The sequence below is a fragment of the Dendronephthya gigantea genome, unplaced genomic scaffold (genome assembly GCF_004324835.1).
Source record: "Dendronephthya gigantea isolate DGI-Jeju-01 unplaced genomic scaffold, DenGig_1.0 000120F, whole genome shotgun sequence".
In the NCBI taxonomy this organism is placed as follows: domain Eukaryota; kingdom Metazoa; phylum Cnidaria; class Anthozoa; order Malacalcyonacea; family Nephtheidae; genus Dendronephthya; species Dendronephthya gigantea.
The window spans coordinates 591,461-663,549 of record NW_021163130.1 but is presented as its reverse complement, the minus strand read 5'-3'; the positions used below and the strand labels follow the sequence as shown (position 1 = coordinate 663,549).

The 72,089-nt window shown below is 36.4% G+C and overlaps 1 protein-coding gene and 11 non-coding genes across 13 annotated transcripts; 8 read left to right on the top strand and 4 right to left on the bottom strand.

Annotated features, from left to right (window-relative positions):
- Positions 1-1,813: 1,813 nt before the first annotated feature.
- On the top strand, positions 1,814-11,262 carry LOC114535557 (L-amino-acid oxidase-like). 2 transcript variants are annotated; one of them, XM_028556855.1, is made up of 8 exons: positions 2,364-2,383; positions 3,738-3,808; positions 4,300-4,712; positions 6,108-6,269; positions 7,883-7,966; positions 8,613-9,184; positions 9,534-10,021; positions 10,888-11,262. In XM_028556855.1, the coding sequence occupies exons 3-8, from the start codon at positions 4,304-4,306 to the stop codon at positions 11,042-11,044; spliced, it is 1,872 nt and encodes a 623-aa protein (XP_028412656.1). In that variant the 5' UTR covers positions 2,364-2,383; positions 3,738-3,808; positions 4,300-4,303; the 3' UTR covers positions 11,045-11,262. The 2 variants fall into 2 exon arrangements, with proteins under 2 accessions (XP_028412655.1, XP_028412656.1); XM_028556854.1 differs by lacking the exons at positions 2,364-2,383; positions 3,738-3,808 and adding an exon at positions 1,814-2,017.
- A 37,468-nt stretch (positions 11,263-48,730) lies between these two features.
- Trnas-cga lies at positions 48,731-48,812 on the top strand. Its single transcript has one exon. It is a non-coding gene; the product is annotated as a tRNA-Ser (tRNA).
- Positions 48,813-49,896: 1,084 nt separating this feature from the next.
- Positions 49,897-49,968, bottom strand: Trnac-gca. The gene has a single exon. It is a non-coding gene; the product is annotated as a tRNA-Cys (tRNA).
- Positions 49,969-50,088: 120 nt separating this feature from the next.
- Positions 50,089-50,160, top strand: Trnam-cau. The gene has a single exon. It is a non-coding gene; the product is annotated as a tRNA-Met (tRNA).
- Positions 50,161-50,933: 773 nt separating this feature from the next.
- Positions 50,934-51,015, top strand: Trnas-cga. Its single transcript has one exon. It is a non-coding gene; the product is annotated as a tRNA-Ser (tRNA).
- Positions 51,016-56,166: 5,151 nt separating this feature from the next.
- Trnam-cau lies at positions 56,167-56,238 on the bottom strand. Its single transcript has one exon. It is a non-coding gene; the product is annotated as a tRNA-Met (tRNA).
- Positions 56,239-56,359: 121 nt separating this feature from the next.
- Trnac-aca lies at positions 56,360-56,431 on the top strand. Its single transcript has one exon. It is a non-coding gene; the product is annotated as a tRNA-Cys (tRNA).
- Positions 56,432-57,245: 814 nt separating this feature from the next.
- On the bottom strand, positions 57,246-57,317 carry Trnap-agg. Its single transcript has one exon. It is a non-coding gene; the product is annotated as a tRNA-Pro (tRNA).
- Positions 57,318-57,619: 302 nt separating this feature from the next.
- Trnas-cga lies at positions 57,620-57,701 on the bottom strand. Its single transcript has one exon. It is a non-coding gene; the product is annotated as a tRNA-Ser (tRNA).
- Positions 57,702-58,475: 774 nt separating this feature from the next.
- Trnam-cau lies at positions 58,476-58,547 on the top strand. Its single transcript has one exon. It is a non-coding gene; the product is annotated as a tRNA-Met (tRNA).
- Positions 58,548-59,450: 903 nt separating this feature from the next.
- On the top strand, positions 59,451-59,523 carry Trnat-cgu. Its single transcript has one exon. It is a non-coding gene; the product is annotated as a tRNA-Thr (tRNA).
- A 4,417-nt stretch (positions 59,524-63,940) lies between these two features.
- On the top strand, positions 63,941-64,022 carry Trnas-cga. The gene has a single exon. It is a non-coding gene; the product is annotated as a tRNA-Ser (tRNA).
- The last annotated feature ends 8,067 nt before the right edge of the window (positions 64,023-72,089 follow it).

Here is a 72,089-nt window from a genome sequence, read left to right as displayed (position 1 = left end):
TATCATTGGAAAACAGTCCTAATATTATATTATGATATAATAATTCCCCCTATGTTATTACAGACACACTAAAGTTACAGTTGTTACTAACTAAAGTATAATTTTTTAATTGAAAGTGATGATATTCCACCTGATATTCCACCTATTACACCATGCCAACATCCCCAATAAAATGCTGCACTAAGCTATATTTGGTTAAAAATGAATATAATATTTGATTACGTACTACGACAAAGTTCTGCCATTTGGTCTGCGCAGCGTTCCTTTTATATTTAATCAACTTTCCAATGCCTTGGAGTGGTCTTAATAAATAAATGCCCTATTTCCTTCGCATGTCATATCTGGTCATATCCTAGACGATTTTGTGCTCATTGAACCAAAAGCACCCGCTTTATCATTTGACAGCATCTGTCAGCAAAGTTTATCCATGCTTCTTGCATTTCAAAATATAAAAATACCTATAGCCGCCGGCAAAACACAAGGTCCGTCGCAGACCTACAGCGCAGGCAAAAGAAGTTTTAAGCACTTTGTAAATTGGTTTAGGCGACATAAGTCGAACATTGTCTCCCTGCCAATGAATCCCTTTTAACTGAATACGCCACTTCCATGTTCGCCACGGTCATGCTCTGAATTTACAAAAAATGGTGCGGCTGCAACTAGTACTACGGGGTATAAAGCGATCGCAGGGGGATAAAGTTCGAGTTCGCTTACTGTCCTATCACCATTCATCACTTAGAACTCTTCCGCACATTGCTTGGTGTCCCTAACACTACAAACTATAATTCCGTTATGATCTGGGCAGCTATGACTCTGGTATTTTTTGGCTTTCTCCGTTTGGGGGAGCTAACAACAAATTCGAAATTTAACTCCAGTATACACCTCACGAAAGATAATATCGCATTTCCCCAAGGTACAGCAATGGCCCAGCCCAATTATATGACAGTTCACCTTAAAGAATCCAAAACAGACCCCTTTCGCGTAGGTAACACACTAACTGTTGGAGTCACAGGGACCGCGCTTTGCCCTGTTTCGGCCATGAAACAGTATTCAGGTAAACCGCTCACAAAACAAACGTTAACTGCTCAGACTCGAACGTTGTTAAGTTGGGCTCAATGCCAGGAATATGTTGGTCATTGCTTTCGGATTGGCGCTGCTACGACCGCAGCCTCAGTTAACTTGCCCGCTTGGATGATCCAAACGTTAGGACGCTGGTCTTCCGATTGTTTTGAACGTTACATTCAAACACCTACCTCAACGCTCTCAAGCGTATCAGCCACACTGGCCAATATTTCAACATCATCGATTTCCTATTTTTGCGGCAGGGCTCCTTCGTCTATGGGGATACACATTCTGTGTATTGTGAGAGGAAGCGCTCCTGATTGTCACGTTCAAGCCCATAGACTCAGCATTAAGTTATTGTAATCATAGATCAATCGAATCGTATACTGTCCAACAAACTTGTGCGGTTGATCAGGTTGATGTCTTAGAGGCTAGCTATACCTCTTTCATGGTATGTAGCGTGTGCGCATACATGACATATGCATCATACAATTGTGCGCAGTTGCAGAGTCCTAATGGAGAGAATATAAACCCAAGACAACGATTTAAAGGCCATTTAAGAATGAGTCTTTGGGATGAAAGATTGACCACAAAGAATTACATCCTATAGGAGTGCTTCCACCAAACCCCTTCTCCCACAAAAAACGTGTGTGTATGTGTATTGTTTTCTGCGGAAATCCCGCTTGCTAGTAATCATTAGAACGGCTTCGATCATTAAGGCTATTTTGAATGCCGCGCAAAGGACTGGGGCGATATTGCTGCAGGAATCCTGATTCCTGCAGCAGGAAAGCTTGTGGTTATCGTGGAAAGTGATGGATTAGTAAAATACTCGTAGTCAGTCATAGGTACCAGTGATAGGTACCCGTCAGGCCGTCACTGAGCTTGTCTTCGGTACAGGATGTCAAACACTGAGCTAGTGATTTCAAGTCATTGAAGTCATAAACAAAAGAAAGAAAAGGTAAGTGTATATTTAGTGCCAGTTAAAGTATATATTTCAAATACTTTTTAAGAAATATATTTAATAATAATGCTCTCTATTTCTCCATTATATATAACATGATTATATTATATAAACATGAATGCCAATTAAAAGTTATTGACAAATGTCTCCCTAATTGTCAATTCGATCTAGTTCATTGGATGACATATCCTGAAATGTAAATATAAAATATTTGTATATTTAATACTGAGTAATTAATGTATTTACATTAATTAAAAGATGATTTATTGATAAATAATATATCAACAATTCAGCTAACTAGTCCATTATTTCCCTAGCCTCCCTTGGAATTAAACACGAACTGTTGATTTAGCAATTGTGCAGGTATAACCTAATGCTAATTGTCTACCTAATTAATGATTTCTCTTGTGTGGACGAACAATCATGAATTATTACCATTGAAATATATATGCATGTACTTTACCTACCGTATTTAGATTTTCACATATTTGACAATTAATACCATTCATCATGTTCACTTTTGATTTTTACACATTCCCTAGTTGTTTGAAAGGAAAAAAATAAAGCATATATGATTCTATGTCCAGTGGCAGGCTGGAAACTAGCTAGTGGTCCAAGGTGGCACAACTGAAGGTGTCCTTGTGCTCCTAAGCTAGGGGGTTAGGCAAAGACAAAAAAAATTATGATAATGCTGTACTGAGATTAAGAATTCTTTAGTAGATTTAATGCCCTGACCTTTGCATTGGTGAAAAATGTGGTGATGAATTAACATTATGCCACATTAATGAAAATAATGTGTAAGATTTGTAATTGTAAGACACTAAGAATATAAAATTAATTTATATTTTAATTTATTAATTAGCTTTGCCAATTATATAATGGTAAAGTCCCAACTGCAATTTGCCAATTACTGCAGATGCATGTAACTCGATCATCTCACCAAGTGTGCCAGGTTGAACATGAAGCACACATCATATTTTCAAAGCCAGCTTTGTTGCATGTTGAGCACTTCCACTCTTCTTGTAATTCATGAACTGCAAAAAATATAATTATCTAATAAAATTTGTTAACAATATATTGGTAAATTAATGTAGCTTAATAGTTATTCATTATTCATGCATTAATTGGTTATTCTGCAATATAATAATTAACACTGTACTGACAATTAATGGCCGGCTATTACTAGATAATGCTATTTAGATTTGTTTTTAGATCGAGTAACATACATGAGTTGACAACTTTTTCCCATACTTTTTGCTCTAAGTACTATTTGATGGATATTATGTTGAAATTTAATGCTTCTTCTGATGATGGATGTTTTTTGTCAGGGTGAATGTCTTTCTCTGAAAGAGGCTTGTTTGTCTGCATGACCTCTTGATTAATTTGTTTGAAACACCAAAGCAACTAAGCAACTCTTGAACTATAAAATAAAGTTATGTATTCATTTGTTAACTCTCAGTAATATTGTATTAAACCGTACAGACTTTATTGTAACACAGACATTGAGCAACATATTAATTAGCATATAATTACCTGGTATACCATGTTTGTGAAACAACCCATTAAAAGGTTATTATTATTACATACCATCATTAGTTTTTAGAAAGAGCGAAAGGATATCTTTTATAATGTCTTTTAATTAGTTGGTTTTGATCATGTGGCATTGAATAGAAAATTCCATTTTACTATTTACTGAAATAGAAAAACTATTTTTTAGAAAACCTACATTCACCGTTTAAGCTAAACGGGATTGATAAAACCTGCCCCCGCTGTGCTGATATAAATTGTGTAAGTAAATTATTCAAATCGTGTTGTCCAATATGCTGCGCGAGATTATAGTCTATTGTTATGTAGGTGCTGTGTATTTTTAATGTAATTGCTCACTCGTAGTCGCATGACTTTTAACAAAGGAAACAATTGAAAAATTGTATTGACATAATATATTGCCGCGAATTGTCATAATAAAGTAAAGTGTTTTTTTTGTTCCTATATAACAAAGCACTTAATGTACACTAGCTACCTCCGTACCTCGACAAATAGTGAGTTTTCTTTTCCCTCGACTCTTGGGAAAACAAAATTCGCAATTTCCCTTGAAAGCAAAAATTACGTTTATAAGGTTGAAGGTTTTCTGTTTATTATAAAAGTCAAAGTTAATATTAATTTTTTGAATCAGCTGTGTTTTAGTTGATTAGCCGAGCAATAAATGTAAAAATTACAGCAAATATATATTTTTCTTCCATTATAGTGAGAGTGTCTTTCTTCTATTATATCTTTTCTAGGACAATGGCAACATCTTTTCTTTTAAACAATACTCACCTTTTAAAGGGAGTGAAACCGTTTAAGGAGAGAATGAAAGAACAAACCACCAAAGTTATTCAGCTGAGTGATTATTTAAAAGAATTCTTGCTGAAAATCCAAAATGAAGGATTGTATGAGGCCTATTTGGAATACGGCGACAATCCACCTCGCCCATCTCCTCCGAAAACAGGCGCACCGCGGCAATTTGTACCACCAGACGATATTGAATATGACGTGATTATTGTTGGAGCTGGTATGTCTGGTCTTGCCGCAGCGTATGAGTTGAAGAGAGCTGGGCTAAAAGTGAAAATACTGGAGCAGACTGATCGTTATGGTGGAAGAGTTTTCACTTATGGGGAAGATGCAGGCCTTGCACCCGGTCTATTTGGCGAAGGTATTTTAATGAACGTCTGCTTGGTAAATTTTTGGCATAAATAGTAACAAAGCAATCACCTGTGGTTGGAACTTCAAATTCATTATTGAGTGGAAGTGTTTTTCACAGTTTTACTTCTGCTCGAAAATTTAGAAAATTAATAATTAAAAAGGCAAACGCAACATGCACCAAGCGTTCTTATATAAGTCGGTGAGGGCTCATTTTTCTTCAATGGGTTATAATTTTAAAAATTGCTCCCAAAAATGCATACTAATTTTTTGAACGCCCTTTCATATTTTAAAAAATGGAACATATTTTCCGTGTTTCTTTACAGTTTTAGTATAAATTTCAAGCCGAGGTGACTATTGATTTTCCTGCTTTCTAATTGGTCAAGATTCACTCTCACTGGTCAATCACTATAGCTTTTTGCAGGCACGCCGGAACATCGATAATTGGGGGGGCATATATTCATATATTCGAGTTCTGCATTATTTGTTTCTTTTGAAATCGATTGTTTTTACGGTCTGTGAACTTGAATATATGAATGTATGCCCCCCCCCCCCAATTATCAATCTTCCGGCGTCCCTGGCTTTTTGTTGTTTTTCAACTAAGAAATTTGGAGTAATTATAATCTTTTTTGCAATTATGTTGATTACTATTGTAAGCACCTCGAAATTTTGGCTCAGTGAATATAGGCTTGTAATCACCTTGCCTTCAGCGACTAATTGTTAAATAGAAAGACGCGTGGGAGATCGGGAGAACGAGAAATAATCAGTGGGAAAAAGAGCCCGCATAGCGAGTTTTTCCACGTTATTTCAAGTTCTCTCAAACTCCCACAAGTTTTTCCATACCTGTATAAAAACACAGGAAAAAAATTCTTATTTCTGTTATAATACAGCTTAATAGAAAGATTTTGCATAAATTTGTGTAATTCGATTCAGTTACAAATTCTTATTACATTACTTCGCTTGTCAAGTTCGGCGGAAAATGTCCCGTGTTTCCATACAGTTATAGATTGATTTGATATAGTTATAAAAACACGCTTCTCGACCAATCAGCACGCGCGTACTATAAATGTTGTATTAAAAACGAAAATAATAACATTATTCAGCCAATGTATCTTCCCGATACTTTCCGTAAACGTAATTCAACAGCACCGGATACAGAATAAAAAGAAATTCCTACGCCTCAGTTGTGGTTTGAGATGAAATTTAAAACTATTTGAAGCAAGCACCAAGTCATCTTTGTATATTTTTTTATATTGTACGTTTTGAAAACGTGTCCGAAAGTCGTACTGTTGCGAAACTAGTCTAATTTCGTCAATTATCGTGTCTGCTCAAGAGGGTGGAAAACAATATTAATTTTTCCCCTTTTTTATTATAGCCATACCAAACCTTTACTTTGTTTTATTTTTAGCCGGAGCGATGAGATTTCCTGGTGGTGTGGATGAACCAAATGAAAGAGCGCATTTTCTAACGGATAGATATGTCACTGACTTTGAACTAGGCATCAAAAAGTTTCCAAATTTTGATGAAAAAGTCATTTCCAATATTTACGGATTAAAGGAATTAACATCGAGTAGGTGATGTTACATTGAAAACAATTGACTTACAGTAGCTACTTCATATCATAAAGTGACGTACCCTTGTGGGCGTGCATCTAGGATTTTTCTTACCTTTGTAAAAACTTTATGACGTCATCAATGACGTCATGTATGGGGTGATGCATTATGTCATTCATGATGATAGTACCGTGGTGGTTATTAACAAAAAACAAACCCCATATATCAGCATACATCAGAACTGAGAAGTAAGAAAATATTGAATTGAAAAAAAAAATTAAATCACGCTAAATCAGTATCAGACAATTAATATATCACAGACTGACGGCAGGGTGTAGAATGTCGACATCATGATGCATAATTATATTCATTCATATGAACATATTTATACATAAATTATGATAATGTGATATACAGTAACTGTGCGAACACGTTTAGTTTGAGTCTTTGCGATATATTTTTATCATATTTAAGTTATATATTCATATATTTTCACCCAGCCAGCGCAGAGGTATTTAAATTTATATTTTAATAGATAAATAGCTAGCTATGCTTGTTGATGTTCGACATTCATCAGTTTGCCGATTTAAGAACTAAAAACAGTAAAACACAGTTATATACAAGAGTAGCATAGAATAAACAAAATACAGTTGAATTATTGTAGTACAAGCCTTTTTCCTATACCATCACGAGCGTGCTTCGGCACCTATATCTCCGCACTAAAATTTCGGCTCGGAGCGTTTCGCCGTCATAAATGTTAGCTGTTGGATGGAACGCAAAGATCAGACGTCGCATAAATAACGGCAATGAAGGTCGTTTAGACACTCTAAATCGTTTGAATGGCTCGTACAAATCACTACAAGTCGATCAACACGTTGTGAAATAACACAATAACAAAGCGAACGCAAAAAAGCAGAAGCTAACTTTGAAATCCAATCCTTCGTTCGATGCTCAGAGCGATTGAAAAGGCATGTTTCCACTCTTTGCCTAACATGACTAACGCTTACCAAGCACAGTGATTAGTTTAAATCACCGAAGATAGGCAAAAAATGCAAGCCAATAAAATAATATAATTTTAAATAATTACCCAATCAGAAGGCTTCCAAGTTACGTCAAGTTAGGCGAAATCGTCTTGGCTAGGCAAAATCAAAGTCCAATCAAAAGGCTGTATTGGCTACCAGACATAGGCAAAATAACTGCCTCTCATTGGCTTTCCTAGATACCAATGAGCTATATACCTATGAATAACTGGACTGTGATATGAAAATATGAATAATTAACTGACATGTTTCCACTTATGAATACTGTGAGAATTGAATAATAATTATCCGGATAATTTACCATTGTTACTTGACTGTGTTGCCTACCCCTAGATCCGCGCCTATATTTTAGTGTAATTTTTATTGTGCCACTGGTATGCAGAGACATTGATGTGTTGTCAATGTCACTGAAGAGAAATCACTCTTGCATGGGGTAAGGTTAAGGTCTCTAGATTACCTCTTTTACGTAATAAGGTACATTGCAGTATGGCGGACGACTTTAAACCAATTCACCCCCGCGCAATCATATGTCCGTTTGAATAAATCCTCTAAACGACAAAAACGTTAATCATCCTTTTTATTTTCTCTAGCCTGGAAAGGAAAGCATTTCGACACCATTTGGCCAAAATGGAGGGAAAAAATTAATACAGGAAGCGTCGATGTTAAAGATATTGGTATTATTTATACTTTAAACTTTTTTTAAATTGATTTTTTGTGTGAAACTACTCAGATTTTTTTATAACCATCTTACTTCTTGACAACACAGGTTAGTTCAACTAACCACTGAACAACGGCTATTTGTTGTAACACAGCAATTTCATTAAAAATACACTTTACTTCGTTATGCCATATTTTGGGAAACAATTTTTAACTTGTTTCCTGGCGGGAAACACTGCATTAATTTCATTAAGGTCATGTCACTACGAATGAACCAATCACATTTAAAATACACAGCACCTTACCTCACAATACCTTATGTATTGTGAAAAAATTCAACCAGGATACAAATGCACTCGAATTTTTTTATTGTTTTTTATTATATTTTCTTCCAGAAACCAAGCATTTAGACAACATTTTTTAATTGCACGTATGCCATTAAATCGCCACCCCCTACGCAGCAGGTTAAACTATACGAATGCCATGATGACACGCTTCTTTAGACAATCTTTTTTAGCACCTTGTAAAGGAATTGTACTAAGGCATGTATTATATCATTAGGAACAGCTGGACACTATAGAAGCCAATGTTACATAGTGTAATGTTTTAGGACATATTTAAAGACGTTGTTTAATTATTTTTTCATTTTTTAACAATGTTTAGACGATTATTACAGCAAAACAACCGGCGTTGTCACGGATCAATTGATTGCCTGGTTGAATAAAACAACCACCATTGAAGAGGAAATTGCAGTTTGGGAACGCTGGATCGAGATTTGGAGCCAGTTTACATTCGAAAGCTTTCTGGAGAGCAATGTTAAGGTTATTCTTGCAAAATTGGAAAGCGAAGACGAAGACGGGTGTGATAATCTGGATTCATTAGACATTGACATGCTTGGAAACCTTTTGCCTTGGCCTAACGATGCCGTTCGTGGCTACTCGGTGTTTTCTTACGCAGAGCAAGTGAATCAATCATTGATTCAGTATCTTATTGATGATCTGGCAAACTGGTGGTCACCTGATATGCACACCTTGGTTGGTGGTATGCACAGCTTACCTAAAGCATTCTTCGATTCAAAACGACCGAAATCGTTGAGTTCTGATGATTTGAAACATAACCAGCAAGTTCGCAAGATTTCTTATTATTCCTCGTCCTCTGACCCTATCAAGGATTATGCTATCGTAACTTGCTACGCGACAGGAAATGAATTAGAAGAACCTACATACACTGCACGGGTCAGTCTTGTAAAATTAATTACAGGAATCTTTAGGGTTTTTTATATGCCAGACCTCCATAAAATAGAATTTTTTCAAGTTAGTTTACAATAATTTAGTTGTTAAAGCTCTTTGTACCTCATATTTCTGCATTTTATTTTTATTCTTTCTTTTCTTTCGAGATTTTTTTAATTGTTTTAACTGTAGCTAAATTTTTAAATATAAATCCCATAGTAAAGTACAAAAATAGTCAAATCTGTCGCAGTACGCATCAAATTAGAGAGGAAAAAATAGCGTAAGACATAAACTCGGTGTATGATAATGTACTGTTTTACAGTTCTAAGTGCTAATGTGTCGTATTTAAATCCAGGCCGTAATCGTTACCGCCCGAGTCAACCTATTGCGGCAAATTACGTTTGCCCCAATTCAACCAAGCCAGGGAGACAGAGATGCCCTCAGAAAGAATCTTCAAGCCATTGAAGACATGTTCGCTTCACCTGCCATGAAGATTATCCTGCAAACGAGGACCAGATTCTGGGAAGAGGAGAAGTACGGCATCAAAGGTGGCTTTTCTAAGACCAACCTACCCATCGGTCAAATACATTACGTTAAACCGGATGTCGATTCCACCAAGCAAGGAATAATTTTGATCTACATCTGGAATAATGAAGCACTGCTTTTTGGTTCTCTGACCCAAGAGCAGGCAGAGAAGGAGGCCATTGAGCAAGTTGGAGAAATTCACCCTGAGATCAAAGAAGAAGGAGCAGTTGAAAAATGCATTGTCCATGCTTGGTACAACCAACCCTCTTATCGAGGTGCCTATGGACTCGTGAAGACCACTCAATTCAACAATAGCAGGTATGTGATTGGCATACGAATTTTACACAAACTTTCATTTAGCTCGGGAAGATGGGCTCTTTTATCGTAAATATAGTTCATATAACCATCTATTTTACTATTTATCAATTCATAGCTCGATTCTCAAATAATCAGTAAAGGCTGGTTTCCACTCAGGAAAATGCGCTAGCGGATATGGACCGGAGAGCCTAGTGCTTTTGCTTAAAAGAATTAGTTTTTGTTAAGAACACATTGATAAATTAAACTTTTCTGTGCGATACGGACCGGAGGATAACTTTCTTGGCTGGAAAACAGCTTACCACGCAGAAACGCCAGAAACAGTTTCGGGCAGCGCGAGCAGAATTTTAGAAAAGGACACATTAATTGAACTACCAAGGCGCAGCTGCCCCCGTGGGTCCGGCAACACCGCAAAAATTGGTGTTTATGAAGTTTCAACCCGAAAATCTGATCAGTGGTTCACATTGTGCATTGCTGTATCGCTATCAAAGAGAAAACTATTGATTACCTTTAAAAAGTTCAGTTTTTCTTTTGAAGACATAAGGATGAAAGAAACTAAGTTTTCTGACTGAAAAGTAGTTTTGCGGCGGATAGTTCTTGCTCTCCGAGTCTGTGTTTCGATGGAGTCTCAGCGCTAACCCGGTCTTTACGCAAAGCTGTGTCAAGTGTTTTGGGGAATATGAGGAATTTAGGTGCTTATATCACCCTGAAAATTAGAAAATCGGGTTAGAAAAAAAATTGTACAAGAAACCTCCTAAACTTTCTGATAAAACTCTTTGTACAATTTCCTTTTCCGACAGGAATTTCTAATTTCCTATGGTATTTGATAAGCACCCCAGATATACAAAGAATTTTTTTTTAACTGACAGATATTTGTGGGAACCAATGGGAAATGTGTATTTCGCTGGCGATAACATAGCATTTACGGCTGGCTGGATTCAAGGAGCTTTGGAAAGTGCCTTTAAATCAGCGTATCAAGTTTATGTCCGTCACATGGAGAGAAGGAAAAAGGCAAAGAATAGTTGAATGGATTTAAGACAGTTTAGAAGAAACTTCATAAGGAATCAATACTCGTTTTACTGTTGATTAACATTCCCTAGTATCACTTTATTAATTTTTAGTTAAGTAACATTTAGAAGAATAAATAGCCCTTAGTGTAAACGTTTTTGTAACTATCGCATGGGACATCAGTTAAATTCATTAGTTAGCTAATTATATTAAAATTGATTTAATGATGAACGATTGAATTGATTAGTTAGCTAAATATATTAAAATTGTTTTAATTATGAACAATTAAATTGATTAGTTAGCTAAATATATTAAAATTGATTTAAATATGAACAATTAAATTGATTATAGATAGCTAATTATATTAAAATTGATTTAATTATGAACAATTTCTCAGGTGAATACAGTTTTTTGTCCTTTTTTATTGCGAGGAGATATTTTTCTTTGTCGCGTAATATATGCTCAAAACCTCAGTTATATCTTCATGTAACACTAAAATTTTCAGCATTAAAATGTTTTGCAAGCCTGAAAAGCATCGATCCACAAATTATGTTTACTGTATCTCAAAATATTGTGAAAATGAAAAGATTTCTCCGGATACGCCGAGAAGAAAATGACACTTGAATCGAAGCTTCTTTTGTATTCATTTTAGTTATAATGGCGTTGACATTATAACATTGTTGATAGCCGCCGCATTATATCTTTGATAACTCCTTTGTTTGGTGTTTTGGATTCACCAAATACAGTTCAAAACTTAGTTCACAACATAATCTAAAGAGTAACGGTAAAATAAATTGGTTTTGAGTGGTACGCCGAAAAGATTTTAGGTTTTGAGCGTTTTCCCGCCAAAATACGCGACATAATAAAAAATGTCCTCTTTATCTTAACCGTGGAACATCGTAAAATCAACGGGGGAACGGGGAAAGTACATCCTCCCCCGTCGCCAATTTTTTAGAGAAAACGTCTCCATCAATAAACAATACCTCCACCAGAGGCGATTTGAATTTTGTTGTATGAAAAATAAAACGAAATCCAGGGCTTTATTCGGTCTTAATAGTTATATACAATCTTTTTGTATTGGCCTATAATTCTAATCACGCGATTGGTCAAAATCAATCACGTGGTTTATAGTTGCCTGCCGACAGATCATGGGAATCAAAATTTATTCGCAATAACCCATGTAAATGAGAATATCTATAATATGAGTCGACAGACGACAGTAACTTTTTAACTACAGGGTGTATCAAAAAAAAGGTAATCCAACTTTGGTGCGCTATTGTACGTGAACTACTCATTCTATTAACGAATTTTTTTCACATTCCGAAAGGATATGCTTTTAACTATCGAATGACATGTTTTTGATACCAAATGGTGAAAAAATGAGCAAATAGGAGGCTGATAAAAATTGTTAGTCGAAATCGCATATTTTCACCTCTGAGAGTTGGGACTAAAACCATTGAAAATTAACTCTCTTTGGGACTTTTGCTTTTGAATAAACTACCTGCATATGCATATTAAGTAGGAATAAGGAGAACATTCCAAGCAATGCGGCATAAAACCAGTGCAAGCTGTGACATGCTCATGATTAATTGTTTTTTTCTTTTGTTATGCACTGCTTTAATTAGGCTCAAAGGTGAAAATATGCGATTGCGACTAACATTTTTTATCAGCCTCGTATGTGCTCACTTTTTCACCATTTGGTATTAAAAACATGTCATCCGATAGTTAAAAGCCTGATCTTTCCGAATGTGAAAACAATTCGCTCATAGACTGAGTAGTTCACGTACAATAGCTTGTTGAAGTTGGATTACCTTTTTTTTGATACACCCTGTATATAGTGAAGTCATTAAGGCCCTCACACACCACACGCGATCCGCCAACGCGACGCGATTTTTACGAATTTTTGAGTTTTTAAAAGAAACTATGTTTGATAATTACTGAAGAATTGCACATTTTCATATGTCCGAGGCCCATGTTCTCAAAATTTCTTTCAAGAATTGAATTTATTCGCTTCAAAAAACTGAAAATTCCCGTTGCGTTGGCGAATCGCGCGCGTCTATAAAGTGTGTGGGTATTTACACTGAAATTATAAATGGCGTATTTAAAGAAGTGTTTAACTGTGCAAACTCACCGTTATATCTCAATAAATTACCGTGAGAATTTGTAGCGGCATAATATTATAGGATAATGCAACAGTTTGTTAAGTGTCTACTGTTAATAGGCGTGTTTCAATGGAGCAAATTAAGCTAATAACTAGATACACATGCATGCAGGAACCTCTTAGATCAAACAACACATTTCCTAAGCTTGCCAAATCTAAGCTTATAATTTTTATAATGACATGACTCAAATGAGTCGATAGAGCTTCAAAGCGCCAAGACAATGAATCTTCAGGGACTAAACGTCAAATGTATTCTTTGAATATTTTTGCAGTGAGTATTTCCAGTCGACTTTTGAAGTTTTGAACTGATATTTGATTTGTTCAAATCACATTTTTTCGCCAAGGGGAATTGAAAATTTGTCCCACAAGGCTTTGAAATGCTAATTATGGCTGAAAACTAAAATTCAAACTTATTCTTTACATTTACTAGTCCCTGGAAATTCTCTACATTTTTGAAACTTAACAGCGCGCTCTCTGTTGTCCAACCTCTTAAAAAAGCGTTTTAAATAATGTGATTATATGTACTTTTAAGATCTACAAAATTAAATAGCGCACAGTGAAAGTTTTTTTCTAGTTAGACAATAAGGACTATAGCAGTTATTATTTCCAATATTCAAACTATATTATACAAGATGTAAAAATTAATTTATTTGCTTAAAAAACTGGGAATTCGTGTCGCTTTGGCTAATCGCGTCTAGTGTGTGTGGGCCTTAAATCTGAAATTAATGGCATTAATGGCGTATTTATACAAAAAGTGTTTCAATATGCAAAAGAAGCATTGTTTGCGTTAAAGAAATGATTCAACATTTGCCTAACTTATATATATCAATAAATTACCGTGAGAATTTGTTGAGGTATGGCATAATAATTATTATTGGAACAGTTGTCAAGTGTCTACTGTTAATAATTTATAGTGCGTCCTTTAGTGGACCAAATTAAACTAATAACTAGAAATACATGCATGCAGTAACCCCTCGCTAATTTCAACCAAGCAACGTATTTCCTGAGCTATCGAAATCTAAGCTTATAATTATAATGACAATGAGTCATGACTGAAAAGAGTTGATAGATCTTCAAAACGTCAAAACAATGAGTCATTGGACCTGCACATGCAGTGGAAGTTATTTTCTAGTTAGACAATAAGGGCTATAGAAGTTATTATTATATGGCTTTTCAGGATCCTCTATACTGAATGATTGGTTGATGAGCGGTCCGTAAAAACCCATATCCGAACCGTAGTCTCATGTAGTTCAGCATATATAATAAACAGATTACTGACTCGCGTGTTCTGTTTGTAAGTACTGTCAAATATCAGAACGAGGTTTTTTGCATGAACCTCGCTCCTTCGTCGCTAAGTTATAATCAGTTATTATTTCAATAATCAAAACTATATTATGGAGGGTGTAAAAAAGCGCAACACTACCAAAGCGGATATTCATGAATATTAAATGTTGCGTTTTTATTCGTACATCCTGTACTCTACAGATATTCCCATGATAATTGCATAATGATAACATGTTGTGTAAATCTTTACTGATGTGCTGCGCCTCGATTCCATGAAAAGATTTTTCAAAGAGTTCCCTAGGAGCTTAGGCGCCTAGGAGCTGCATGATTACATCGGCCCTGACCGAACTGGTTACGTGAGATCTAAAGAAGCGAGAGGTAATTTTGAGGCATTGAAATGAACGGTCGTCATGAAACAAAACAGGCACATACTGTTGCCGCTACTATTAATACACCACTGCCAGGATCGTATTGATCATATTATAATTTATACTCATTTCAATACCACAAAGTCATTTTTCAAACTCGGCTTATAGCTGCCGGAACATATAAATAGCCCCTTAGAACCAAATCACGTTTGTGTCATACCTAATTTTAGTGATAAAAGTAGAATGTGCAATGATAAAATGAGAAATATGCAGTAATAAATGTGTCACTCTGCGTCATAGGGACTCAAAAATTTCTGCAGAACCCCTACAATTACCCCATATTTAAATTACTATTTTCCAGTTAGAACCATGTTTATCATGCCCCCTCCCCTTGAGATGATATGTGCAGTGATATTTCTTAAAATTAACTATGGTTTGTGTAAAGTCCAAGATGGCGAATAATAATTACATGAAATTACGAATTTAATTGTTATTTGTAATGCTTGAGTTGCGGCGCAGACGATCATCCGACAGCGGTTGAATAACTGTGGTCTCTGCGATTATAGCCATTAAGTTGTTTGTTCAACGGCTGGTTTATTAACTCGAACTTTTTAATGAACAGCTGAATTGTAAACAAAGACTTTAATGATATTACAGCACATGAAAATCCGACGTCTGAAACGAGTCTTAGAGATCGTTACTAAAATATCAGAAAACTTCCCATACAGGTACATTGGCACAATAATTGTGATTGGATCCCACTACAGGTAAACTGCAGACAGACTTAACACGTCCAATGTAATTTAGATGTAGGTACAGCATTGTATAGAAAAATGTGAAGAATATGGCAAATGCATGCCATGTGAAAATTTGACAAATGCGCGTAAACTACTGTCGTAATGCCTGATTCTCATATGTCACCGACAGTAGGCTTTGACTATTGTTGGTGATCATGCACTGGAGAATAAAATGCATGCTTTGTTATTTTGTATAAATTTTCTTCGTCAACGACCACAAACGATACATCGCCGACCGTCGGTGACATACGAGAACCAGGCTTTAGGATATGCTGGTTGTATATAATTGTATATTATCAATATGATTGATACAAACATATAATTTATGTGACCTTGCACGAGAGAAAAGTTTTTTTCCACTCGTTTAAAAATTTCATTCTTTTTCCGTTCGTTATATAGCAGTTCAAACGCTTCTAATCTTTCGTTCAAACGATTTTGGAAAACTTTTATAGTTCGAAATGGCTTGATCGTTTAAACGCTTGGGAAACTAGAGAACCAAGGACCTTGCAAAGTTTTAGCACACCATCCCGATACCTAGGGTACCAGATGTCTGTCCCAAAAGGGTTTTGATTTCTTCCAGTAAAAGCATAAATTTAAAGAGCCAGGTTAGAGCTAATTCCCAATCAAACAGGAAGTTCATCGCTAATTCTTCGAAATTTTACGCTTCCTCTAACTGGGTATAGATTGATCGATGTGATTTAATGTAGGTGGGAAGACATTATATGTGTTACAGTATAACTAGAGTGTGCATTCGCGTTCAGTTATTGTGGCGAGCTTTCTACAAATTGCCAACCTTTCTTACTCGGATGATTTCCGATGGAGAACGGTATATCTTTTTTTCAGAAAAACTGCCTCAGTGATATAAAAAGGATACATGCAGTTAAATGTTCTTGAAAGTTGAGGAAAATATTTTTACACTGTCAGACCCCCTTAAGGCCCTGTTACACGTTGCGATTTTTCATCCAACTTACATTTTGAAAACTGTTGATTTGGTTGATTAGCATCTCCGATTCTTCGTATATTTAAGTCCAGACATTTAATTTGAATAATCTTTATAGGATGACGTCAAAACCATTTAAACGAAAACCATGCAATAATATTTGGAAATTGCAGAGAAGTTTTGCAAACTGTGATAATTTTATACTTCACTGCCAACCTTGTTTTTGGAGAGGTTGGTGACGAGTCAGAATTTTGTAAAAAATTTTTTACAAAATTCTGACTCGTCACCAACCTCTCCAAAAACAAGGTTGGCAGTGAAGTATATACTTTATGTAGTTTTCATATCTGTACTCCAGATAGCCAGCTGTCTCATTACAACACGATGACATCTTGACATAACCTTCATTCAAACATTCTTTCTCCCACTGTTTTCTATCATTTATGAATTTAGACCATCCTTTAAAGGATGGTCTAAATTCATAAATGATAGAAAACAGTGGGAGAAAGAATGTTTGAATGAAGGTTATGTCAAGATGTCATCGTGTTGTAATGAGACAGCTGGCTATCTGGAGTACAGATATGAAAACTACATAAAGTATTGCCCTATTGTCGGTAAGTTTGCTCCGATATTCACACTTCAGACATAAATAGATGGAAACATGCATGTGGTCCAATTCCACTTATCGTAAAACTTGTTCCGAGGCTAAAGCTCTGTTATACCACAAGTCATTTTACCCGATGATGCTGCCTAGCTCACACCTCTGCATATAGTTTTAATAGACAAGGAAATCCAGAAATGCTTTACTTAGTGCTATACTCGTGTTGTTGACACCGAGCACAATATATAATATGGCTAATTAGAAACCTATAATTTTCCCTTACTGCAATTTTATTTCGTTGTCATCGCAGAGCAAGAGACCTAGTGTACTGTTCTCATGTAAGTGACTAAGTGTGTGTATGTATGCATGAATGTATGTAAGTATGTAACACACCGAACAAAACAGCGAAGGCTCAGGGCAGAGAAAGGAGGTGAAAAGCTCACGGCGGGATTGTTGTAATATCCTAAAAAATAATAAATATATCGTGGGAAAAAATTATTGTTCCCTTAGTGGTCTAAAAGACAAACGCTACGCATAGTAAAGATAGACCAGGCAATATATTTATTGAAATATGTCAACATGTGAATGCAAGCCAGGGTATTTTATTTGACTAATTTCGAAATAACGCTCCGAAATTTTAACATGCACATGCAATGTCGTTGCTTCATTTCTCTCAATGCGCGATATTTTAGGCTGTATTGCAGCCGCTGTCCATACGAGAAAAAACAGTGGAAAAAGATTTTTTATTTCCTTACTAGAAAGAAAATGCACATGTCAGTTTAAAGAGGAAAGAATAGATCGTATCATATACGGCAACATGTCAGACCCAGTGGCATGGACAGTTCCAAATATCACATGCCAGCACAAGTTTCAAGTCAATCGTCGTGTTGTGAAGGCAGACGTAAAATCCCCGCACAGTTTCCCTGTTGGTTTGAATGAAATAAAAAATATCTTTAAGCTGTATGGAGGTCGAGAAGAAGCGTGCACCATCATCGTTTATGTTCGCTCATGTAATGCCAGAGGTAAGAGGTGTCTATATTAACTGCCCTACGGGCTCGTTTTCCAATTATTTCTCGTTCTCCCAAACTCCCAAGCGTGTTTCTATAACTGTATAGAAACACGGAAAATGTTTTCTATTTCTTAAATAATGATTTTCGTAAAAGTTGAAGCGTGTAATTTTAACATAAATTTTTGAATTAATTATCCATTTTCTGTAATCACTGTCAAATACTTCAATTTGATTGGTTTACAGGAGTGCGATTAATCATTAATCGCACTCTTGGTGAGCTGTAATCGCACTCTTGTTCACAGCCAATGAAATTCAGCATAGCTTTACAAGTAGCCAATCAGCATTCAGGATACAAAAAAAGAATTTGTTTTCTTTTGGGGCGCGAAATTTTTAAAAATGGAGGAATTTGACAATGATTTTGAAAATTTTGACCTTTTAAATGATATATTTGCTGAAGAAAATGACCAGAATTTTTGATTACAGAAGATGGATAATTAATAAGTAATAGAACGAATTAAGTCGTGCAATTAATGCCAAATCATACTCGTGCTTAACAAATCAACCTCCCGCTGCGCGGTCGTATGATTTTGGCATTAATTGCACTCCTATTCGTTCTATTACCATTATTAATCAATTATTTTTACTACTCGTGAACACAAATTTGTCTGCCTCCTGTAATTCACTTGTTCCCCCTGTTTTAAGACCTTACTGCATTAAAATTTAGAAATAAAGAAAACGAAAAAGAAAATATATTATCACTACAAAAGGTAATAGCAACATCACGCATATCAGTGTGTATGTACATAACTAGTATATAAAGCTTTAATCTGTCCACAGTTATAAAATCTGCTGACAACAGCAATTCTGCCGCAAATTATTCTTCAACGCTTGATTGAGGCATTTAAATGCCATCGGCATTTCGATTCACTCATGTTTCCGGCAATTTCAAAGTATATTTTACTTCTTTGACAAATTTGGACTGCCTATAAAATGAAGCTCCCTTTGCCCCATTCGAAAATTCATTACGACGCACCTTTATCGTTTATAATTCCAGAGTGCAAAAAGGATATTCTCGTTCTCCTGAACAGCTCGAATTTTTTTGGTCTTAAAAGCGATGTGAAAGAATTTTTAAAGAAGTTTATCAAAAATAAAAAGCTCCGCGTAGAAGAGGAAGGCACACATCTTGGTTTTACTGCTTTCTCACACGACAACAGAACTAGAGAACTGTTGAAAGTTGGGGAAATTACGAACAAAACAAGCTTAATACAGTGGTTGGACAATTTTAACTTTGGCAATGATACGGGTGACGATACGACCTACATATATGAGGCATTGAAGATTGCAAACAATGTAAGGGCTGATTACATGGGTCATTTTCAACCCCGGGGTTGAATTCAGCCCTGTTGACTGGGATGAAAACTAATAATATCCTATCAAATACAATGCGCGATTACATGACAAATTTTCAGCCTCAGGATTGAATTCAGCCGCGGGGTTGAAATTTCATCCCTGCTTGAGCTACCCGAGCTGAAATCTCAACCCTTGGGAAAAACTAGCCCCGAGGCTGAAAATTTGTCGTGTAATCGTCTCAACCTGAAGTTACTCGAACATGCGTAGTAGTGCCATTTACGCATGTGACTGAAAACAAAATGTGAATTTGTTATTCGCCGCCATATTCATATCCAGGGCTGAAGTTCTCAACCCCGGGAATGAAATTATTCATGTAATCGAAAAAAAATTCATCCCGTTCAACCGGGCTGAATTCAACCCCGGGGTTGAAAATAACCCATGTAATCGGCCCAGCTAACTCAGTAATTCTGGCCATACAGTGGCTGATTTACGGGCTGCCGAACACGATCGAACAACCGTGTTACCATGCATATATGAATATATATTTTATAACTAAAAATGCTCAAAATTTGGTTGGACTGCTCCCTTCTGTATAAATTTGGTAATTATTAATATCGGCTGGGGCTTTAGTAAGAAATATTAACAGATCTGGCCACAGTGCTGAACTCTATTTGAAGACTATTTTGCAAGTCTCAAGACAATTTTAAATAGATTTCGTTTTAGGTAATAATATTATGTTTTCTGAGAGGTTCACTGGATTTATCAAAAAACTATGGACAGCTACCTTAATAAGTAAAATTAATGGTTGTAGTAGCTGGAAAATCAAAAAGCGCGCATTATGGTTTTCCAATGTCTGAATGTCTGAACGTTAGCCAATCAATTTGCTTGTTATATAAAATTTAAATATATCATAATTCTTTTTGAAGGCATTTCACGACAGCAGTGTGAAGAATTTGCGTCCTAACGTAAAAGACGTCATTTTGTTACTTTTAAACAATGGAACTCAAGCATTGCTGGTGGATAAATATAGGACAATACTAAAGGAGAATGTCACTATTGTTGCTGCAAGCGTCAGTGATGAATTCAAAATGTTGAAACGATTTACTCAAATACCGCCGCCAGAATTTGAATTAAATTTCGACAACATTGTGAATAAAACAATCGACGCTTTATGCGTTTCATCTGGTAAGCTCTCATTTATCTAAATAAAGGTCGAGAAAGACATAGCGTCGAAGCAGTGGACAGTAATTTACTCTGTTGTAACCAGCAGCATCTCCAAAATTACTGCAAATAAATAACAAATAATTCAAAACGAGAAAAAACCCTAAGTTGGTAAGAAATATAAGTAGTGTAAAAAACAATACTCTCAAAAATTATAATTATTATTCCTCTGCTTTGGTATGGGTTATGCCCATCGCATACCTTTTACAATTACATATAGTTGGCCTACATGGGAAGTAAATTACCTCCAGTCGGGTACTGAAAAGCCCATTTTGCACACTTTTCAGGAGAATGCGAATGCAAAAATGCGTCTCACGAGTTTGTCTCATATGCTAAGCCTGGTGAAGTCACAGGATTGGTCCATTGGACTGTACCAAACGTCACATGCTCTCATAATGCGAAAGGCCTGGTGAATCCACCTGGTGTCACGTCTCCAAGAAATTTCTCACTGGGCAAGCACGTAATCATCTATCCCTACCTGACGTATGATCCTGCTGGCAAGACTGTTGAGTTGAAATGTTTTGTTAATTTCAGTGTAGTCCATAAGTTTATATTTATTCAATTTTTCTACTATCTCGTGCTTAATTATTTCCGAGCCAGGACGGAGCGACTTTAAATTTTAATCTACTTAAATCTATCTTGTTTTTTCATGCATTACGTGTTCGCCTCAAAAAATGCTTCTCTGGGCTGGTAATAAATTTCCGAAACCATTCTTGCGCGATATAGGGAAGAACTGAATTCACCAAACACACTTTATACAAATTTGTAGTTCTATCGAGAGTATCTCAGTTACCACTAGTGAAAAAAGCTGGGTTTTTTTACTTCTGATAACGATAAGGTCTATTTTTTAGCCGGATTCTTTTTTAAAAGTCTATTTCCCCCGCTTAGAATATCGGTTTCAAATTATTGATGTAATAAAGCTACTGAGTCTTTGATTATGTTGATGTTTGCCAAATCCCAATCATCTTTAAATAATTATATTTATTTAGCCTGCGAATGTCCTTGCCAGCAAACAATTAAGCAAGTGAAACCTAATGAAAATAATAAGACGTTTGTCAGTTGGTCGGAACCTAAACCTAATTGCCCGACCACACCAAGTTCAGGCAATCCGAACACAACCAGTTGGTGGTTTTCTGTTGGAAATTACTCGCTTGATTACAATTACGCGTACAGCTCCGAACATCAAAACTTTGGTATTCAATGTCATGTAAAAACTGTCGTCAAAGGTAAATCAGTCTCGTTATATCTTGGTCCTTCATAACTTACTACAAGGGAAGAGGTACACTAAGAGAAACTTTTTGGCAACGATTGGTGACTTCCGGCGGCGTAGCAAGCTCGAGAATTGTAGGGTCAGATACATTTATGTATTCACGTTGTGAATAATTTTTTTTCTATTGTCACCTTCGCCCCCCAATAATCCCAAAAATAAAATAATAAAATTACTTTTACTCGTCAAAAGCTATTTTTAGAATATAACGTTTTACGCTTTATCAGAACAAAATAAGAAATTCATAATCAACTTACCCTTAGCCCGCCTGAAATTTACATGACGTCCATGATAAAAAAGAGCGATTACCTATTTTATCAACAAATGTTCCCCCCACCTTTTCACCGTCTTTGAACTTTGAGATATTGGCATTTGCATGACCAATATTCAGGCTTGCTTCACTACTGATTGTTTGATTATACTTATTGGCAGATTTTCTTTGTAAGTATCACAACAGCAGAAGATTGAGCACAGATTTGGTTAGCAGCTGCCCATCAAAATGAATTATTATATCACTGGTTTCGTATGGTCGACTTTTGTTGCTCTGATTGCAGGAATAAAATGTTGCAAGAAAATTCCTTTGTATGAAAATCCTGACTCTCACTGCTTGAAAGTCGTTTGGTCTAAAAACAAATGAGTTTTTGTATAACAATAGATACTTCCCGAATTTGTTCTCGGGCTATAAGAACCATCTCACTAACAATAATATAATTATTACATTGCCCGTCTCGTTTCGAAGCAATTTTGTTTTGTGTGCACAATTTGGGAAATGTCTATTGCAGGATTTCTTTCCATTTAATAGTTAACAACTCTATCACTGACTCTACAGTATACTGAACTTGAACGATAACTCCAATGATATAATCTCTAAAACCCTACCTAATTAAAGGACGATTTGAATCTCATTTGAATACTGCTCGTATAATATGGATTTTGAGGTATAAAAATAGGTCATTCTTAAACAAAACAAGAACATGTTACTGTATTGTTAGGATGACTACACAACTACCGTTGTCATGTTAGTTACACATTTCAATTTAAATTATTTAATTCAAAGCCATTTTACGCTTCTCTAAATATCGGGTAATCGGGTAATCTCATGTGAACAGCCCCTTAATCCTCGTTTACACGGACAAGCATTTTTGCCACGGCACGCTTAAATTTTGGCACGCATGTCCAACGGCACTTTAGGCCGGTTTTAAACTCGGTAGTTATAACATGCCGAACATAGAATACATGCAATGAATAATACAATAAATAATGTTCTGGAATGCCTTGACATTTTTACGTTTCCAAAGTCTTTGACACATTTTCACTACGGCGTTTAAGCGAGACCTAACTAACAGTTGCTTGATTAATATTATTTCTTTAAAATTAGACCCAAGAAGTGGAAAAGTTGTCCTGAAGGTTATTTCCTGAGTGGTACTACCGAGTCTAGGATCCATTTTAAAAATAAGGGGTATGGATACTGCTGTAGACCATTTAATGATCATTCTGGATATAAAGATTGCTTTTTGGCTGATGCTTGGGATCATTTTAGTCTTAATGCCTAAATGGCCATAATGGTGGTAAAATGCTATCGTGTGGTCGCCCTGGTTATTACATTACTGGTATGAAATTATCTACATCATTGTGTCTGCTGTTTTTTTGTATTGAAAAGTCTATGTGCTGCTCTATGAAATTTAATCATGATCCCGTATAAAATTTGTTGGAAGGCCTCTTTAATTTCCGAAATACTTTTATGGGATTCAAAAAGAAGAATAGGACCCCCTAGCAGGGAAAGTATTATAATTTCCATTTCTAGCCTAACTAATGTGCCAACGGTCTAGCTATATTCATCGGCTTTCTTTCTAAAACTGCTTCCATCCTAAGCCGGATAGTAAATCTTTAAAGCAACAAGGGCATTTGAGCAACAACAGGATACATTTTATCGTAATATTTTTACTTAATGACTATGTGTAGTTTCCATGTTGTTTTAATGTCGTTAAAAATTATTTTATTATTATTATTATTTCTAAATCTTTATACAGGATAAAAACTTCAGTTTCTACACAATATTTATACAATAAAATACAGTGTGACAACTGCTATCAACGTTTGTCCTGTAGACCTAGCTATATCTTCAATTACAATGAACTAATTAAAAAGTATAAAATATCAGTAGTAAAATACAACAAATTAATTTACAGAATTGAAATGTTCCTTTAAGCCTTCCCTAAAATTTTCCAAAGTTCCCACTAATCTTAAATTTAATGGCAGAGCGTTGTATAATTTTGCTCCACCAAAATGAAAACTTTGTTTTGCTACCTCTAGTTTTACCCGTGGTAATCTCAACATGTTATTGTTGTTTCTGGTTCTCTTCTCATGACTGATCATTGTAAAATACTCGTCAAATATTGGGTTGTGTAGTTCCTTCTCTAAACACTTCCTCACGAGCAGGCTTCCTCCGTTTCCTAGCGCGAAATTATGCGAAAAAACTCGCCCTACGTACGGGCTTGTTTTCCAACTAATTATTTCTCATTCTGCCAAACTCCGACGCATGTTTCTATCATAACTGTATAGAAACACGGAAAATGTTTTCTATTCCTTAAATAATGGAGTTAAAGTGTGTAATCCCCGAGCCGGTGCGGAGCACCGTGCGAGGGTACTAATTCCGCTCGGATATTTACACCCACGAAATGCGAATGCGAAATCAAAGCAGTGAACTCTAATACATCTGGAACGATAACTCAATACTTTCGGGGTCTGATTGGTTGAAGCCAAACATAGCGCTAATAATGGTCATCAGCCCCCGGAAACGACCGCATGCTAGATTGCTTTGGCGCCTATCCTGACGTTCGAAGCGAAGGAGTTGCCGTTAAAATATAGATTTGTTTTTTGCTTTGTTTTTGGCGAATGTTTGCTATAATGTCACCTGGTTTATTTCAAAGCAAACAATGTGTCGAGACAATGCAAAAATCAGCGAAAGAACGAGGACAATCCGACGAAAAAGTGCAAAAGATTATGCAAAATGGATACGAATATATTTGAATATTTACAGTTTTTACAGTAACACTGTAACACCGGCACTGCTTTTGAAAATAAAGCAATCAAATAAAGCAATCAAACGTTTATGAAACGTTTTGAATCATAATCAAGATAAGTACAATTATAACCTTATTTAATTTAGCATAAGTTAAATTACGTTACTGATTTTTAAACAAAATTAATTTTGTCAACTGATGTCTCTCACTTGGTTTTCCTTCTGGTAGGATGGTCTCGCAATGTCGCTTCCCGTATGTGAAAAGCCGAAGTGTGAAATACTTGTCAGCCGTATGTTTGACCAGTTTAACCCTATGATCATCATCCAATTCATTCAAGCCTTGATCGTGATCCGCAAAAACAGTTGATCGAGAGGATTTATTAACGAAGAAATTATTGCTAACTTCTAATATCATCTTGCTTCGTAATTGATCGCTTGAACTAATTTGCCGCCCATCTTTGCTGACACAAGCTCTGAAGAAAGTCTCGGCATACTTCAGCACAGAAAAGACTGATGTTGACGGATATGTCAAACCTCCTTGGTTTACGAAATGCGTGAAGGCAGACCCACGTTGATGATCAACTCTTGCCTCTTGGTAATCGTGGTCAATCAACTGCATTGATACGGGACGTGAGATTAGGCATTCTTTGCAAGCTTCGCAGGTAATTATTTTTACAAGCTTTCTCACGATAAATCCACCAATATAATATAGGATATTCTCAACAAATTCTGAATGTCCTGTCGTTTCCAACTGTTCTGCAAATATTTCTTCTGAATAGGTAAAACCGTTGTTTTGAGATGCCACATTTTCCTCAACCAAAGGGGCACTGTGTTTTTTTCTGTGAAAAATTGGAATAATGCCAGATGAGGTATTTGAAAATTCAATGCAATTTGAATTTTTAGATGCTGTAACTGCATTTCTGAATAACATCTTTCTTAGGGCATACTTTAATTGTAGGCTGTTTGGATTGTTGTTCCAGCCACCCTTTGTTCTTATACAGGAAAACAACAACTCGATATGATCCTGAGAAAATTTGTACGTTAAAATGTACTTGAATGGATTCTCATTGAGGGCAAACATTTTGTCAGACATTTCAATTATTGACTTAATTGTTGCTGCAAAACCAATAACAAATGTCTTTCGACCGTGCATTGAAAGAAGTTGTTTCTTTCGTTTGTTCACTGTCACCAGTGTGAGTAAATATTCTGCTGTATCTCTGAGTATAGGTTGCCATGTGCTTTTAGATTGAGGTCGGAGGGGTTGCTTGTAACCTTTAGCAATTGGATTTCTGGAATTAAGTATATCGAATGCTCGATCAATCATTCTAGTAAAATTAACTGTAGCTTGACTGTTGTTGAACTGTGGTAATTTTATTGATACATCTAGAAACTCTATAGCATCAGCAACTGATGAACTTAATGTTTGAGCTGCCAGTCTAACATTCATCTTATGTTTTTACAAATTGTAGATGTTGTGATGTGAATTTGTTGCCCAAGTTAAATCCTTCAGCTTCCTGGAGATCATGTAACTGTTGGAAAAATGACCATCTGATTTCCCCACCATCTCTATCATAAAAGGATTTTATATGACCCAATGCATTTCTGGCTAGCTTCAACATGTGGCAAGGATCTAATATTACATATACATGGTAATCTTTTGTTGGATGTTTAAATTTCATAATCATGGAGTTGTATTCAGTACCAAATGTACAACCTAGTTGTGAAAAAGTGGAAATGTTGACTGAAGTTCCATCAGCTGTAACAGACCACACTCTCAATCCAGCATCAGCTGCCTTCTCAAGGGCCATTTTTACCAACTGTGCTTGAGTTGTGGCATTCATCTTGTTTGTTAAGAAGTACCCAATGGGACATTTCCAATTGGAACGGGATCCTACCAACAGAAATACTAGTGCCTCTGTTGCTACTGTGTCCCTATTGATTGGTGGAATTGGACCATAGTTTACAAATCCTGAATAGCGTTCTTTGTTTGGCTCCAGTAAAGTCTGCTTTCGTATTGACATGTCATCAATAATTAATGAACAGTCCTTTCTCTCTGGCAGTTTCTCCACATCAACTTTTAATGATTCAAATGCCTCATTCAAGAATCCTGGTTCGCAGTTCACAGAACTTGACCACTTTCGTATCAGTGATGGATTTGGTAAAGGTAAGATGGATCTAACATATTCATAGGCCTTGGGTGAATAGTAGTATAATGTGAGGGAAAATTCTTTAATATCATCGGTGTACCTCCTGCCACAGGGTGATGTCATGGTATTGTTTTTTGCATTGTGAAAAATTGATAGCTGCAGTTTGTCAAAAGACTTGTGCAAACGGTCTGCAATTTCTGTTTTTACAATTAAGTTCTCTAGTAAGTTATTTATTATGTCCGACATATTTGCTATTTTGGTTTTGCAGCGACGTAATTGCTGTTGCAGGTTTCTAACTTTCACCTTCAGTTGCTTGTTAGATATTTCCCTATTCTTGAATTGTTCAAGCATTCTGTCATAATCATCCTTTCTTCTTTTAGGGTATGAAACATCTTCAGGCATGGATCTTTTTCTGCCAGTATGTTTATCCTTTGGCATTTCCACTCTACTGCTTGCCTCCTGTGGGATGTTATATGAGAATGGTTGACAGGCTATCTTAAATATTGATGGCATTACATTCCTCTTCAACCTACATGAACCTGCTCCCGATGGGGGCTGAACATAATCTTCTTTCTCGAAATGCCTGCTACAGATATAACTGTGTCGTGTTGCTCTCCAACTATCTGGTTGATTTTTAACTTTTTTTACAATTTCCTCCTATCTTTTTAAACGTGTTTCATCTGTCAATGGGAACCTTTATGTTGTAAAAAAATGGTTTAAGGTACAAATTGTATTCCTCTTATTTATTAGTGGTAATTTTTATAATTCTTTTTATAATAAAATTTGTTTTGCTGCCTTTGTTTTTGTTTTTGATAGTTTTTGTTAGCTTACCTGTGATAAGCAATATGTTCATTTTCTTTTGTTGCTTCATTTTGCTTTCCACACACAATACAAGCATATGGCATGTTGCCTTTTTGATATAGATCTACTAATTTTATCACATTTTAGTTTGTTAGATAACTTTCCGATACTTTTCAAAACAACTTTCTTAGTATTTTCAACAACACTGGGCTCTATATATAACGTGCACCTAGTCCTGTCTTATTATATTTCGGTGATAATATACTCTTGTTTTTAAACTTCGTTTTTTTCTCTCCACAAGGGCCGAAATTTTCCCAAACTAAGTAAGTAGGTGTATTTAAGAACAATTTACACTATTTTGGTGGTTTGAAGATCTAGGTGTACCTCAAACTTTCAAAAACTCAGAAAAAACGGAAAAAAACGCGCGATTTTTTTGTCATTTTCGTGTTTACTTCAATATTATTTCGTAACGGTAGCATTTTTGTTAAATCTGATTGCATATTTGAGAAATTCAGTCATCATTCTTCGGGTTTACGTATATTATACGAAGCTAGTGCAAGATTTAATATGAAAACTTCATCGATTAAAAAATGTTAATTTTTTCCAAAAATATTTTAAAAAGACTGGGTCTACCTGCAAACTGAGCACAAAGTCGGCTTCAAGTCCCCCCCCTGCGTTATCGTTCCAGATGTATTAGAGTTCACTGAATCAAAGTTGTCCGCCATTATGCAATGGACCTCACGCCATGGACGGTCTTCTACGTTATGCGCACGCGCCAGTGTGAACTACTAAGCTCTTGATTGGTCGAGACAAAAATTTGTATTTTCAAACGTCAATGAATAACTGTCTTGTAGCAAAATTTTGATGAAATTTATAAATTTATACTTTTATGATTTACTAACGCATGCGCATAACTTACAAAAACGCCCAACGTCCATGACATAATGGCGGACAACTTTCATTTCGCATTTGCATTCCCGGGCGTAATTAAAATCTCCGGGCGGAATTAGTACCCTCGCTCGGTGCTTCGCACCGGCTCGGGGATGAACATCGACATGACTATCGCGGTAGATTTCTCATTTTGGCGAGCACACGAGGTAACGGAATTATCCATATTATTCGACAATTGAAAACTATTCGACATATTCGCTATATTTGTAGCGTGAACTTGCTAACAAAGATCTGTATTGGGCCTTTCAGGACCCTCAAATCGTTACAGTAAAATGCCATTTTATAAAATAATTAGAAATACATGCATACAGCAACCCCTCGCTATTTCAAACCAAGTACACAATTTCCTGAGTTAACCTGACCTAAACTTATATTATGAAATGACACAAAACTCAAATCAGTCCTATTATATTTTACCGAGTATATTATAGCTAATGTTTCCATCATTCAATACAAAAATGATCATAAAGCTAGACTATGTGCACACGAGCGTCGTTTTCGAGCGTTTTCAAAATCGTTTTTATCCAGTTTATCGATTTGACGCCCTGTCCACACGATCCAAGGAAAAATATGCTTAATATGTTAAATTAGCTTCAACTTCTATTGTAAATTGACGGTGTTTGAAACCGTTTTGGCGTGAAAACGAAAATGAAAACGCTCGAAAACGTTACCGTGTGCACATAGTCCTAGTGTAAACATTGCCCGTTCAATTTTGCTGCATTATACCATGCCAGCAATTAAGTAACGGTTTAAAATCGAAGTTTCAAACGATTAAAACAGTACAAAATCTTCACAGACAAAGAAAAAACTTCAAATGTTATTTTATTCTGTAATTGCAGTCGACGCCGGCGGCTAAAAGTTTTATACTTTATAAATATAGTGTGCATTTTTGATACCAAAATTCAAATTACACTTTCAAAAACACTTTTTGAAGTTAAAGCAAAGGTGTAATAGCCTTTCACAGGTTTATGCGTTTGCATAAAAAGCTGAAAATTTAACAAATAAACGGCATACAAAGCTGAACAGTATACAAATACGGCTCATTCTTATCGCGAAACAAATACGAAATAAACAAAGTAAACACGTACCCTTTGTCTTTGAAAACATTTATAAGTTTGCAGATTATGAATTATTCCTCTTACACGGCTTTGTCTTGACCGTATCCACGTTCATCTTTGCTAACTGTCATGCTTCATATATCTTGTTTCTTCTCGTTTTACTTTCTTTGCACAACGTTTATGAAACGCTTTTACAAAAATGTTTACGAAATCACAGTTAATATAAATTGCTGACGTTCTCATTGAAATACAAACTTTTTGTCTTAGCCAATCAGAACGTTCGCTGATTACCAGACGTTACTCGCGCATGCGCATAACTTACAAAACCACCCAACGTCAACCGTCCACGACAAAGAATTTGGACAACTTTGGATTCGGCTATGTTCTACCGGGTTCCGGGTGTAATTCCTAATCTCCGAGCGGAATTAGTACCCTCGCAGGCGCTCCGCGCCCGCTCGGGGGTTAAAATGCGAATTGGTATAAATGGCTAGATCGAGGAATAGAATCCAACAGATTTTTAAAAGCATCCGCTGTCAAACATCCAGAAAATTTTTAATATACCCTATTTACTTGAAAAGGAAATGTTTTTCCTTTAAGTCAAGTAAAGCAAACCAATAAGAAATGAATACTTTTCTTTCACCAGCCAATCGGGAAGCCTAAATTTGGCGAATGAGTCAGACCTCCGCAAAGATAAAGCAAGCCAATAAGGAACCGTATGAGCCTTCCACCAGCCAATCGGAAACGCTTAAATTGCGCAGATGAGTCAGACTCCCGCAAAAATGAGTCAAACTCCTTCTAAGCTAATCAAATGCCTAGTATCAGAAGCCGATGAGGCAAAATTTAAGTGGGCATCCGCTTCATGATTCATTCGCCGAGGGCTCAAAAGTCAGTGACCAGCAATTACATTTTAACTGGATTGTTAATTTATCGCATGACTATTTTGGCTGACTGAAATTTCAATATTTCGACCTTGATTTAAGTGAGCTATTGCACTTACAAAAGAAATCCGTAGGGCAGAACTGGATATATGAATACTCACCCTCCCAATTATCGTTCTAGTTACTCCACTGTATTGGACCAGGAACTGGCAAAGTATAAACATATTTAATATGTTAAACTTTTTGAATTGGCCGTTTGTAAATCTTATTTCCTATAAAAGTTTTTTGCGACAAAGCTTTTCAAATCTTATTTCAAACTGGTTTCTAGAACGGCTCTGAAACCATGGAAGTATTATTTTAAGTGTTCTCTTACTAAATATCCTATATATATGCGACAAAAGTTGTTGTGGGAATATGAGGTAAAATAACATTTTCCAATATGGCGTGATCAGGACCACCCCAAAATTGGAAGCCATACTTCTCATTTCGTTTGATGGCATATTTGTCAGTCGAGTCTTTCAGAGGCGACTTAAAGAATATAAAGTTGTCATTATTGTGAAATAAAAGATTTTAACACGTCTTAATTCATGTTTTTCGTAAATGTTAAAAATGGCCGCTATCCGGTGTCCGCTGTTCGCGTTTTCAAATAAACCAAACGAGAGATGATTTTAGGGTATTGAAATAAGTTTTTATGAAGATAATGAGGGGGCAACTTACTTAATGATAATTATTTAACCACGCCAACATTGTCAGCTATAGCTGATTTCCATAATGGGCGTGTAAAATACTTTAAGATTATTACAAATAAAACATTTGGGAACAAAAGCATGCATATAAATATATATATATATATATATATATATATATATATATATATATATATATATATATATATAAAATAAAATATAAAATATAAAAATATCCCCTATTTACAAGGGTGATACATTCTATACTAGTGCATGATGGGTAGCAATTTTTCTTTTGAAACTTGTGAATCATATACTTTTCCTCAAATTTTCTGGTATGGAGTTCCAAATGGAAGCTTCATCATATATAGAGCTCCTTTTTCATGTTGTTCGTGTTTGGCTTTGGCAAACGTGGGTAGCTACTTTAGCTGTCACGAATTAAGACAATGGTTTAATACGTCCTTTTTGTACGTTAATAGCTCTTGAAGACAATTTGATCCTATGTTATTGAGCGTTTTAAACATGATATTTTGCCTTTATAAAACCAGACAGGCGCATACTATTGCCGCTGCTACACCTTCTCCGGAATCACATTATAATTTATACTCATTTTAATACCATAGTTATTACAAAAAGTCATTTTACGCTTCGCTCATCCAGCGGCTTATGTATATAGCAAGATCATATAAACAGCCCCTTACACAACAAAAACACTTTGGTGGAAAGTCCAATATTACGAATAATAATTACATGAAATTACAAATTTATTCGTTATTTGGAATGCTTGAGTGAAAAGCATGAAGAATTCATCGACAATCATCTGTGCACTCAATTAAGACTTTATAGCTATTTTTAGGTGTTTTGTTCGACAGCTGGTTTTTGACCTCGAACTTTTCATGTGCCACCGAGTCATATGCAAAATTAATGATTTTAAACAAAGACTTTAATGATATATTACAGCACATGAAAATCCGACGTCTGAAACGAGCCTCAGATATCGTGAATGAAATATTAACGTTTCCCAATACAGGTACATTGGCGCAATAATTGTAATTGGATCCCACTACAGGTAAACTGCAGACAGACTTGACACGTCTAATGTAACTGAGATGTAGGTACAGCATTGTAAAGAAAAATGTGAAAATTTCACGACATACATGCCATGTGAAAATTTGACAAATGTTTGCACTGTTATTTGAAGATATACTGGTTGTATAAATAGATTATCAATATTAATACAAAAGACAGTTTAAGATTCCGTTTTCGCGAAACGGTGAACGGCAAAGCCGAACTTTTTTGGCATACTTTTTGTTCACCTTCTTCGTTTCACACGTAACTACTAACACGAGAAAACATATGTTAAGGTTTTTCTGTTGGTTGTAGAAAATCATTCGTTTTCCGTTTGTTAGTGTAATTTGTTGAGTTTTTCAATAACATGATAACTAGATAACAAAACAAACACTTTACAAATGTTCTACGCTTTTAGCCTTTCGTTCAAACAATTTTGGAGAACGTTCATAGTTCAAAATCACTCGATCGGAAACACATAGGAAACTATAGGGAACCAAGGACCGTACAAAGATTTAGTGCCTCGTACCTAGGGTACCAAACGTCTGTCCCAACAGGGTTTTGACTTCTGCCATGAAGTATACAAGCATAAAAAGCCAGGTAAAACATTATCCCGAATGAAACGGAAAGTTCAATACGACAATACCAATTCTACGAAATTTGTACGCTAGTTGAATATATTTTTTTTCGCATTCGTTCTAAAAATATATTCGTTCTATAGTTAGATGTGAATTAAAGAGTTAAATTACGTACACAACAATACAGCTTCTGTTTCTAAAGACATATTATAATTATGCGTTATACTGTGACTAGAGTATGCATTGTCTTGCGTGCGAATTTCGCGTTCCTGCAACTATTGTGGCGAGCTTTCTTAAATTGCTAACAAGTTATGAGAATAGCGATCTGTTGTAAATGCGTGTGTCTCAGGCAAGAAAATATGGCAATACTGGCAAATATAAATGCAAAAGCTTAGCGTTATATTGTGTTCTCATTATTTTATCTTTACGCTGTATTATAGGTTAAAGTAGATTAAATATCGGAAATGTTTTCGATTGGTTTCTCAGCGGTAGAATTTTTGAATGAAAACTTTTCAGAAGTCGCCAAGTCTTTACTACTGCAAAGGTCTCTTTAACAACTGTTTCAATTGAGTTGTGTATGATTCCAATCGAAAGTGTGTTCGACAATAGAAAGCGACTATTCGTGAATACTAAGTTTTGCGATTTTTTTATACCCTCTGTACTCTACAGATAATCCCATCATAATTGTATCACGATAATATATTGTATGAATCTTTCATCATGTGCTACGCCTCGATTTAAGAAAAAAAATTTTCTAAGGTGTTTACTATTCAAATTTTTGCCAAAATATTCCACGAAAGCTGAATGTTAAGTTGTACAATTTGCATAAGTATTTTCGTTACGACATGCCTAATTATATCCGAGCGTATAAAATAAGAAACGCGTTATGTAACCAACGCATTCTGTGTATTATCGTAACGGGGGGGGGGAGAAGCGGACAGAAGGAAGTGGAAGCTGGAGAGGTGTTACGCAAGGCTTTATTGTGTTATTCAGTTATATACATAATAAAAATTATAGAGAATATCACCTGGCATACATGGATAGGTAAGTGATTTCAGTTGCCACAAGAACGTGTGCATAAATATAATTTTCGGCCATTAATTCGCAATCTTTAATTACTCTTCTTTCCAAATTCACAGTTTGCATTGGCCGTGAATAATTAATGTCGTAATAGTGTATTGCTAGAAATGCAGGCCAATATGGCCACCAAGCACGCGTGAGCATAGAGATTATAAATAACACTAGAGGGGTCATCGAGGAGAAATTGGGGAGCGCGTTAATGGGGGGCAAATTCAAGTCCCGGATGTTCACTCATTCACGATGTCCGAGGCCAAAATAAGTCGTTTTTAACGATTTTTTTCGGTTTCTAAATGGTTTTTTTTCCTAAAAGGATATCTAAATTGGTAAAACCAGTTTTAAAAAGCACTGTTTTTCCTTAAAAAACCGGCAAAGCGACCTAAATAACGAATATAATTTTTTTTAAAATTGTTGCTAACGTGGTTGCTAAGGAGGCACTGATATAGCTAATCAGCGCTTGGCTTAGCATCCGGGACTTGAATTTGCCCCCCATTATTGCGCTCCCTTTTTTGACTGATGTTTCTGATACCAATGCCTCCTCTAGTGTTATTTATAATCTCTATGTGCGTGAGATAATTTTGAATTTCAATATGGCGTCGCGCCTGAGAAATGAGGGAAGAATATCGTTCAAATTTATTTAACCAACAATTGAGAAATCATGTTTGTCCCAAGTATGTTCCCAAGAAAGAATATTTTCACGATTGAAATTGTATACTCTTGTTTTATGCCCATTGCATTTAGAAGCTAAAAAAGACGTATAAATGTGTTCCCCAACGCGACGAAGTTCATCAATTTCGTACAGTGATTTTTTATCGTTTTCTTTCAGCTGTTGCTATGACACAGGCGACATGCACTGATCTAAATAATGCACTAAAAAACGGAACCACTTGAGCCCACACACCTCGCCGCTTGCAGCCCGCATTTCTGGCTATTGCTAAGATAAAATATTTCCTGAGATAACAAGACCTAACCTTCCAAGCTTATATTTTGAAATGACTTAAATGTAAAGCCGATAGCTGATGAGTGATGTCTCATCTTTCAAAAACAAACACAGTCGTAAAGGTTTTTACACGTTGCAATTTTTTTTTCAATTTACATTTTAAGAACTGTTCGCTATTTTTTATGAATCTCTGTTACTTTGTATTTAAGTCCAGACTCTTAATTTAAACAATTTTTATAGGATGACGTCAAAACCATTTGGACGAAAGCCAATCATATTTGGAAATTGCAGAGAAGTTTTGCAAACTGTGATAATTTTATACTTCACTGCCAACCTTGTTTTTGGAGAGGTTGGTGACGAGTCAGAATTTTGTAAAAAAGGATGGTCTGAATTCATAAATGATAGAAAGCAGTGGGAGAAAGAATGTTTGAATGAAGGTTATGCCAACATGTCATCGTTTTGTAATGAGACAACTGGCTATCTCGAGTACAGATATGAAAACTACATAAAGTATTGCCCTATTGTGGGTAAGTTTAATTTTTGTTTGCTCCGACACTCACACTGCAGACATTACTAGATGAAAGCATGCACGCGGTCCAAATTCACACATCGAAAAACATGTTCGCAGCCTGGAGCTCTGTTATACAACATCATACCAACAGGTCATTTAACTCGATGATGCTGCCACACATGCACCAGCTTCTTTAGTCTTCACGTGTAAAAAACTATAGTAATTTTCGTATTGTTTCCACCGACTACAATATTATGTGTAGTCTATAGTTTTCCCTTACTGCAAATTTACTCGCGGCCTTGTGATGCAGAGCAAAAGATCTAGTGTACTGTGAAGTGTTAGTAATTTATGTGTAACATAACGTGTGTTTATAGCAAGAGACCTAGTGTATATATAGTGTTCTCATGTAACTATGTATGTATGTAACATTACGTATGTGAACACAGGACAAAACCGGCAAGCGAGGGTATTCTAGTTGACTTATTTCGAAATAACGCCCCGAAATTTTAACATTATATTATTATTATTATTATTATTTTATTATTATTATTTTATTATTATTATTATTATTATATATTATTATTATTTTTATTATTATTATATTATTATTATTATTATTATTATTATATTATTATTATTATTATTATTATTATTATTATTATTATTATTATATTATTATTATTATTATTATTATTATTATTATTATTATTATTATTATTATTATTATTATTATTATTATTATTATTATTATTATTATTATTATTATTATTATTATTATTATTATTATTATTATTATTATTATTATTATTACAAGTTTATATAGCGCTTATAACACATAGAACATGCACAATGTCGTTGTTTTATTTCTCTCAATGCGCGATATTTAAGCTGTACTACAGTCGCTGCAGCCACATACGAGAAAAATACACTGGAAAAAGATTTTTTAATTCCTTCATTAGAAAGAGAATGCACATGTCAGTTTAGAGAGGATAGAATAGATCGTATGACATACGGCAACATGTCAGACCCAGTGGCATGGACAGAACCAAATATAACATGCCAGCACAAGTTTCAAGTCAATCGTCGTGTTGTGAAGCCAGACGTTAAATCCCCGCATAGTTTCCCTCTTGGGTTAAATGAAATAAGAAATATCTTTAAGCTGTATGGAGGTCGAAAAGAAGAGTGCACCATCATCGTCTATGTTCGCTCATGTAATGCCAGAGGTAAGATATGTTTATTCACCGTGCACGTGACTACAACCTTGAACATTACACGTTGTTGTTGAAACATGTGATAGCTACATCTCATCATATTATAAAATTCGTTTACACCTTATGATTAATAGTTTTTTCTTAGTTTTTAAAACTTAGATCTGAAAGCTATGTGTGCATTCAGGTTTCCTGTCCGTGTTTTAATAAAGCAGTCCAATGAATTTTGAACCCATTATTTTTATTACTCCTGAACATATTTATGCCTACTGTAAGTTACATGTTCCGCCTGTTTTAAAGACCTTACTGCATTAAATTTTAGAAATAAAAGAAAAAAAAAGAAAAATGTCATTACAAGAGGTAATAGGAAATTCACTCATATCAGGGTGTATGTACATATTATTTACTAGCATTTAATATACAATCTTCGTGCATTGGCTTAAATCTACTCACGCGATTGGTCAAAATCAGTGGTATACTTGTTGCCTGACGAAAGATCAACATAAAGGAATTTCGCTTTAAACTAATCGCCATATTTATTTACATTTATTAGGCGAACCAATCAGGATGCTTAAATTTTAAATACTTTATGTAAAATGGTATACAATTTTTTTAAACTGTTTATCAAAATTCTGATTGGGTTATTAAAAATGTAAAAAAGCTTGCTGATTGGTCTAAAACGAAATTCCCCCTTGTTCGACAGATCATGAAAATCGTGTACCTCATTATATAATTCCAGAGTGCAAAAAGGATATTCTCGTTCTCCTGAAGAACTCAAATTTTTTTGGTCTTAAAACTGATGTGAAAGAATTCTTAAAGAAGTTTATCAAAAGTAAAAAGCTACGCGTAGAAAAGGAAGGCACACATCTGGGTTTTACTGCTTTCTCACACGACAACAGAACTAGAGAACTGTTGAAAGTTGGAGAAATTACGAACAAAACAAGCTTAATACAGTGGTTGGACAATTTTAACTTTGCAAATGATACGGGTGACGATACGACCTACATATATGAGGCATTGAAGATTGCAAACAATGTGAGTCAGTAATTTTTGCATCAGTAATGCTTGAGTAATACTGTGCGCACGTTCCATCGTGAATAGTTTTTCACCCACGCAGAAAATTTTTATCCTCTCAAAGATAAACTGCATTGCATATAGGAAGCAAAAAATGAATTATTATAGCGGAGAATATTATGCATAAACTTTTTTAGTTATCTGCTTTGGCTTTAGAGCTTTTCATAATCTAATGCCAGATAATATTTAGTAGAAAAACGATGCAAATTTTTACATTCAATGAATTTACAATATTCGAAGCTAATGGAAAAAATTTAAAGCTAAAAAAATTATTACTATACACATTCAAACATGAATGTGTAGAAGAATCTTCCCATGCAAAAGCCGTTTCTTTAAAGCTTTTAGACCAATCAGCACGCGCGTACTATAAATGTTATAATTTTATTATATAATAAAGTTCAGTAAATATTTTCCAAATTGTCTGATACACACTTTACGACAGTACCATATCACTGGAGTTGTGTTATATTTAACCCAAAAGTTGTGTTATATTCAACCCAAAAGGCTCCACTAAAATAGGAAAATCACTATTTATATTTGGCGATGTAGTTACGGGTGGAATGAGGTGCAACGCCCGTGAAACTGGGTCAATCATTGACAATAATATCTCATACAAAAAGTCATTTTTGACGTATTTGTAATAGGAGATAAAACGCTAAAAACTTTCGATAAATTTTGTACATACACACATCCATACCTGTATATGTATGTATCTTTAATCGCATTCAACACCTAGGTAACAATGGTACTGGTTATTCATTTCTAAAGAGTATTTTTTGCATCACATAGGATTTCTTACCCTGCCAAGCACTGCCCTAAAGTATAAAAGTGCCAAAAACCTCACATCACATGTTCATTCCGTTCTTAATTCGTACGTTTAGATTTCAAACAATTAGTGTAACCATTAATTTAGTTTATCAATTTTTTTTAAGACGTTCAGCGACACCAATGAAAGGAATTTACGTCCGAACGTGAATGATGTCATTTTGTTAGTGTTAAGCAACGGAACACGAAAAAATGAATCATGGCTCGTGGATGAATATAGGACATCACTAAAGGAAAGTGTTGCCATTGTTGTTGCCACAGTGAGTGATGAAGATAAAATGTTGGAACCATATACTAATCCCCGGGCGTCACAAACGCCCGATTCAAATTTTGGCAAGTTGGACAAAATTGTGAATAAAATAGTCGACAATTCGTGCGCTTCATCGGGTAAGGATTGAGAAACAGGAACATTTAAGCAGCTTAGCAAGTAATTTTCTCAACGATAGCTAGTAGCATCGCAAAAAATTGTGCAAATGATAAAAAAGCTCAAACCGAGAGAAGATCCGTGCAAGTTCAATAAAAAATATAAAAATGGTGGGAAAAACAAAGCCCAGGTTAAATTACAGGTCACAGAGTAGGTAAGTCACCTATACAGAATTATATATTAAGTCTCTTCAGCCGCCAAATAATATTTTGAACTTTTGAAAGCAAAAGTCACGTTTGTACATTCTGTTTCCACTTTCTAGGGAGATGTGAATGCAAAAATGCGTATCATGAATTTGTTACATATGCTAAGCCCGGTGAACTCACAGGATTGGTCCATTGGACTGTACCAAACGTCACATGCTCTCACTATGTGAAAGGTCCAATGTTTCCACCCGGCGTCACGTCTCCTAGATATTTCTCACTGGGCAGGCACGTAATCATTTATCCCTATTTGATGCATAATCCTGTTAGCAAAGTTGTGGAGTTGAAATGTTTTGTCAATTTTACTGTTGTCCGTAAGTTTTCATAATTATATTTTTTATATATAATAATATCATAATGACATGACATGATGTGTGCGCATAGATGACATCATGCACTTGCGCGCATTTGCAGTCCGTATGGGGAGATATATAATATAATAAAGATGTAAAGATGTAAAGATGTAAAGGCACGGCTATTTAAGACGAGCCTTTGGGATGAAATATTGACCATAACGAATTACATGTTGTAGGAAAATTGCTTCCCCGAAACCATCTCTTCCAAAAAAAACGCGTGTGTGTATATTATTTTGCGCAGAGACCCCGCTTCATTGCAGCGGCTGGTAATCATTACAACAGCTTTGATCATTACCCAAAAATCCTGTTCAAGATATTTTTCTTTCGTATTCCTAATATAAATAGAGAGTTTATATTACTATTCACGACGCGGTTAAAGAAGATGCGTTAAAAGGGCTTGCTGACAAGCGCGGCCAACGCGTCTTGTGTGATTCCGACGCGTACTCTACGATCTACGATGGAATTTTGTTAATTTACGTTGTGAGCACTACGCTACGAACTTCAAATGAATATCAAATATTTTCTTATTCAAAACTTGAATTTAAGTTGTTTGAATGTTTGAATAATTTATTCCTTTAACTACATTTTCAGTGGTATTCGATCATTTAATCTCATACAAATCAATTTTTTCATCACATTGTGTTTTTAATATACATCAGTGGCGTCCATATTTTTATCCTAGAATTGGAAGATTACTTAAAAGCATATCCGCGGGATTACAGAAATTAATAAACAACGAATTTTAACCACAAACTCATCATGCCGTTTCAGTTTCTCGCAAATTTCATCCAACAAGTTCGTTTTCCATTTAAAATTGCTCTTACAAAAACCTGCATAACAAAGATTTTGAAAGAAACGGTTGTTCTATTGATGTTGGAAAACAGTGGGCAAGGGCCAGGGCAACGGATATTTTAGGATTTGTGTTTAATTAGTATTCATGCAAATCATCAAGTCCCAAATTTCTTGTAATGCATTATCTTCATTTAGCCTGCGAATGTCCTTGCCCGCACCAAATTAAAAGAGTTATACCCCAAGGGAGAAAGACCTTTGTCGCTTGGTCAGAACCTCATCCCAGTTGCCCGACAACCCCAAATTCAGGCAATCCGAACACAACCTTTGGCCACTTTTCCGTTGGTAATTACTCGTTTGAGTACAATTACACGTTCAGCTCCGAACATCAATCCTTTGGTATTAAATGTCATGTGAGAATTATTGTCAAAGGTACAATGTACATCTTTTATTCTATATGTCTTCCTAATTAGGCAGTAAAATTAATATGGTCAGAAACGATATTCTCTAGTATGTCCATATTCGCATAATATACTGCAAACGTTTACCAATGGGCCACTTCTCTATTAAGGACTGTTTTCCACTATATTAACAGGGGGAAATTTCGTATAAGACTAATTAGCAAGTTTGTTTACATTTTTATTAACCTAATTAGAGTGCATAAATTTTGATAAAAAGTACAATATATATCATTTTACATGAGGTATTTAAAATATAGGCATTCTGATTGGCTTTGCCTAAAAAATGTAAACAAATATGGCGATTAGTTGATTACATTGGCTTCGCCCGCGCGGGAGGAGCAGACGTAATGGAGAATATTGCCTTCATAATTAGTGGTAGGCACTGAATCTACGTATGTGTTGAAACCGATTCTTTAGCGCAATGTGGTCCCGATGAGCGAGCATATTGTGTGAGCAAAGATTTCCCGATTTTATATAACTTATTTAACCAGAGGAGTTGGGAAACTTAGTGTTATCAATTTTATATTTAAGGCTTCCAGTGTACATATGCCGACTGGTCGAGCAGTTTTAAGTATGCCGGTCGATCCTCTTGCCCAACCAATTTTTTTATTCATGGTTTAAAAAGATCTAGCAGTTCTTACGCCAGCGTATATATATACAATATTCAAGGAGCGCAATGTTGCAAGGAAATTCCTGTCAATGAAGATCGTGAGCTTCAATGTTTGAATGTGGGTTGGTTTGACAGGTAATTTTTTAAATTATTGCTGGGTAAGACTTGTTTCAAACGTCCCATTTTGCCATGCGTCGAATACAATTCCCATTAGATTCGACCCTAAAACAATAATCCGACCGTTTCAAATGCTGCATTTCGCATGTGCTGAATTCAAATATATATAGTTGCGGGCTCTATTCCTTATGATCAGCGACAAGTCCGCTTGGGCGTAAGTAGAAAATGTCATATTTCTGGAAATCCGGCTTTTCTTGCTATTATTTTTCTAATATTTTTGCCTAAATATATTGCACTTTATGGAAATTCCAACTGCTTCCCAGCCGCTTCCAGGAAGCCAGCCAGCCTTCGGATTCTTCGTTTTGTTCGTGTACTGTGCAACGATTAAAAACAGACACGGTAGGCAAATGTATTTTGTCAACTTTCTAGCACACGTGATACAATACGATTGTTCTGGTTCAATTCATTTGTCTACGGCCTCTATATTTCCATACGAGTGTCTTTCAATATCATAACATGCATGACTTTCTTTTTAAGCGAATTGAATTCGACACATGCAAAATGCGACCTTTGAAACCACATCCACCCAGCTTGCATAATGCGACTAAAACAGTCGAATTTAGCATCACGGCAGCAATTAGATAATGATAATCCAAATTTCTTACAATTTTAACAAAAAACTACCTTGCGTGGCGCCTGGATTTTAAATACTGTTCACAGTAAAAATAATTTGGGAAATGCGTCGAATACCCATACCGAACGAAATATTTATATTATATTGTACATAGATGCTGGACATAGATATATATTCTTACATCACTGCCTTGATATTTCTTCTCAGTTTTCAGTAAAATTGCGATACCGTCAAAATCATACAGTATCTGCCCCTGGATTGAATGCCCGCGTAATGCGCAACGCAAACATGTCAAAAAACTATGCCATATCTTAATTTAAATCCTGTATGTTAAAGTCATTATTGAAATTTCCCTCAACCTGCACTAAATTATAAAAGGATGCATAAACATAGTTCTCGCTTACAGGATGTTTGACATAACCTTTTTTTCTAATTTAGATTTTGGACTTGGAATATGTGTCCAAACGGATATTTCTTGAGTGGCCTTGAACGAAGTGGAAATATTCAAGAAGATAAAAATTATCTTTACAATATTGAGTATGGATACTGCTGTAGATCACGTATTGTTCCATTTAAATATAAACATTGTTTTAAGGCAAATATGTGGGATCGTTTTGACGCTTATGTAAATGGAATAGTTTCTTGTGGTCGCCCTGGTTACTACATCACTGGTTTATACAAATCATCATGTAATTTACTTTATTGCATTGAAGAGTTTATGTGCTGCTCTATGGAATAATAATCAAGTTAATTTCCTTATGTTGGATCTTTCAGAAGGGTGTAAAATAATTTAGTCAAGTAAACCGTTGAACGTTGTATTCTGAAAAACAACTTTGTATATTATTCTCTTATATTAATGGGCAATTCGCATTATAGCAATGCATCATGGGAAGAGCGGTAGGCATCACTTGCAAGCGAAATGGCCGCCGATGAGCGAGCATTTTGAATGCGAGGGAAATTGCTTGCATGGCTATAGCACTTTGTGGCCTGGGTTTATGACATTTGAAATAAGCGAGATGTATCACTTAGGCTATATATAAAGTGTATTTTGGGCGAAATATAGCGAGATCGAAAGAAAAATGGACAAGAAAATTAATATCGAATTGTCGATTTGGTGCAGAACGAAGGTAAAAATGTAGGATGAGAGGAAGCTTCTTCTCAACGTTTTCAGGGGAGTACGCGCGGCAATCGCCCGTGTCTTCACCCTTTTTTCTACACCAAGCTATGTAGTTTTTGGATGTGGATCTCATAAGATCGCAAAGATCAAGCGGTTCATAAGGATTTATTCCCGTCTTGAAATCGGCAAACGCAAGTGGCGATGTTCGTTGCTCGCTCGATCCAGCATGGTTTCCAATGCAATGTCTTTATAAATATTTTTGCGCGAAAAGAAACTAAACCAAACCAACCTAAACCGGTTTTTTGAGGCCCCGGCTCTGTTGCATTCTATAAACGCCAAGTAAAAAAGCGTTTGAACTGTTTTAGCTGTTGTTTTATATTTCTGCTTCCGTTGTTGTGCTAAACTTAATAGTTTTTAGATAAATAAAAAATTTGTTTTAGGCGATTTTTATAAATAAAGTAATTATTAACTTGTATATATATATTTTTTTTTAATTTAGCAGTAGGTATTTTAAATTAAAAATAGGCAGGTCCTTACAAATTTAATATTGATAGCTAGGTTAACTTAAAATTAATAAAATTTGACATGAAAAATGAGCCAAGCACTTCTTCGGAGACAGAAAAAAGTTTAACAGCATTAGAATTTGGTTGGACAAAAATTTTAAACAACTCTCCAGACTTTTCCTATCAAAATTAGAAGACCATTTCGTACTTTTGACAAGGAAAAAACATCTGACTGCAAGCCTGCAGAAGCATACAAACATAAGAAGAGTGGATATAAACTTTTTAAAATTGGTTATGTAAGACAGTTTAGAGTCAAGTCAAACATAAAAAAAGGAGATGCGCATCAGTTATTTTTCTTGTACGGTGTCACATAAATGCTGAAATGAAGAAGTTACAATACCTAGTATATGTACACCCAGGGCCTTTTTTAACATATATACTGGGGGGGCCAAGGCCCCCCCACCCTCCATGTTGCCCCCCCCAGTTCACTATTTTGGCCTCCCAGTGAAAATCCCCTTTTTGAAAGATATTAACAAAAAATGAAGAATATTGAATAATAATTTAGCTCTGCGACAGTGTATTACTATTAGCACTCTTGTATTCTGTAACCCAACCTTTGTCGAATGTAACTCGACGAATGTTATTTGTCGAGACCGTCGAGCACAAAAACGGCTTAAATAGACAAATAGATTCATCAATGATCAATCATTTTTCTGTTGTAATGTACAATATTTCAAATGCATCTTTACCTTTACAAATATACATGGATATTTGAGTGTACAGAGATTATCCAGTTTAAAGAAAATATTCTTCAGACTGGAAAATACACTAAACTGTCAAATATACACTCCATTACTCCCTGTTGATATTGACACACATGTTGTACCTTTGATATTACTTTTGGTAAGACGTAAGTTAACTTTATATTTTTTGCGCGTTTTCCATATTTTTATCTGAGATACAAATACAGTTTTTAGAATAAATTTGAAGGCTAAGAATATAGGAAACGGCGTTTCTTGACTATACTGATTTCAAAAATCTCCCGGGTGCCCCCTAGCTTTCGGCCATGATCGACATTCCTGCTTCTTTCCGCTAGTGGGGAAGCCCTTTTTTGCCAATGGCCCACCCACTCGAAATTTCTTAAAAAAGGCCCTGTGTACACCTAGACCAGTTTTCTGGGAAAGTTGTTTATGCCAAATGTCAATGTCCAGCTGGGGCTGGAAGCCATTGCAAGCATGTAGCTGCAACTCTATTCCAACTTTTAGACAACATAGAATTAGGCTTGTCGGATGTTCCTGATGGTAAAACTGCACCCAGGAAGTACAAACATGGCACATTTCTAAAAAGAACTCCGCAAGAGGCTTTATTGTTCGAAGATCTGATTTTTTCCCAAGACTCATACGAAAAGGATAAAAAAGGTCGCAAGCGTGCTGTGTCAGAAGGCAAAAGAAAAAGCTACAGCTCCACATTGGTTAAGGCCTGTAAAGGTGACTTACATCATCTTAAGAAAGGTTTAGAAGAAGCAGAAAGTACATGTCATTTATCAGCGGTATTTAATGATGCAGATTTTTATCCATGTAGGCAACACGTTGGAGAAAGTCTTTGTTCGAAACCATATACTTTCAAGCTTAGATAGTGAATTAGATTTTGCTAATGTTCCAAAAACCAACAATTGTGAAGAATTTATTAGGGCAATTAAAACTATTAGTTGTCAATGAGAAGTGCAAGGAAATTGAAAGAAACACGCGTGCTCAAAGTGATTGCCAGGAGTGGTTTGAGGCAAGGAAGTGTCGGTTGACAGCATCAATGTTTGGGTCTGTGATAAAAAGAAAGAAAAGCATTTATCCTAGAAGTATTGTAAACTCAATCACGAAACCAAGCCAAATGAAACCTGCAAGCTGTGTATGGGGAACTAGGAATGAACAAAATGCTGTGGTGAAATATCACAAATATAAAGATGATATCAATCAGCATGTTGATATTTGCTTGTCCTGCGGGTTAGTTGTTAATCCAAAGTGGTCATGGCTTGGCGCAAGCCCAGATGCCCTAATTTCTGATGAGAAGAAAGAGTCTATGTATGGTGCAGTGGAAGTAAAAGGCCCAGCATCCAAAGCCAGCATGAATGTTCTGGATGCATGCAAAGACAAATCTTTCTATTTGGAGTTTGTAAATAGAAAGCAATGTTTTAAAAAAAATCACAATTATTATCACTAATGTCATGGCAATATGCCAGTTAAATTTCTTGGATTTTCGTGGTTTATAGCTACAGTGTGTGATTTGCATGTGGAAATAATTTATTACAATTATGAGGAATGGAGGAAGGATAGGTTATCAGAGCTAACCACATTTTATTTTTATTATTGTTGGTGTTTATGAAATTTCAACCTGCTAATCTAATCGCTTGCATGGTTCACAATTGTGTATTTCTGTACCGCTATCAAAGAGAAACCTTTTGAATAGCATAAAAAAGTTCAATTTTTTTCCGAATACGTATTCTGCAAACTTTTGACAGCTCATCATACACATCTGACTTGCGCTGTGATGTATAGTCTATACACGCACATTATCAAGATGAAGTATTTTTACATATTCCCCCTATTCCAGATATAGAGCCCTGGTTTACAAAAATATAATAATTTATAGAACATGCATGTGTCCCACCCAAAGAGTCATTCAAAAAACCTAAGTGGCATGGATTGTTTATCAAACCTACGGCTGTTTTCCACGAAAATAAATTGGGACTTTTCATGCACTAATGGGTACCATAAAAATATTTAATTTTTCCTTAATTTATGGAACAGGAGGGAGCGAACGGTCGGTCAGTGGTTCAACTCCGTTCCGAACGGAGTTGAACCACTGACGTCAGTGACCTGTCAATTTGCAGTCAAATGCTCTACCACTATATGCTACTCTCCCTGAGCGTTGCATGTAGCATACCTTTCATATGCTATTTTCTTAGATACCTCTAAGAGAAAGACTGGAAAAAAAATTACATAAAGACGAAGAATGTATGTTTTCAACAAGTTTCTACCAAGAATTGAACTCGGATTCTCCAATTCAGTGTCCGAAGCAGGGCCATAGCTAGAAGCTTAATTGGGGGGGGGGGGTTTATATTCATATATTTGTCTTATGCCCGAACGATTTCTTTTGTATGCTATTGTTCCTACGGTATATACACATGAATATATGAATATACACCCCCCCAATTAAGCGGTCTAGCTACGGCCCTGGTCCGAAGTTATAACCATTACACCAAAAACCCTAAAAATCTATCAAACTTACTGACAAATGTCTGGCTGCATAGTATAATTATGTAGTTTGCTACACGCATGCACATTATTAAGATGAAGTATTCATATATTCGTGGTAGCTTGCACATACGCCTCATTAGCTCAGTGGTTAGAGCACTGCTCTTGTAAACCTAGGGTTCAGTGTTCAACTCTCTGATGAGGCTTTTGTTGTCATACTTTTGTAAATAATAGGCAACCATAGCTTTAACAATGGCAACTATATAATTTATCGTATTCAGAGTCCGAAGTGCTAACCATTACACCACATGCAGGACATATACACCTAAAAAAATTACTGAGAAATTCCTGGCTCTACAGTATATCTATGCACGAACATTATTAAGATAACGTAATTATATCCCCTGTATTCCAGGTATGGACACCCGTTTTACAAATTTATAGAACGTGCATGTGTCCCAGAGAGTCACTGAAAAAACGCTAAACTGCAAGGATTATTTATCAATGAAACGGATTGTTACGACGAAAATAAATGGGGATTTTTTACCTTATTCGAAATAGCACAAGTTTTATATTCATGGCATAGAAGCAGTGTGTAGCAAGCAGGGTGGCGCAGTGGAAGCGTGCTGGGCCCATAACCGAGAGGTCAATGGATCGAAACCATTTCCTGCTAAAGTTGTCATTTCATTAAAAAAGAGATTTTCAGAGCACATCTTAGGTGTCATTTTTGGTTCAGAAAGTTGGTTTTTCTTAAATGGAGTGTAAGAGAAAAGCCCGGACTCAAAAACTATACTTCCCGATCGTGCATACCTGCATGCGCTGATATTTTCCTAGGTGCCTGTAAGAACATTTCTCGCTTTTCCTAACTTATTCGGAACAGCACAAGTAAAAAAAAAATACAAATCTGTGTAAATATCCATGGCATAGAAGCAATGTGTAGCAAGCAGGGTAAGGCAGTGGAAACGTGCTGGAACCATAAACTATGGCATGTTTGCCCGTCTAGCTTGAATGAGAACGATCTTAACAACAATTTGCCAATGGTCTTGTTAATGATTATACTGTATTTTCTTTTGAAAAAAAAGTGGTACGTGTTCCCGTTCCAACATTAGATGCACTCTCTCGCCTTAATTTAAGTATCAACCTTATAAAAATATAATGAACTAGGATTTTTCATCAATGTAATCATATCAACAGTGTCCACGATTGTTTTTCCATGTGCCTCATTAGCTCAGTGGTTAGAGCACTGGGCTAGTAAATCAGGGGTCCGGAGTTCGAATCTCTGACGAGGCTCTTCACATTTTCCACTTAAACTCAATAAGTATCTACCTAATATAAATGAGTTTTGTGATTGGCTTTTTGTAACAATAGTGAATAATTGTGTTCTATTGTGCTTTTTTATCATTGCGTTTCAACAGGCAATTATGTAGTCGTGGCCGAGTGGTTAAGGCGACAGACTCGAAATCTGTTGGGATATTCCCCCGCAGGTTCAAATCCTGCCGACTACGACTTGCGAAAGTATCACGTGTTTAACTTGTTAGCTTAGTGGTTAGAGCACTGGTCTCGTAAAACACGGGTCCGGAATTCAACTCTATGATAAGGCTCAATATTTTTTGCCTGTGTATGGTGAGGGTGAGTAAAAGACTTAAATATTATTAATCATTACATTTCACGCATTTTAACGCCAAAATCAAGTTTTGAAAACACTATCATTAGATATGACCATTTTGTGACCATTTTTTCTTATCCCATGCCAGACATCGACTTCATTGTGAGCAATGAAAAAATTATGGGAAGAAGAACTTTTCCCATGTTCTGGCTTGGCTTCATGCCCTGGTGGTATGATTCTCGCCGAGGGTGCGAGAGGTCACGGGTTCAATTCCCGTGCAAGCCAGGTCAGAGGCCAATGCATCGAAACCATTTGCTGATAAAGTTCAGTAGACCATCATTCTAATTGTCACTTTAATTCAAAAACTTATATTTTTTCTGAAATGGGCTATAAGAGAAAAAAGCCAGAACTCAAAAACTTACATAAAGACATAAAATTAATAGTTTCAGCAAGGTTCTACCGAAAATTGAAATCGGAATCCCGGATTCAGAGTCCGAAGTGCTAACCATTACACCACAGAACCTAACCATCTACTAAAAGACACCGCAGAAATTGGTGTTTAAGACATTTCAACCCGGAAATCTAATCGCTGGTTCACAACTGTGTATTTCTGTACCGCTATCAAAGAGAAACCTTTTGAATAGCATAAAGAAGTTCAATTTTTCTTTCGAATACGTATTCTGCAATCTTTTGATAGCTCATCATACACATCTGACCTGCGCTGTGATGTATAGTCTATGCACGCACATTATTAAGATGAAGTATTTATAATTATAATATATTCTCCCTATTACAGACATGGAGCCCTGGTTTACAAATATAATATAGAACATGCATGTGTCCCAGAGAGTCATTCAAAAAACCTAAACTGCGTGGATTGTTTATCAAACCTACGGCTGTTTGCCACGAAAATAAATTGGGATTTTTCATGCACTAATGGGTACCATAAAAATAATGAATTTTTCTTTCATTCATAAAAGAGAAGGGAGCGAGCGGAGTTGAACCACTGACCTCTCGATCTGCAGTCGAATGCTCTACCACTGGGCTACACTCCCTGATCGTGCATACCTGTATGATGCTATTCTCCTAGGTACCTGAAAAACATTTCCTGCTGTTCTTACCTTATTTGAAATAGCACAAGTTTTATATTCATAGCATAAAAGCAGTGTGTAGCAAGCAGGGTGGCGCAGTGGAAGCGTGCTGGGCCCATAACCCAGAGGTCAATGGATCGAAACCATTTCCTGCTAAAGTTGTCTTTCAATAAAAAAGATACTTTAGGGCCCTTTTTAGGTGTCATTTTTGGTTCAGAAAGTTAATTTTTCTTAAATGGAGTGGAAGAAAAAAGCCTAAGCTTAAAAACTATATTCCCCGATCGTGCATACCTGCAAGCGCTGATATTTTCTTAGATACCTGTATGAACATTTCCAGCTTTTCTTAACTTATTCGGAACAGCACAAGTAAAAAGAAAATGCAGATATGTGTATAGATCCATGGCATAGAAGCAGTGTGTAACAAGCAGGGTGGGGCAGTGGAAACGTGCTGGGCCCATAAACCATGGCCTTTTTGCCCGTTTAGCTTTAAAGAGAACGGTTTCAACAACAATTTGCTAATGGTCTAGTTAATGATTATGCTGTATTCTCTTTTGAAAAAAATGTGCAACGTGTTCCCGTTCCCACATTAGATGCACTCCCACAACTGAATTTAGGTATCAACCTTATAAAAATATAGTAAGCTAGGATTTTTCATCAATGTAAACTGTTTATCCATGTGCCTCATTACCTCAGTAGTTAGAGCACTGGTCTAGTAAACCAGGGGCCCGGAGTTTGAATCTCTAGCGAGGCTCTTCACATTTTTCACTTAAACTTCATAAGTATCTACCTAATATATATGAGTTTTGTGATTTGCTTTTTGTAACAATATTGAACAATGTTCACGATTCGTTCTTTTAGAAATCAATTTCGATGATACTTACTTGTGTTTTATTGTGCTTTTTGATCATTGCGTTTCAACAGGCATTTATGTAGTCGTGGCCGAGTGGTTAAGGCGACAGACTCGAAATCTGTTGGGATATTCCCGCGCAGGTTCAAATCCTGCCGACTACGACTTTTGTTATGCAAGTGGAATTTTGTGGCCGTTTCATTTTACGTTTGCAAAAGTATCACGTGTTCGCCGACACGGGTCCGGAGTTCAACTCTATGATAAGGCATAATATTTTTGCCTGTGTATGGTGAGGGTGAGTAAAAGACTTAAATATTACTAATTATTACATTTCACGCATTATAACGCCAAAAAAGGGTTTTGAAAACACTATCACAGGATATGACCATTTTTTCTTATCCCATGCCATACATCGACTTCATTGTTAGCGATGAAATAATTATGGGAAGAAGAACTATTCCCATGTTCTGGCTTGGCTTCATGGCCTGGTGGTGTGATGCTCGCCTAGGGTGCTAGAGGTCACGGGTTCGATTCCCGTGCAAGCAGATTGGCCAGAAGCAAATGCAAAGAAACCATTTGCTGGTAAAGTTCAGTAGACCATCAAAATGACATTTTTATTCAAAAATATATATTTTTCTGAAATGGGCTATAAGCGAAAAGCCAGAACTCAAAAACTTACATTAAGACATAAAATTAATAGTTCCAGCAAGGTTCTACCGAGAAGTGAACTCGAATTCCCGGATGGAGAGTCCGAAGTGCTAACCATTACACCACAGAACCTAACCATATACTAAAAGACATCCCAGAAATTGGTGTTTAAGACATTTCAACCCGGAAATCTAATCGCTGGTTCACAACTGCGTATTTCTGTACCGCTATCAAAGAGAAACCTTTTGAATAGCATAAAAAAGTTCAATTTTTTTCCGAATACGTATTCTGCAATCTTTTGACAGCTCATCATACACATCTGACCCGCGCTGTGATGTATAGTCTATACAGGCACATTATTAAGATGAAGTATTTATAATTATAATATATTCTCCCTATTACAGACATGGAGCCTTGGTTTACAAATATAATATAGAATATGCATGTGTCCCAGAGAGTCATTCAAAAAACCTAAACTTCGTGGATTGTTTATCAAACCTACGGCTGTTTGCGACGAAAATAAATTGGAATTTTTCATGCACTAATGGGTACCATAAAAATATTTAATTTTTCTTTAAGTTATAGAACAGGGGGGAGCGAGCGGAGTTGAACCACTGACCCCAGTGACCTGTCAACCTGTAGTCATGTGATCTGAGAATAAATAATCGATTAAAGGACTGGTTAGAACCAAGGAGTCGGAGCAACGGGTAATTATCAGATCGAGAATGTTACCAGAGATGTGCGTAGGTTTATCGACATGTTGGTCAAGACCCATTGATGACAAGAGGTCTAAAAATTGAATGGCATATGGATCATTTGGGATGTTGACGTGCATGTTGAAATCACCAACAATTAGCAGGGGTTCGGGGGACATGATTACTGATTCTAGATATGTGGAGAATTCCTCAAGGAATACATTTGCACAGACAGGATGAACAGTGGAGTAAGGAGTGCGATAGACTATAATTATCCTCAATTTTGTCGAACAATACTATAGTGTCCATTCAGAGAACTCAAACGATTTACGTTCACCGCTATCGACTCTTTTTGCCTCAATATTCTCCCTAAATAGCAATGCAATTCCGCCGCCAATTCGTCCAACACGCGTATTGTCAAGCAGTTTATATCCAGGCAGAATAATTTCCGCTCTATATGCCATATATCGTCTTCGGTAAGCCAGGTTTCGGTGATGGCAAAAATATCCGCGCCAGTTGAAGGAGCATAACAAACAAAATCAGCAGATTTATTCTTTATAGATCTTGCATTGAGATAGCAAAGTCGTAAATGCTTTCCGGTGTTATGAAATGACTGCTCTGTGAGTGGGATCTGAACAAGATTAGATGTTACAGGTCTTGTGCGACGAAGTTTCAAATAATCAAGACGATTGGAGATAACTACAGGAATCTTGAACTGGTTCGATAAAGTATTATTAGCAGAGGACATGCAAATTTCCTTGCTGTATGAGGTACCCATGCATGACGATGGCGGCTTTGTAACTATTTAACGTAATAGTGAACGGGAACACATACCACTTTTTTTTAAAAGAAAATACAGCATAGTGATTATTAAGACCATTGGCAAATTGTTGTTAAGACCGTTCTCATTCAAGCTAGACAGGCAAACATGTCATGTGACAAATAAAATTATAGAACTTTCTGGAATCGCTGCTGTCAATAACCCATCTCTGGTCATAATTACAGAATCCTGGCTGAACTCAAATATTCCGGATGCTGCTATAGAAATTAGTGAGAAGTTCAACGCATATCGACGAGACCGCCCTACCCCTGGTGGCGGTGTCTTAGCCTATGTGCACCATCAAATGCCTACTACCCGTCTTACAAATCTTGAAGTGGAAGATAAAGAAGTCTTATGGCTCCTGCTTAAACCGCCTAGAACTCCCAGGCCTTATAGTGCCATAATAGTTATTAGTGTATACTACCCACCAGGTCAGACGATGGAAGATGAAAGAGCAATGCTCGAGTATATCACAAATGGACTTGATGAAATTCTGAAAGACCATCCTTCAGCAGGTATAATCATCGCCGGAGATTTTAACAAAATGAAACTGAATCTAGTATGTAGGCGCTTTAACCTTTGCAAAGTTGTACGAGCTCCTACTAGGGGCAGAAATATTTTAGATCAAATCCTTACTAATATGTCAGAATTTTACAATGACATCCAACATCTCCCGCCGATTGGCCGCTCGGACCATCAGTGTCTCTTACTCACCCCAAAGCTGAAAGAAAAAGTGAAGGCGATTTCCCGAAAAGTACGCCTGACAAAATGTAGTAACTTAATCGATCTGAGTGTCCATCTGAACAGGCAAAGCTGGGAAATGGTTTATGATGCTGATGAGATTGACGATAAAGTTTCGAAATTCACAAGTATGATCACGCGTATTCTTGATAAAACGCTGCCCAAACGTACTGTACGTTTTCATCCTTCAGATAAACCTTGGATGACCCCGCGTATAAAGCAAGAAATAAAGGCCAGACAAAAAGCGTTTACGTCAGGGAACAGATCAAGATACCAATTATTATGTGACAAAGTTTCTTCACTTATATCTAGTGCTAAGAAAACGTATTATCAATCGAAAGCGGAAGATACACGTGTAACAAGCCCAGCAAAGTGGTATAAAATTATATATGAACTTGTGGCTGCTAATGATTGTAACTTCCAATCTTCAGCAGCCCCCACAGATGACCTAGCTGAACGCTTACAACAAAGTTTACCAAGCCTTGGCAGAGCACCACTCCTAATGAAAAACCAAAACTAGAGGAAATTGAACATTTACTCAAAGATACCAAGCCGCTGTTACCTTCGATTGGACAAATTAAGGCAATTCTCAAACACCTAAACCCTAAGAAAGCAAGCGGTTCGGACGACATTCCTGCATGGCTACTGAAACGTTACAGTGAAGAGCTTGCCCCTATTATTCATAATATCATCTGCTCTAGCATTTCCCAGTCCAAATACCCGACTCTCTATAAGCACGCATTGGTCACCCCTGTGCCCAAAGTATACCCCCCGAATGATATTGACAATGATTTCCGGCAAATCTCTGTATTACCGCAAATGGCAAAAATCTTGGAAACCATACAACTTAAACTGAATAAAAATGACCTTAACATCAAAGATAATCAACATGCATTTACAAAAGGAAGATCAACAGTATCTGCGTTAGCGAGTATTACCAAAATTGGTACAATAAGACCGAAAATTCACGGGATGGAAGAATGGGAATTCATGCCTTATTTATTGATTTTCGTAAAGCTTTCGATATGGTTGACCATGGTTGCTCCTAAGAAAATTAGCTGAAATGAATGTATCTAAATGCTTTTGGTTATGGACGAAGAGTTTCTTAGAAGGAAGAAGCCAGCGAGTAAAAATAGGTGCGAGTTTATCATCTATTAGGTCCTGTCCTTCTGGAGTCCCCCAGGGCTCTGTCATCTCACCAACAATGTTTAATGTCTATGTTAACGATCTTGAAGATTGCATTCCCAACCATTTGCAGATTAATACATACAAATATGCAGATGATTGCACTCAGGATGAGGCAATCTCATATTGCTCCACTGGCAACATGCAAACGGTGTTAGATGCAACGAATGACTGGGCACTTAGAAACAAGATGGAACTTAATATAAAAAAGACTAAAGATATGTGGATTTGCTTCAAAGAAGGAATTCCTGCACCACCTTCACTTATGATTGGTAATGATACAATTGAAAGAGTAAAAACGTTCAAGCTGCTGGGCCTTTGGTGTAACGATACCCTTAAATGGAACACACACGTTGAAGAAATTACTAAAAAGGCAAACAAACGTTTATTCCACCTCCGGGAATGCCGCCGAGCAAACCTACCGACGGAAGTAGGTTTAACTTGTTACTTCACGAAAATTAGGCCGGTTTTGGAATATGCAGCCCCAATTTGGAGTGGTTTACCACAATATTTAATAGATGAGGTGGAGAACATTCAAACTCGAAGTCTAAAAATACTTGCTCTGCCGTCTGATTCATTTCAGTCTCTTGAGCAGCGTCGTGACATGCTCGCCATACGTGAATACAAGAAAATTATGGATAATGAAACGCACCCTTGCAGGAAATACATACCAGATATTGTGACGACAACATATAATCTAAGAACTCCAAGAACTCTACCGCAGTTCTTCTCTCATACCAATAGGCATAAACTTTCGTTTATTCCAAGGACTAATGCACTATTATAGACATAATTTTAAAATCGTAAATTTATTATATTTGTATATATACATACATTTTAATCATATTTAGTAATTGTAAATCCATTGTAATTTTATACCTAAGATGGATAAATAAATTATTATTAAACATGCCATAGTTTATGGGCCCAGCACGTTTCTACTGCCCCACCCTGCTTGCTACACATTGCTTCGATATCATGAATATTTACACAGATTTGTATTTTCTTTTTACTTGTGCTGTTCCGAATGAGTTAAGAAAAGCGGGAAAAGTTCTTACAGGCACCTAGAAAAATATCAGCGCATGCAGGTATGCACGATCGGGGATTATAGTCTTTGAGTTCGGGCTTTTCTCTTCCACTCCAATTAAGAAAAACTAACTTTCTAAACCAAAAATGACACCTAAAATGTGCACTGAAAATATTTTGTTTTATTGAAATGACAACTTTAGCAGGAAATGGTTTCGATCCATTGACCTCTGGGTTATGGGCCCAGCACGCTTCCACTGCGTCACCCTGCTTGCTACACACTGCTTCCATTCGATGAATATAAAACTTGTGCTATTTTGAATAAGGTAAGAACAGCAGGAAATGTTCTTTCAGGTAGCTAGGAGAATAGCATCACACAGGTATGCACGATCAGGGAGTGTAGCCCAGTGGTAGAGCATTCGACTACAGATCGAGAGGTCAGTGGTTCAACTCCGCTCGCTCCCTTCTCTTTTATGAATGAAAGAAAAATTCATTATTTTTATGGTACCCATTAGTGCATGAAAAATCCCAATTTATTTTCGTGGCAAACAGCCGTAGGTTTGATAAACTATCCACGCAGTTTAGGTTTTTTGAATGACTCTCTGGTCCCACCCAGTCTTTACCTTAGAAATGTTCACAACTTTAAATATTTATCATCAACACCCATTAAAATTTTCAAACATTCCTTCTGTTAACCATATTTTACTCTTAACTACTCATAGTACTTTTTTAGTCGAATTAAGCTTTCTCTGACTTAATGCTTAGAATGCTCGACCGTGCAGCCAGGGCCGTAGCTAGAAGCTTAATTGGGGGGGGGTGTATATTCATATATCCATGTTTATATACTATAGGGACAATAGCGTACAAAAGAAATCAGTTGGGAGTAAGACAAATATATGAATATACACCCCCTCCTAATTAAGCTTCTAGCTACGGTCCTGCGTGCAGCATATAAAACACAATTGAATGACATAAGAGCTTTTGCAGCTGCCTAAAGCAGGAATAATTTTAAATGTAACAGTTAAACTTGGCAGCGACATACGACTGTTGATCCAGATTCGCACGTTCTGACAGGAAAAATTCATTATTTTTATGGTACCCATTAGTGCATGAAAAATTTCAATTTATTTTCGTGGCAAACAGCCGTAGGTTTGATAAACTATCCACGCAGTTTAGGTTTTTTGAATGACTCTCTGGGTGGGACACATGCATGTTCTATATTATATTTTGGTCTACTGAACTTTATCAGCAAATGGTTTCGATGCATTGGCCTCTGACCTGGCTTGCACGGGAATTGAACCCGTGACCTCTCGCACCCTAGGCGAGAATCATACCACCAGGCCATAAAGCCAAGCCAGAACGTATGAAAAGTTCTTTTTTGCGACAATATTTCATCCCTAACAATGAAGTCGATGTATGGCATGGGATAAGAAAAAATGGTCATATCCAGTGATAGTTTTTGCCAAACTTGATTTTGGCGTTATAATGCGTGAAATGTAATGATTCGTAATATTTAAGTCTTTTACTCACCCTGACCATACACAGGCAAAAATATGAAGCCTTATCAGAGAGTTGAACGTCGGACCCATGGTTAACGAGACCAGTGCTCTAACCACTGAGCTAATAAGGCAAATGCGTGATACTTTCGCAAGTCGTAATCGGCAGGATTTGAACCTGCGCGGGAATATCCCAACAGATTTCGAGTCTGTCGCCTTAACCACTCGGCCACGACTACATAGTTGCCTATTGAAACGCAATGGTAAAAAAGCACGATAAAACATAAGTAATTATTATACAAATTGATTTCTAAAAGAACGAATCGTAAGATAAAGTATAATATATTATAATGTTCGCGTTTCAAACTACATAATGGTTAAACAGTACTGGTCTTGTAAACCAGGGGTCCAGAGTTCAACTCTCTGATGAGGCTTTTGTTGTCATACTATTGTAAATAATAGCCAACTATAATGGTTACTATATAATTTATGGTATTTAGAGTCCGAAGTGCTAACCATCACACCACAGGACATAAACACCTAGAAAAATTACCGAGAAATTCCTGGCTCTACAGTATATCTATGCACGCATATTATTAAGATAAAGTAATTATATTCCCTGTATTCCAGGTATGGACACCCGTTTTACAAATTTATAGAACATGCATGTGTCCCAGAGAGTCATTGAAAAAACACTAAACTACAAGGATAATTTGTCAAGCAAACGGATTGTTGTAACGAAAATAAATTGGGGTTTTTTAACTCACTAATTAGTACGATAAAAATGTTCAATTTTTCTTTCATTTATAAAAGAGAAGGGAGCGAGCGGAGTTGAACCACTGACCTCTCGATCTGCAGTCGAATACTCTCCCATGCACTGAGCTACACTCCCTGATCATCCATACCTGTATGATGCTATTCTCCTAGGTACCTGAAAGAACATTTCCTGCTGTTCTTACCTTTTTCGAAATAGCACAAGTTTTATATTCATGGTATAAAAGCAGTGTGTAGAAAGCAGGGTGGCGCAGTGGAAGCGTGCTGGGCCCATATCCCAGAGGTCAATGGATCGAAACCATTTCCTGCTAAAGTTGTCACTTCAATAAAAAAGATATTTTCAGAGCACATTTTAGGTGTCATTTTTGGTTCAGAAAGTTAATTTTTCTTAAATGGAGTGTAAGAGAAAAACCGGAACTTAAAAACTATACTCCCCGATCGTGCATACCTGCATGCGCTGATATATTCTTAGATACCTGTAAGAAGATTTCCCGCTTTTCTTAACTTATTCGAAACAGCACAAGTAAAAAGAAAATACAGATATGTGTATATATCCATGGCATAGAAGCAGTGTGTAGCAAGCAGGGTGGGGCAGTGGAAACGTGTTGGGCCCATAAACCATGGCCTTTTTGCCCGTTTACCTTTAAAGAGAACGGTTTTAACAACAACTTGCCAATGGTCTAGTTAATGATTATGCTGTATTTTCTTTTGAAAAAAAATGTTCTACGTGTTCCCGTTCCCACATTAGATGCACTCCCTCAACTTAATTTAGGTATCAACCTTATAAAAATATAGTAAGCTAGGATTTTTCATCAATGTAATCTGTTTATCCATGTGCCTCATTACCTCAGTGGTTAGAGCACTGGTCTAGTAAACCAGGGGTCCGGAGTTCGAATCTCTGACGAGGCTCTTCCCATTTTCCACCTAAACTCAATAAGTATCTATAGCTAATATAAATGAGTTTTGTGATTGGCTTTTTGTAACAATAGTGAACAACGTTTACGATTCGTTCTTTTAGAAATCATTTTCTATAATACTTATATGTGTTTTATTGTGCTTTTGTACCATTGCGTTTCAACGGGCAATTATGTAGTCGTGGCCGAGTGGTTAAGGCGACAGACTCGACAGTTCAAATCCTGCCGACTACGACTTTTGTTATGCAAGTGGAATTTCGTGGCCGTTTCATTTTACGTTTGCAAAAGTATCACTTGTTTGCCTTATTACCTCAGTGGTTAGAGCACTGGTCTCGTAAACCAGGGGTCCGGAGTTCAACTCTCTGATAAGGCTTATTATTTTTGCCTGTGTGTGGTGAGGGTGAGTAAAAGAATTAAATATATACCACTTATTAACCGAATTTGAGGTCCGTACTAGAAAAATATCAGACCGAGGTCTTTGACAGTACGGACCGAGCGATAGCGAGGTCCGTACATAAAAGACCGAGGTCTGATATTTTTCCAGTACGGACCGAACGTATTCGGTTAATAAGGGATTTATTATATGGCATACAGTATTTAGTTTATTTATTCATACAATGCGCTGCAGCATTCTTGCCGGCTCTTTCGCCAGCCAGTCGCTAAGCAAGCACTGAAGTGGCTTCCAAAACTTTGTTTTTTACCCGTTAAATAAGAATGATACAGCTAGTAATATAAACAAAAATCAAAGATGAATAAATATAATATTCACATGTACGAAATAATGCTCTACCTCGTCCATTCTCCGTCGATATTTTTCGTGTCAAAAATAAAAGTACAAGCTTGTTTTTGTTCGAAAATATGAGAGTTGGACCGTTACTACGGCAACGGTCCAATACTGGGGGATTCCAGACCGGCAAAGAACCAATCAGCGCACGCTATTTTAGTCACGAGACCGCGTGCCATATAATAATACTAATTATTACATTTCACGCATTATAACGCCAAAAAAGAGTTTTGAAAACACTATCACTGGATATGACCACTTTTTTTATCCCATGCCATACATCGACTTCATTGTTAGCGATGAAATAATTATGGGAGGAAGAACTTTTCCCATGTTCTGGCTTGGCTTCATGGCCTGGTGGTATGATTCTCGCCTACGTGCGAGAGGTCACGGGCTCGATTCCCGTGCAAGCCCGGTTAGAGGCGAATGCGTCGACACAATTTGCTGCTAAATTTCAGTAGACCATGTTATTGTCATTTTTATTCAAAAATACATATTTTTTCTGGAATTAACTATAATAAAAAAGCCAGAACTCAAAACTTACATAAAAAATAAATTAATAGTTTCAGAAAGGTAACCATTACACCACAGAGCCTAACCATCTACTACAAGACCCCGCAGAAATTTGTGCTTAAGACATTTCAACCCGGAAATCTAATCGCTGGTTCACAATTGTGTATTTCTGTACCGCTATCAAAGAGAAACCTTTTAAATAGCATAAAAAAATTCAATTTTTTTCCGAATATGTATTCTGCAATCTTTTGACAGCTCATCATACACATCTGACCAGCGCTGTGATGTATAGTCTATACACGCACATTATTAAAATTAAGTATTTATAATTATAATATATTCTCCCTATTCCAGGCATGGAGCCCTGGTTTACAAAATTAATATAATATAGAACATGCATTAGTCCCAGAGTATCATTCAAAAAACCTAAACTGCATGGATTTTTTATGAAACCTATACGGCCGTTTGCCACGAAATAAATTGGAATTTTTCATGCACTAATGCATGGGTACCATAAAAATATTTAATTTCTCTTTAATTTATAGAACAGGAGTGAGCGAGCGGAGTTGAACTACTGACCCCAGTGACCTGTCAACCTGCAGTCGAATGCTCTACCACTATATGCTACTCTACCTGAGCGTTGCATGCAGCATACCGGTCACATGCTATTTTCTTAGATACCTTTAAGAGAAAGCCTGAAATGAAAAATTACGTAAAGACGGAGAACGAAGTAGTTTGTAACTATTTCACGCATTATTACACCAAAATCAACTTTTGCAAATTCTATTACTGCATATGACCATTTTTTCTTGTCCCATGCCATACATCGACTTCATTGTTAGCGATAAAATAATTATGGGAAAAAGAAGTTCTCCCATGTTCTGGCTTGGCTTCATGGCCTGGTGGTGTGATGCTCGCCTAGGGTGCTAGAGGTCACGGGTTCGATTCCCGTGCAAGCAGATTGGCCAGAAGCCAATGCATCGAAACCATTTGCTGATAAAGTTCAGTAGACCATCAAAATGTCATTTTTATTCAAAAACATATATTTTTCTGAAATGGGCTATAAGCGAAAAGCCAGAACTCAAAAACTTACATTAAGACATAAAATTAATAGTTCCAGCAAGGTTCTACCGAGAAGTGAACTCGAATTCCCGGATGCAGTGTCCGAAGTGCTAACCATTACACCACAGAACCTAACCATATACTAAAAGACATCCCAGAAATTGGTGTTTAAGACATTTCAACCCGGAAATTAATCTAATCGCTGGTTCACAATTGTGTATTTGTGTATCGCTATCAAAGAGAAACCTTTTGAATAGCATAAAAAAGCTCAATTTTTCCTCCGAGTCAGAGTCCGAAGTGATAACCATTAAACCATAGACCTTAAACATCTATCAAACTTACTGACAAATGTCTAGCTGCATAGTATAATAATGTAGTTTGATACGCGCATGCACATTATTAAGATAAAATATTCATATATTCGTGGTAGTTTACACATACGCCTCATTAGCTCAGTGGTTAGAGCACTGGTCTTGTAAACAAGGGGTCCAGAGTTCAACTCTCTGAAAAGGCTTTTGTGGTCATACTTTAGTAAATTATATGCAACTATAGCTATTAAAGTGCCTATATCACTTGTGGGATCTTCACGGATTTGAATAGAGCTTGAAAAATTAGTTTATAAGTTCTGCAACACTTTTTTATATAATTAAATTGTTTCGAAAATACGTTGGTTGGGGGGACTGGGACTCAGGAATGACTTGCAAACACGCCGTCTTTTATAATGTAAACATGAAGAGTTTCACTTGCGATATAGTTTGCGCTTTTCAAGAAAAAAATGCGGGAACGGTGCGTTCTGTATGGCTGTAGCAACTGGGCGAGTTTTTCTCAAAATGTTTTACGTTATTGGAAAATCGAAGTAAAATTACAATTGATTATAATGTTTGAAAAGAACTCGGTTCCTGAGTCCCAGCCCCCGAGCACGACGGAAATTTAGGCAAATCGTCATGTTTGGATGTAAATATTTCCGAAACTATTTAATTATACCAAAAAGGGTTGTAGAACTTATAAACTAATTTTTCAAGCTCTATTCAAATCCGTAAAGATCCCACAAGTGATATAGGCACTTTAATTATGGCAACTATATAATTTATCGTATTCAGATTCCGAACTGCTAACAATTACACCACTGGATATAAACATCTTGAAAAAGTATTCAGAAATTCCTGGCTCTACAGTATATGTATGCACGCACATTATTAAGATAAAGTAATTATATTCCCTGTATTCCAGGTATGCACTCCCGTTTTACAAATTTATAGGTCATGCATGTGTTCCAGAGATTTATTGAAAAAACACTAAACTGCAAGGATTATTTATCAAGGAAACGGATTGTTGCAAGGAAAATAAGTGGGGTTTTTTTATTTCACTAATTAGTACGATAAAAAAGTTGAATTTTTCTTTCATTCATAAAAGAGAAGGGAGCGAGCGGAGTTGAATCACTGACCTCTCGATCTGCAGTCGAATGCTCTACCACTGGGCTACAATCCCTCACCGTGCATACCTGTGTGATGCTATTCTCCTAGGTACCTGAAAGAACATTTCCTGCTGTTCTTACCTTATTCGAAATAGCACAAGTTTTATATTCATGTCATAGAAGCAGTGTGTAGCAAACTGGGTGGCGCAGTGGAAGCGTGCTGGGCCCATAACCCAGAGGTCAATTAATGGATCGAAACCATTTCCTGCTAACGTTGTCATTTCAAAAAAAAAGATATTTTCAGTGCACTTTTTAGGTGTCATTTTTGGTTCAGAAAGTTAATTTTTCTTAAATGGAGTGTAAGAGAAAAGCCCGATTTCAATAACAGCTTGATATTTTCTTAGATACCTGTAAGAACATTTCCCACTTTTCTTAACTTATTCGGAACAGCACAAGTAAAAAGAAAATACAGATCTGTGTATATATCCATGGCATAGAAGCAGTGTGTAGCAAGCAGGGTGGGGCAGTGGAAACGTGTTGGGCCCATAAACCATGGCCTTTTTGCCCGTTTACCTTTAAAGAGAACGGTTTTAACAACAACTTGCCAATGGTCTAGTTAATGATTATGCTGTATTTTCTTTTGAAAAAAAATGTTCTACGTGTTCCCGTTCCCACATTAGATGCACTCCCTCAACTTAATTTAGGTATCAACCTTATAAAAATATAGTAAGCTAGGATTTTTCATCAATGTAATCATATCAACAGTGTCCACGGCTGTTTTTGCACGTGCCTCATTAGCTCAGTGGTTAGAGCACTGGTCTAGTAAACCAGGGGTCCGGAGTTCGAATCTCTGAAAAGGCTCTTCACATTTTCCACTTAAACTCAATAAGTATCTACCTAATATAAATGAGTTTTGTGATTGGCTTTTTGTGATTCGTTCTTTTAGAAATCAATTTCTATAATAATTACTTGTGTTTTATTGTGCTTTTTTATTATTGCGTTTCAACAGGCAATTATGTAGTCGTGGCCGAGTGGTTAAGGCGACAGACTCGAAATCTGTTGGGATATTCCCGCGCAGGTTCAAATCCTGCCGACTACGACTTTTGTTATTCAAGTGGAATTTTGTAGCCGTTTCATTTTACGTTTGCAAAAGTATCACTTGTTTACCTTATTAGCTCAGTGGTTAGAGCACTGGTCTCGTAAACCAGGTGTCCGGAGTTCAACTCTCTGATATGGCTTAATTTTTTTGTCGGTGTATGGTGAGGGTGAATAAAAGACTTAAATATTATTAATCATTACATTTCACGCATTGTAACGCTAAAATCAAGTTTTTTTCACGCATTATAACGCCAAAACCGGTCAATCATGATTTTTTTCTGAAATTTGTTAATTATCTCATTTTTTACGCCTAATTATTTCTTAAAATTCGATGCCCAAATTGCACGAAATGCTCTTTTCAAAATTTTTTTTAATAATTTCCCAGGTAACATGCCCCCGGACCCCTTTGGAATCTCATGCCTCGCGTGTTCATTTATGTTTTTCAAATCTTATTTCTAACTGGTTTCTAGATGGGCCCCGGAACCCTGGGAAGTATTATTTTAAACGTTTTTTTACTAAATATCTTGAAAAACTGGACGAGATATAAAATACAATCGCGCCAGGTAACGTCCAAACTACCGGATCATTCATGATTTTTGTCTTAAATGAGTTAATTCGTTCATTTTTAGCGTTTAAAATCACTTCTTAAAATTCGAAGCCCAAATTGCCGATAGCGGAGAAATAGTTCACTCGCGAAATATTTCCATATTTTCCTTTAAACAAGACGCCTGTTCTGGCGTTAACTCCAGCGCACGTGCCAGTCTTTAATATAGAGCTTCTGGACATAAACAATACAGTTCATATTCGCATTTAGATGCCTTGCGAGTTGCGAACCTATACTATAAATGTTCGATTGCGAAATTTAGAAGCACATCGTACTTTAAAAAGTATAGAAGTTCAATTGTTCAAAAATGTAATTAAACCGCATGATACATTCGCTTTGTCTTACACTTTGCTTTTGGAATAGGCGCTTATATAGTTATATTAAATCTTCAATCCTGTGCAAACTACGACGTGTCAACGCGCCCATACACGACCACTTCATCTTGTTAAACGGCGAAATAGCAGCGATATTATTAAAATAGGACCAGAATCTACATGTATTAAATATATTATTCTTACCCCAATTCAATCTAAACTTAAAGATGAGGTAAAGTCCGTTCTGCGCATATATTCCGCGCATCAACACACCATCAGTGGGGGAGCAACTTTTGGAATGTTGATGATATGCGATATTAGCGCGTTGTATACTTGTATCACAAACGGCAGTTCGGGAGCACAATTATTTTATTTTATGTCGCAAGGCGAAGAGGCTCGAATTGCGAGTCGCGACGATAACTTATCTTATCATATGGCTGCTAGAAAAAAGCAATATTATGCTGAAAGGAATGCTCCAAGAATTTATTTGTTGAATGAGGCCCGCAATGGCGAGGCTATTTGTTGTCGCTACAGACGCTACCTTCTCGCTTGTCCTACAATTACAAATTTATAACGTTATAAATAACGGCCGGTTTATTTACAAGCTTCGCTTTGTATTTTCTTCAAAATATAAAAACATTTTCTTCAAAATATAATATAAAATAAGCATATTCATCACAGATCACAGCCGGTCGAGCGAGAAGAAAATAAGAAAATTATAACGACGCGTACGTCATGTAAAGATTATATAACCAACGTAAACAAACATTGTTATGCGCAGAATATATGCTCAGAACGGACTTTACATCATCTTTAATCGAACAGCATGAAAAGAACGGTTTATTTGTTCCTCTTGGAGGAATTGCCGTATCATGCGAGCGAAATCGAATCGCGCATCGGAAAATTAGCCAAAGCTGTACACCACAACTCTTGGGAGATAAGACTGGGACGTAGATAAATACGGTCACATACACATTTCAAATACTAGAATGGTTCGCGCCATTTCAGACTTGCGACGACGAAAAATAATAAAAAACAAGACGCCAATTCTGGCGGTTACTGCGTCGCGCCAATCGTTGCATGCAACTGTGCCCCATTTCCTGTCAATATTTATTCCTTTATAGAAAAATGTTTCTTTCTTAGGTTTTCTAGTAAATAGAGCACTTCGTACAGAATATACGGGTAAAACTGCATTATTGGTGCTAGGCATATGTAGCTAACGATATACGTGAATAAGGCTGAGTTTGGAATCATGTACTCTGGGAATCAGTTTGTACTGAAATTCAATAGGATCGGTCTGGCCGTTTTTACCCTTGAAAGGAAAGTGCGGTTTGATTGAAAAATGGCATAGAATGGCATACAAGGCTTTCATAGCATACATGGCTTTCATGGCATACAAGGCTTTCATGATTCATGTGATCGTTGTCTGTAAACCCGCTTTAGTGTAGGTTTACCATGATCAGTGTGTGGTGTGTGCTAGTGTATGCAGAGTGAGCATATCAAACAAGACAAGTCGAGAATCCAGCATTATGATTACCTGTACGTATTTTCTCGAACGACAGACGTCTAGATTTCCTGCGCTATCGGCCATGCACAGCGACTCGTGTACGTGTTATTTTATATTACGTGTATCGTGCATGCAGTTTCCTGCTTTTGGTTCGCACGACCCGAGTTCGAATCCCGGCGACAAGAAACTTTTTCAATTTTACTTTCAGTAAAATATTTCTTTTGTGGGGGTTACTAGGCTTAGATTACTATTCCTCTGTAGGTGGAGATCCTTAGGCTCACACAAGACTACTTCACAGAAAAGCAATATTTTGAAAATTGTTTTAGAGCTAGAATAGATACGCGTTAAATATAAATGTGGTACCTCAATTTCAGCTGGATCGAAAAAAAGACTTCCGGAAAGGTGCATTGATGCGTTGTCGTTGTAAATATATTCAGACGGAGCTTGAAATGTGTGGCAGAAATTTAAAGCAAAAGTTGTTGTAGGAATGTGTGCTAAAATAACACTTTCCAAGATAGCGAGATCAGGATCGCCCCCAAATTGTAAGCCATTCTTCTCATTTCGTCTAATGGCATATTTGTCAGTCGAGTCTTTCAGAGGTGACTTAAAGGGTTTAGGTTGTCATTATTGCGAAATGAAAGATTTTAACACGTTTTAAATCCACAACGGGCGTGTAAAATTATTACCAATAAAATAATGCGGAACAAAAGCATGCATATATAAAATATTAAAAATATCCACTATTTACAAGGGTCATACATTGTATTGCACTGATTATAGGCGATTATTCTTTTTGTTAAATAGTTTTTATTTTATATGCGCGAGGTTGTAGGATCTTTACAATAGGTTAACTAATGTTCACTAATGTTCTTTTCTTGCTTCGTTCTTCTCTTCATTCACTTTAGATTTTCGTCGTTACTGTTCTTGTCTTTACCCTTTGTTGTGTATTGTTGAGCTTCTCTATAACGTTTCACATGCTTTTTTTCACATGCTTTGTGCACGCTCTTTCATAGTAACGGTTGAGGGAAACTTGCACACGTCATCGACTAGAGTAGGCTGATCCTTATGCAACCAATCAGCGTTGTAAGTTAGAAATGTGGGTTGGCATTAGAAGCTCGTTCCAGCTCTCGTATCTTGTTTGTTTAAGGCGTTGACGCACTAGTCGAGTTGGTCTTTACCTTAAAAAGGTTCACAACTTAAAATATTTATCATCAACACCCATTAAAATTTTCAAACATTCCTTCTGTTAACCTTATTTTACTCTTAACTACTCATAGTACTTTTTTATTCGAATTAAGCTTTCTCTGAAAATGCTCGACCGTGCAGCCAGGGCCGTAGCTAGAAGCTTAATTGGGGGGGGGGGTGTTTATTCATATATTCATGTTTATATACCGTAGGAACAATAGCGTACAAAAGAAATCAGTCTGGCATAAGACGAATATATGAATATACACCCCCCCCCATGCAATTAAGCTTCTAGCTACGGCCCTGCGTGCAGCATATAAAACACAATTGAATGTTTGCAGCTGCCTAAAGCAGGAATAATTTTAAGTGTAACAGTTAAACTTGGCAGCGACATACGACTGTTCATCCAGATGCGCACGTTCTGCCATGTTTTCACCTTACTACTTTATTCGACCCCACGAAATGTCATGCATGAAAGGAAACGTGATTAATGATTGCGACTGGCCGAAAATTATTTTTACTCATAATTATGTACTTTGTGGCAATAATTAATTATTTATTCACGTCATTGCCAAATGATATTTCCTATTTTACAACTATTTTAATATGCATATAACTGAACATAATAAACCTTGCGTAACTTTTTAGAACTTGGGAGTGATAATACTTTTCTCGTATTTCTGGCATGGAGTTCCAAATGCAAGCCCCATCATATATAAAACTCTTTTTTGATGTTGTTCGTGTTTAGCTTTGGCAAACGTAGAGTAGCCACTTGAGCTGTCACGAATTAAACAATGGTTTTACGTCCTTTTTGTACGTTAATAGCTCTTGAAAACAATTTGATCCTATGTTATTGAGCGTTTTCAACATGATTTTTGCATGCCTTTGCAAAACCAAACAGGCGCATACTATTGCCGCTACTACACCACTGCCAGTATCACATTATAATTTATACTCATTTTAATACCATAAATGAAGTCATTTACGCTTCATTCATCCAGCAGCTTATATATGTAGCGAGATCATATAAATAGGCTAAAACAGCCCCTTACACAACAAAAACACTTTGGTGTAAAGTCCAATATTGCGAATAATAATTACATGAAATTACAAATTTATTCGTTATTTGGAATGCTTGAGTGACAAGCATGAAGAATTCAACACCTTATAATAGCTAAACTCTTCATCTGTGCACTCGATGAAGAGTTTAGCTATTGTATGGTGTTTGTTCCATGGCTGGTTTTTGACCTCGAACTTCTCATGCGCAGCCGAATCAAATGCAAATTATTTCAAACAAACTCTTTAATGATATTACAGCAAACGAAAATCCGACGTTTGAAACGAGCCTTATAGAGATCGTGAATGAAATATAAACGTTTCCCAATACAGTAACATTGGCACAATAATTGTAATTGGATCCCACTACAGGTAAACTGCAGTCAGACTTGACACGTCTAATATGTAATTTAGATGTAGGTACATCATTGTAAAGGAAAATGTGAAAATTTCACAAATGCATGCCGTGTGAAAATTTGGCAAATGTTTGCACTGTTATATTTGTTGATATGCTGCCTGCATAAATAGGTTATCAATATCAATACAAAAGACAGTTTAAGATTCCCGTTTTTGCGAAACGGCGAACGGAAAGGCCGAACTTTTTTGGCATACTTTTTGTTCACCTTCTTCGTTTTACATGTAACTACTAACACGAGAAAACATACGTTAAGGTTTTTCCGTTCGTTGAAGAAAGTCATATTCCACAAAATATTCAACGAAAGCTGATTAAGCCTAATCTTATCCGAGCGTAAAAAATAAGAAACGCGATAGGTAACCAACGAATTCGGTGTATTATCGTCACGGGGGGATATATAAAGAAGTGGACAGAAGGAATTGGAAGCCTGGAGAGGTGTTACGCAAGGCTTTGTGTTATTCAGTTATATACATAATATAGAGAATATCACCTGGCATACATGGATAGGTAATTGATTTTTGCCTCGTATGGATAAATATAATTTTCAGGCAATTAATTCGCAATCATTAATTACTTTTCTTTCCAAGCTTGACAGTTTGCATTGGGTGAATAATTAATGCAGTAATAGTTAATGGCAAGAAATGTAGGCCAATATGGCCGCTAAGCATGCGTGAGATAATTTTGAATTTCAATAATTATGGCGTCGCGCGCAAGAAATGAGGGAGAATCGTTCAAATTTATTTAACCAACAATTGAGAAATCATGTTTGTCCCAAGTATGTTCCCAAGAAAGAATATTTTGACGATTGAAATTGTATATTCTTGTTTGATGCACATTGCATTTTAGACGCTTAAAAAGACGTATAAATGTGTTCCCCAACGCGATGAAGTTCGTCAATTTCCTTAAAGTGATTTTGATTGCCATCATTTTCTTTCAGCTGTTGCTATGATACAAACGACACTGATCTATATAAAGCACTCAAAAAACTGAACCACATGAGCCCACACACCTCACCGCTTGCCGGCCTGCCTTTCTGGCAATGGCTAAGCGAAATATTTCCTGAGGTAGCCAGACCTGAGCTTCCAAGCATATAAAATTATTTCGAAATGACTCAATTGTAAAGCCGATAGGCGATGAGATGTCCCATTTTTCGAAAACAAACAAAGTCGTAAAGGTGACCTGTTACACGTTGCAGTTTTTTATTCAACTTACATTTTAAAAACTGTTCACTAATTTGCATCTCTGTCACTTTGAATTTAAGTCCAGACATTTAATTTAAACAATTTTATATAGGATGACGTCAAGACCATTTGGACGAAAACCAATCATATTTGGAAATTGCAGAGAAGTTTTGCAAACTGTGATAATTTTATACTTCACGGCAAACCTTGTTTTTGGAGAGGTTGGTGATGAGTCGGATTTTTGTAAAAAAGAATGGTCTAAATTCATAAATGATAGAAAACAGTGGGAGAAAGAATGTTTGAATGAAAGTTATGTCAACATGTCATCGTGTTGTAATGAGACAGCTGGCTATCTGGAGTACAGATATGAAAACTACATAAAGTATTGCCCTATTGTGGGTAGGTTTTTGTTTTTTCCGATATTCACACTGCAGACATTACTAGTTGGAAGCATGCACATGGTCCAAATTCACACATCGAAAAACATGTTCGCAGCCTGGAGCTCAATGTTATATCACATCATACCAAACAAGTCATTTTACTCGATGATGCTGCCACACATGTACTAGCTTCTTTAGTTTTCACGTGTAAAAAACTATAGTAATTTTCGTATTGTTTCCACCGACTACAATATTATGTGTAACCTATAATCATTTTCCCTTACTGCAAATTTACTCCCGGTTGCGATGCAGAGCAAGAGATCTAGTGTACTGTGTAGTGTGATGTATGTGCAACTTTACGTATGTTTATAGCAAGAGACCTAGTGTATAGTGTTCTCATGTAGGTATGTATGTAACATTACGTATGTGAACACAGGACAAAACCGGCAAACCAAGGTATTTTAGTTGACTTATTTTGAAATATCGCTCCGAAATTTTAACATCCACAATGTCATTGTTTCAATGCGCGATATTTTATCCTGTAGTACAGCCGCTGTACATACGGGAAAAAACAGTGGGAAAATATTTTTTGTTTCCTTCAATAGAAAGAAAATGCACATGTCAGTTTAAAGAGGATAGAATAGATCGTATCACATACGGCAACATGTCAGACCCAGTGGCATGGACAGAACCAAATATCACATGCCTGCACAAGTTTCAAGTAAATCGTCGTGTTGTGAAGCCAGATGTGAAATCCCCGCACAGTTTCCCTGTTGGTTTGAATGAAATAAAAAATATCTTTAAGCTGTATGGAGGTCGAGAAGAAGCGTGCACCATCATCGTCTATGTTCGCTCATGTAATGCCAGAGGTAAGAGGTGTTTATTCACCGTGCACGTGACTACAATCTTGAACATTACACGTTGTTGTTGAAACATGTGATAGCTACATCTCATATTATAATATTCTTTTACATCTTATGATTAATGGTTTTTTCTTAGTTTTAAAACTTAGATCTGAAAGCTATTTGTGCATTCAGGTTTCCTGTCCATGTTGTAATAAAGCAGTCAAATGATTTTTAACCCATTATTTTTATTACTCCTGAACATTTTTATGCCTATACTGTAATTTACATGTTCCACTTGTTTTAAGACCTTACTGCATTAAATTTTAGAAATAAAAGAAACGAAAAAGAGTAATGTCATTACAAGAGGTAATAGGAAATTCACTCATATCAGGGTGTATGTACATATTATTTACTAGCATTTAATATACAATCTCCGTGCATTGGCCTAAATCTACTCTCGCGATTGGTCAAAATCAATCACGTGGTTGCTTGTTGCCTGGCGACACATCAACAAGGAGGCATTTCGTTTTTAACTTATCGCCATATTTGTTTACATTTTTAGGCCAACCAATCAGAATGCC

What these genes read in the sequence shown, in the direction of transcription:
- LOC114535557 (XM_028556854.1), top strand. Translation starts at nt 4,304, where the DNA reads ATGGCAACATCTTTTCTTTTAAACAATACTCACCTTTTAAAGGGAGTG. An exon ending in ACCCGGTCTATTTGGCGAAG is followed by an intron (nt 4,713 to 6,107) that starts GTATTTTAATGA and finishes TTTTATTTTTAG; the next exon opens with CCGGAGCGATGAGATTTCCT. An exon ending in AACCTACATACACTGCACGG is followed by an intron (nt 9,185 to 9,533) that starts GTCAGTCTTGTA and finishes ATTTAAATCCAG; the next exon opens with GCCGTAATCGTTACCGCCCG.